The 72,089-nt window shown below is 40.3% G+C and overlaps 1 long non-coding RNA gene across 1 annotated transcript; it reads left to right on the forward strand.

Moving 5' to 3' along the window:
• Positions 1 to 26,213: 26,213 nt before the first annotated feature.
• LOC110629230 lies at positions 26,214 to 29,258 on the forward strand. Its single transcript, XR_006348181.1, has 5 exons — positions 26,214 to 26,538; positions 26,720 to 28,031; positions 28,217 to 28,279; positions 28,697 to 28,806; positions 29,083 to 29,258. It is a non-coding gene; the product is annotated as an uncharacterized LOC110629230 (long non-coding RNA).
• The last annotated feature ends 42,831 nt before the right edge of the window (positions 29,259 to 72,089 follow it).

Here is a 72,089-nt window from a genome sequence, read left to right on the forward strand (position 1 = left end):
CTCCAGCCAGGATCTTCACCATGACACAGCAAGAGGCTAACACATCCAACACCGTGGTGTCAGGTAATCTCATCATTGGGTGTTCTGATGTGTATGCATTAATGGACCCGGGTGCATCTCATTCATTTATTGCTCCGAGAGCCGTTGAGAGGTTGGGTCTGATAGTCTCTGGGTTAGAGTGTCCCCTATGGGTCAGTGGACCCAAGTGTGACCCGTCTGTGGCAGAGTCAGTCTGCCAGTACAGTCCAGTTTTTGTTGAGAGAACATGCCTCTCCGCCAACCTTGTGGTTCTAGATTTGACAGACTTTGACGTCATTCTAGGGATGGATTGGCTATCTACCCATGGTGCTACCTTGGACTACAGAGACAAGGTAGTCAGGTTCAGAGATCAGAACGGGTCAGAGGTCATCTTCAAAGGAGACAAGAGGGGTACACCTAGAGGTCTGATATCAGCTCTTCAGGCTCATAGGTTGCTTAGGAAGGGATGTCAGGGGTATTTGGCTCATGTGAGAGAGCTTAGCAGTCAGGTTAGGGAGCCAGCCTCAGTGCCAGTTGTCAGAGAATTTCAGAATGTTTTTCCAGACGAGCTTCCAGGTTTACCACCTGCTAGGGAGATAGAGTTCGAGATAGAGTTGATGTCTGGAACTAGACCGATCTCTATCCCTCCCTACAGGATGGCTCCAGCCGAGTTGAAGGAATTGAAAGAACAGTTGCAAGAGCTGGTAGAAAAGGGCTTCATCCGACAGAGTACCTCACATTGGGGTGCTCCAGTCTTGTTTGTGAGAAAGAAGGATGGATCCCTTAGACTTTGTATCGACTATAGGCAGTTGAACAAAGTCACTACCAAGAATAGGCACCCTTTGCCAAGGATCAACGATCTATTCGACCAGCTAGCCGGAGCAGGTTGTTTCTCCAAAATAGATCTGAGATCGGGGTATCATCAGCTGAGGATAAGGGAGGAAGACGTGCCAAAGACAGCTTTCAGGACCAGATATGGGCATTTTGAGTTCCTTGTGATGCCGTTCGGGTTAACCAACGCCCCTGCAGCATTCATGGATCTCATGAATAGAGTGTTTAGCCATTACCTGGATCACTTTTTTATTGTCTTCATAGATGATATCTTGGTGTATTCCAGGAACGCAGAGGAGCATGCCCATCATCTGAGGTTGGTTCTGCAGACCTTGAGGGAACATGGCTTGTATGCCAAGTTCTCTAAGTGTGAGTTCTGGCTGAGGAGAATTTCATTCTTGGGGCATGTAGTGTCAAAAAATGGGATAGAGGTGGACCCCAATAAGATAGAAGCTGTGGCTAACTGGCCTAGACCCACTTCAGTGACAGAGATTAGAAGTTTCTTGGGTTTGCAGGTTACTACAGGAGGTTCGTTCAGGACTTCTCAAAGATTGCAACTCCTCTGACCAGACTAACCAGGAAGAATCAGAAGTTTGTGTGGACCGACCAGTGCGAAAAGAGTTTTGAAGAGCTTAAGAAGAGATTAACATCGGCACCAGTGTTAGCTTTGCCAGCTAGCAGTGAGGACTTCACGGTCTTCTGTGATGCATCACGAGTGGGTTTGGGTTGTGTGTTAATGCAGAATGAAAGGGTGATTGCTTATGCTTCTAGACAGCTGAAGAAGCATGAGTTGAATTACCCCACACATGACCTAGAGATGGCAGCAGTAATCTTTGCACTCAAGATGTGGAGGCACTACCTCTATGGGGTTAAAAGTGAGATCTTCACGGATCATAAGAGCCTACAGTACATCCTGAGTCAAAGAGATTTGAACTTGAGACAGAGAAGATGGGTGGAGCTGCTGAGTGACTATGATTGCAAGATTCAGTACCATCCGGGTAAGGCGAATGTTGTGGCAAACGCCTTAAGCCGGAAATCACTCGGCAGTTTATCCCACATATCGGCAGAGAGGAGGCCAGTGGTGAAGGAGTTTTACAAGCTCATTGAGGAAGGTCTACAGTTGGAGTTGTCTGGTACAGGTGCTTTGGTAGCCCAGATGAGAGTGGCACCCGTGTTTCTGGAGCAGGTGGCTCAGAAACAGCATGAGGACCCAGAGTTAGTGAAGATTGCCAGGACTGTTCAGTCAGGCAAAGATAGTGAGTTCAGATTCAATAGCAAAGGGATCCTCCGCTATGGGAGCAGACTATGTGTACCAAATGACATAGGGCTAAAAGGAGACATTATGAGAGAGGCTCATAATGCAAGATACAGCGTTCACCCCGGAGCCACCAAGATGTATCAAGATCTGAAGAAGGCTTATTGGTGGCCAGCTATGAAGAAAGAAGTACCACAGTTTGTGTCAGCCTGCGAAGTGTGTCAGAGGGTGAAGCTGGAACATCAGAAGCCGGCTGGAATGCTTAACCCGCTACCTATTCCAGAGTGGAAATGGGAGAATGTAGCTATGGACTTCGTAGTGGGATTACCGGCGACGTCCAACAGATTGGACTCCATATGGGTGATTGTGGATAGACTCACCAAATCTGCTCACTTCATCCCTGTCAGGAGTGGCTATTCTGTGGACAAGTTGGCGCAGGTGTATGTCGATGAGATCATCAGACTGCATGGGGTTCCTGTTTCGATAGTGTCCGATAGAGGGCCCCAGTTCACCTCCAGGTTTTGGCGAAGTCTGCAGAACGCCATGGGTACCAGGTTGGATTTTAGCACTGCTTTCCATCCACAGACGGACGGACAATCAGAAAGGACCATCCAGACCATAGAGGATATGCTCAGAATGTGTGTGCTGGACTTTGGCGGTTCTTGGAGGCAGCATCTACCTTTGGTGGAGTTTTCCTACAATAACAGCCGTCATGCTAGCATCGGGATGGCTCCATATGAAGTTTTGTATTGGAGGAAGTGCAGATCACCTGTTTGCTGGGAAGAAGTTGGAGAAAAGGCCTTGGCAGGGCCTGAGCTAGTAGAGATTACCAGCAGGGTAGTACCCATAATCAGAGAAAGGATCAAGACTGCTGCAAGCAGACAGAAGAGTTATGCAGACATTCGCAGAAGACAGGTAATGTTTCAGGAGGGGGATCTGGTATTGCTCAAGTTGTCTCCTATGAAAGGAGTGGTTCGCTTTGGAAAGAAAGGTAAACTAGCCCCACGATACATCGGACCCTTTGAAATCTTGCAAAAGATTGGGAATGTGTCGTACAAGTTGGATTTACCTGCTTCAATGGAAAGAATCCATCCGGTTTTCCATGTTTCAATGTTGAGGAAGTTTGTGTCAGATCCGAGCAAGGTTCTTAGTGAGCCTGATGTGGAGGTCCAAGAGGATCTCACCTATGTTGAACAGCCAGTACGGATCATAGACACCCAGATTAAAAAGCTAAGGAACAAGAAAATCCCGATGGTGAAAGTCCTGTGGAACCACCACAATTTGGAAGAATGCACTTGGGAGACACGGGAGTCCATGCTCCAGCAATACCCTTATCTTTTCTAAGGTTAGTTCTTTGTGAGTCCATGTGCTTGTATGTATGTTTTGCTTATGCCATGCTATGTGTTAGTTGGTGAACATTCGAGGACGAATGTTCTTAAGGGGGGGAGAATGTAATACCCGGCTAGACTCCGGTATCGGAATTCCTACCGTCCGGTGGAATCTCAGATGTCGGAAGCCTCTAGTAGGGTAGAAGCATGTTTTCATAAAATGTTTTAATGTATTTCATGGTTTTAAGTAAAAAGGAAATGAGTTTTTGCATGAAAACAACCTTGGAGGAAAACTCAGGTTCGGCCGCCGAACCTCAAGTTCGGCTGCCAAACATGCATGCCTTCGGGAGCGCTTTTAGGCCCCTGAAAGCATAAGTGAGGGAAGTCCAGGTGCGGCCGCCGAACCTTATGTTCGGCCGCCGAACATGGCATGCATGCGGAGGCACTTTCAGCTCCCGAACATGGCCTGGCCAGCCACCTATAAAGGGGTCCCTTAGCCGAAAACGGGCGAGTTTTCTCCCCATTTTCGGCCAAGGTGAGCTCTCTGCCATCCCTCGCCGGTTTTGAGTTCTTTCCTTCAAATCTTTCTCGATTTTCATTAGTTTTACCCTTATTTTGAAGATTTTGAGCATTTGAACAAGTTTTAGAGCTTGGAGGTTCAAGGAACTCTCTCTCTCCCATTTTCCGAGCTAGGGTCGTCCACCTCTCGATCTTCAAGAGGTAAGAGTCGATCTTGAGCTTATGGCATATTTTAAGCAAGTTTTAAGTAGATCTATGGGGTAGAATGCATGTTTAGCTCATGGTTAGGTTTATGGGTTTATATTATGATTTGGACAATGTGAATGCTTGATGTGTTGTAGATGGGGTTTAAGTTAGTTTGAAGCCCCTAGGAACTTGTATGCTTGAGTATGTATGTTGTAGATTATGAAAAATGCATGTTGGATGGTTTTGGGAGGCAAATTGTGCATGAGGAACCAAGTTTCTGCCCTTTGGCAGAAACCAGGTTTGGCAGCCGAAGGACTTTCGGCCGCCGAACCTGCCACCGAAAGTGCCCTGTCCAGCCTTCCTTTACATGTTTTCCTATGATTGTTTAATGATGTTTTAAGGGGTTTTTGGGGAGTAGTTTAGAGTTATGTTCATGTACGTTGGTCCCTCATTTGAGTCCACCTGTGTAGGTTCGGACCCGAGGAACCGAGGACCCCAGCAGTGAGTCAGTTGCCCCAGTGTCTGGTCAGAGCTATCCAGAGGTGAGTGGAATAACTTATTACATTTTAAAGCAAACAAATGGACATTTTTAGCATGACTCACGCATCATTAATGCCATCAGATATACTAGGTTGTTGCAATAGAATTCACGAATATGTTGCAATGCATAAATTGTTGTTGATGTGGATGAATGTTGGATGATCCATAGTCCTCGACCTATGATGTGACGATATGATATGTACGGTATGGAAAGTAAGACCAGTGGGACCCATTCTACGTTCTGGCACAGTTGGACTGTTATGTTATGCCATGTAAGAGAAAGACCAGGACCCATTCTACGTTCTGGCACAGTTGGACTATGTAGAGGACTATTGGTGACAAATTCATCCTTGATGTGATTAGCTGTGATGTGATGCATTCCATGTTACCATATGTTTTAAATATTTTTATTATTCTGCTCACTGGGCTCTAGTAGCTCACCCCTCTCCCTAATTCCCCAGGTTTGCAGGTACAGGGTAGACCAGGAGGTCAGCAAGAGTATTGAAGTCTTGTTGTTTTGTAATAGATAGTGTGGATATGATAAATGTATTTGATGTTATGTAAAAGTACAGTTTAGACATGTAATGTAATGAGGCTTATGGATGATAGAGATGTGCTTGACCATAGAATGTTGTTATCCCTTTAATACATGATCTTAGATGTTTTATGATGTTTATGTAAACCAACTCAACATTGATGTTTTGCCCATTGGAGCATTGATGAGATCCCACAGAGGGGTCATGGTTATGATTATGATTATGTTCAGTGCATGCACAGGTTGAGTTTGGTGTATGAATGAAAGTAAAAGTTTTAAATTTTTATGTATGTTGTCGATCATGTATGGGATTAAGCAGGTTTACAGGATGTATGTTAGGCTTGCTACGGGTCCCGGCGGCCTTAAGCCGACCTGGATCCTAGTGCCGGTAGCGGTCCGATTTTCGGGTCGTTACAGAATGGTATCAGAGCCCTAGGTTCATAGGATCGGACCTAGAGTGTCGGGCTCATAGATGTTCTAGAAGGTCAAGCACAAGAGGAAGATCATGTCCACTAGGATAGGATGTTGAGTCCTGTATTGTATGATGATGTGAAATGCCATGATTATATACATGTGCATTGATGCTATGATATGAATGATATATATGTGATGTGGGTTCATGTGTTTCCACATGAACCATATGATGCTAATGTTTGTGCAATGTGTACTGTTTTTCAGAAAACAGGATGAGAGGAACCCGTCTATTTGCAAGATTGACTGGAGTACCACCTGAGGATGAGGGCACGAGCGCCCGTCCTCTTGCATTGCCTAGGGCAATGTCATGTAGATCAAACAGAGAAAGAGTGTCAAGGGACCCTAGAAGGTCTTTTGATGCTAGCAGAAGGGGGACTGATAGAGGAGGAAGTTCTTCAGATGTGAGGGAGGTTATGGAAGAGGATCAGAGGAGCGATGGGAATCTGGATGTCAGCATGGCAGAAGAAGCGACAGGGGAGTCAAAAGGAGGCGCTCAGGCCTCGGGGTATGGTTTTCCACCCCATTATCCACCCTTCCCACAGGGTTCAGGGTATTCGATGGGAGGCACATCGGATTACTCCAGCTTTAACCCCTACCCTACCTACATGCCTTATCCACCTTTCTATCCACCTTACACACAGTACCCAGCTTATCCACCCTCACCCTTCTATCCTAACCCGGCAAACCCCACCTCGGGGAATGCTGCACCCCCACCTCTTCCACCTACAGAACCAACAGCCCCAGTTACTCAACCTTCTAGACCTAGCTCAGCCGGTGGGAGCAAAGTGAAGATGACAGATTACCTTAAGCTGGATGCTCCCAAATACAAGTCAGGGGATGATCCCTTTGAGTACCTGAGAGTAGTGAAGACAATAACTGATGAGCTAGGGGCAGATGACAGCAGGGCCATTCAGATGGCAGGGTTCACCTTAAAGTGCAAAAAGGCACGGGAATGGTTCAAGTGTTATGTGGACCCGAGACTAGACGGCATGACATGGGAGGAATTTGCGAATGAGTTCGCTGGATGGGCTTTTCCAGACAGTTCCAGAGAACTGAAGATGATTGAGTTTGAGCAGCTGAGGCAGACAGAACACATGAGTGTAGAGGAGTTCACGGATAAATTCTTGGAGCTATTGCCTTTTTCAAGGCAAGCTCTAGATACAGATTCGAAGAAAACCAAGAGATATGTTATGAAACTGCATTCTAGGTACTACTCTTTGATTCAGTCAGTTGAGAGGGGAAGTTTCCACACTGTGGTGGATATGGCGCAAAGGATGGAGGCTAGTGCTATAGTTGAGGGGTCAATGAAGCAGTCAGTGACCCAGTCTTCAGGGGTTAAGACCCCAGGCAGAGGAGGGCCAGATCTCTCTTCTCAGAGCTCAAGTAGCAACAGGTGGAATAACACCACCAAGAAGCCGAAGAAGAACAAGTTTTGGAGTAAGTTGAAATTCGGTCTGGGATTAGGCGGTGGCTCGAGCTCAGGCTCAGATGGTACAAAATGCCTAAGGTGTGGGAGGCCACACAAGGGAGTGTGTCGAGCTGGGACTAATACATGTTTCAGATGTGGACAGGAGGGACACATGGCTCGGGAGTGTCCTAGAGCACCTTTTATGGGCCAACCCCAGCAGACAGCTTCCGGTATTGTGGCGCAGCCAGCAGCTCCAGCCACAACTCAGGGCAGTGGCAGAGGTAGAGGAAGAGGGGAAGCCTCTTCTTCTGGTTCCCGAGGTGAAGGTCCATCAGCTCCAGCCAGGATCTTCACCATGACACAGCAGGAGGCTAACACATCCAACACCGTGGTGTTAGGTAATCTCATCATTGGGTGTTCTGATGTGTATGCATTAATGGACCCGAGTGCATCTCATTCATTTATTGCTCCGAGAGCCGTTGAGAGGTTGGGTCTGATAGTCTCTGGGTTAGAGTGTCCCCTATGGGTCAGTGGACCCAAGTGTGACCCGTCTGTGGCAGAGTCAGTCTGCCAGTACAATCCAGTTTTTGTTGAGAGAAGATGCCTCTCCGCCAACCTTGTGGTTCTAGATTTGACAGACTTTGACGTCATTCTAGGGATGGATTGGCTATCTACCCATGGTGCTACCTTGGACTACAGAGACAAGGTAGTCAGGTTCAGAGATCAGAACGGGTCAGAGGTCATCTTCAGAGGAGACAAGAGGGGTACACCTAGAGGTCTGATATCAGCTCTTCAGACTCGTAGGTTGCTTAGGAAGGGATGTCAGGGGTATTTGGCTCATGTGAGAGAGCTTAGCAGTCAGGTTAGGGAGCCAGCCTCAGTGCCAGTTGTCAGAGAATTTCAGAATGTTTTTCCAGACAAGCTTCCAGGTTTACCACCTGCTAGAGAGATAGAGTTCGAGATAGAGTTGATGCCTGGAACTAGACCGATCTCTATCCCTCCCTACAGGATGGCTCCAGCCGAGTTGAAGGAATTGAAAGAACAGTTGCAAGAGCTGGTAGAAAAGGGCTTCATCCGACAGAGTACCTCACCTTGGGGTGCTCCAGTCTTGTTTGTGAGAAAGAAGGATGGATCCCTTAGACTTTGTATCGACTACAGGCAGTTGAACAAAGTCACTACCAAGAATAGGTACCCTTTGCCAAGGATCGACGATCTATTCGACCAGCTAGCCGGAGCAGGTTGTTTCTCCAAAATCGATCTGAGATCGGGGTATCATCAGCTGAGGATAAGGGAGGAAGACGTGCCAAAGACAGCTTTCAGGACCAGATATGGGCATTTTGAGTTCCTTGTGATGCCATTCGGGTTAACCAACGCCCCTACAGCATTCATGGATCTCATGAATAGAGTGTTTAGCCAATACCTGTGTAATACCCGGCTAGAGTCCGGCACCGGAATTCCTGTTGTCTGATGGAATCCGGGGTTTTGGGATTCTATATAAGGGTAGGAATTATGTTTTCTACGTGTTATGAGGTGTTTTCTGGTTTTACAGTTCTTTAGTTTTGAGTTTTGAGTTGCAATGAACCAAGGCAGAGGAGCCAAGTTCGGCCGCCGAAGATAAGTTCGGCCGCCGAAAGTGCCCAATGTTCGGCTTCCGAAGGTAAAGTTCGGCCCCCGAACGATTGCATGGTCTTGCATGTGATTGGGCAGCTGACGATGAGTTGGCCAGCTAGCTGAGTCATGGCTTGTGACAGATGTTGGCCTCAAATTTTTGCCATGAATTAGCCACGTCTTTTATGACTCATCTGCAAGTGTTTTCAGCAGCTCATACAGAATGTCTGTTGGTTTGCTAAGTGTTTGAAGGTTTTGTGCATAAAAGTTAAGAGTTAAGAGTTACGGTGTGTGAAGGAGAGTTTGTCCAAAACTTCACGTGAGGATTGGTCATCTTCTTGTTATACAGGAGGTAAGTGAAGCTTTGGAACTTGTTTAGATGTTTTCTGAAGGTTTTAGGGGGATTTGTGGAAGGAGATGCATGTTTGGGTTCTTAATGATAGTTTGGATGATTTATGTATGTATACATGTTTATGTGTTATGTTGGATTTGTTGTTTGGGGTTATTAGATAGTTTTGGACCCCTGTGATCATATACTTATGTATATGTGTGTTGAGGAGTTGGTATATGCATGTATGGAGAGCTTGAAGGGAAGGAGGAGATGTTTTGCCGTTGAAGCTGAGTTCTGGATGAACTCAGGTTCGGCAGCCGAAGGTTCATTCGGCCGCCGAACCTCTTGCATGGTGGCTTAGGCTGCCATAGCTTGCCCCCGCGAGTTGTGCATGTTCGGCTCTGTTTGGGGGATTCGGCCGCCGAAGGTACCGCCGAAGGTTAGAGACTTTCGTCTCTGGAGTGCCTTGTGGCCTCCGAAACTTGCCCCCGAAAGGGTTCGGCCGCCGAACATAGAGATTCAGCCGCCGAAGGTGCTTGAGTTTCGTCTCTGGAGAGGACTTTCGGCCGCCGAACCTGCCGCCGAAAGTGTTCTGTCCAGCTTTCCTTTGCATGCTTTGCATGGATATTAGAATGAGTGTAAGGGGATTCTTGGGGAGTTTCATAGAATTGGTCATAAGCTTGTTTGGTCCCTCATTTGAGTCTTTATGTGCTTATACAGACCAGAGGAACCAGAGAGAGCAGCAGTGAGTACTGCTCTAGAGGTTCAGAACCTGCAGAGTCAGTCAGTCCAGACAGCCAGAGGTGAGTGGAACTAAACTTAAGATTGATGATTTTTAATTGAACCACAAGCTGCTTTTAGCATATCTCATGCATCATGTTTATGCCATAGGTTGATTGCATTAGTATTCACGAATATGTTGCATTGCATTGTTATTTGGTGATGTGAGTGAATGCTGAATGATCCAATAGTCTCAGACAGGAAGTCCAGGAGCCTTTGACTACGCCCTGGCAATGATAGCAAAGTCCAGGAGCCTTTGACTACGCCCTGGCAGGTATAGTAAAGTCCAGGAGCCTTTGACTACGCCCTGGCAATGGTAAGTACAATGGTGTTATATACACATATACATATATGACAGGAAGTCCAGGAGCCTTTGACTACGCCCTGGCACAGAGTTACTGGGACTATGTGGTGACAGGTTTACTCTTGATGTGGCTTGTCTGTGATATGGTGCATTCCATGAGATCATATTTTACTGAGATGTTTTACTGTTCTACTCACTGGGCTATAGAGCTCATCCCACTCCCTTAACCCCAGTTTTGCAGGTTCAGTGTACAGTGTACAGGGACAGTCCAGCAGAGTACAGGAAAAGTAAAGAGATCTGTAATAGCTTAGAGTGGACATGTAATATTAATGAGATGTAATAGTTGTTGCTTGACCTAGACCTAGTGATGTATGTTTTGTACATGATCTGTATATGTATATATGTTTTCCTGTATGTGAAAACCAGGCTTAACAGGTATGAGTTAACCCATCTAGAGCAAGCTCTAGTCAGGGATACAGAGTACAGAGTACATGAGTACAGAGTACAGAGATAGTGCATGCACAGGTTGAGCCTTGGTTCAGAAAAGAGTTTTATTTTCACAGAAAATGTATGATCATGTATGAGGTTTACAGGTACACAGAGAGTATAGCAGGCTTGCTACGGGTTCTGGCGGCCTTAAGCCGACCTGAATCCTAGCGCCGGTGACGGTCCATTTTGGGGTCGTTACAACCTGGATCACTTTGTTATTGTCTTCATAGATGATATCTTGGTGTATTCCAGGAACGCAGAGGAGCATGCCCATCATCTGAGGTTGGTTCTGCAGACCTTGAGGGAACATGGCTTGTATGCCAAGTTCTCTAAGTGTGAGTTCTGGCTGAGGAGCATTTCATTCTTGGGGCATCTAGTGTCAGAAAATGGGATAGAGGTGGACCCCAAGAAGATAGAAGCTGTGGCTAACTGGCCTAGACCCACTTCAGTGACAGAGATTAGAAGTTTCTTGGGTTTGGCAGGTTACTACAGGAGGTTCGTTCAGGACTTCTCAAAGATTGCAACTCCTCTGACCAGACTAACCAGGAAGAATCAGAAGTTTGTGTGGACCGACCAGTGCGAAGAGAGTTTTGAAGAGCTTAAGAAGAGATTAACATCGGCACCAGTGTTAGCTTTGCCAGCTAGCAGTGAGGACTTCACGGTCTTCTGTGATGCATCCCGAGTGGGTTTGGGTTGTGTGTTAATGCAGAATGAAAGGGTGATTGCTTATGCTTCTAGACAACTGAAGAAGCATGAGTTGAATTACCCCACACATGACCTAGAGATGGCAGCAGTAATCTTTGCACTCAAGATGTGGAGGCACTACCTCTATGGGGTTAAAAGTGAGATCTTCACGGATCATAAGAGCCTACAGTACATCCTGAGTCAAAGAGATTTGAACTTGAGACAGAGAAGATGGGTGGAGCTGCTGAGTGACTATGATTGCAAGATTCAGTACCATCCGGGTAAGGCGAATGTTATGGCAGATGCCTTAAGCCGGAAATCACTCGGCAGTTTATCCCACATATCGGCAGAGAGGAGGCCAGTGGTGAAGGAGTTTTACAAGCTCATTGAGGAAGGTCTACAGTTGGAGTTGTCTGGTACAGGTGCTTTGGTAGCCCAGATGAGAGTGGCACCCGTGTTTCTGGAGCAGGTGGCTCAGAAACAGCATGAGGACCCAGAGTTAGTGAAGATTGCCAGGACTGTTCAGTCAGGCAAAGATAGTGAGTTCAGATTCGACAGCAAAGGGATCCTCCGCTATGGGAGCAGACTATGTGTACCAGATGACATAGGGCTAAAAGGAGACATTATGAGAGAGGCTCATAATGCAAGATATAGCGTTCACCCCGGAGCCACCAAGATGTATCAAGATCTGAAGAAGGTTTATTGGTGGCCAGCTATGAAGAAAGAAGTAGCACAGTTTGTGTCAGCCTGCGAAGTGTGTCAGAGGGTGAAGCTGAAACATCAGAAGCCGGCTGGAATGCTTAACCCGCTACCTATTCCAGAGTGGAAATGGGAGAATGTAGCTATAGACTTCGTAGTGGGGTTACCGGCGGCGTCCAACAGATTGGACTCCATATGGGTGATTGTGTACAGACTCACCAAATCTGCTCACTTCATCCCTGTCAGGAGTGGCTATTCTGTGGACAAGTTGGCGCAGGTGTATGTCGATGAGATCATCAGACTGCATGGGGTTCCTGTTTCGATAGTGTCCGATAGAGGACCCCAGTTCACCTTCAGGTTTTGGCGGAGTCTGCAGAACGCCATGGGTACCAGGTTGGATTTTAGCATTGCTTTCCATCCACAGACGGACGGACAATCAGAAAGGACCATCCAGACCATAGAGGATATGCTCAGAATGTGTGTGCTGGACTTTGGCGGTTCTTGGAGGCAGCATCTACCTTTGGTGGAGTTTGCCTACAATAACTGCCATCATGCTAGCATCGGGATGGCTCCATATGAAGCTTTGTATGGGAGGAAGTGCAGATCACCTGTTTGCTGGGAAGAAGTTGGAGAAAAGGCCTTGGCAGGGCCTGAGCTAGTAGAGATTACCAGCAAGGTAGTACCCATAATCAGAGAAAGGATCAAGACTGCTGCAAGCAAACAGAAGAGTTATGCAGACATACGCAGAAGACAGGTAGAGTTTCAGGAGGGGGATCTGGTATTGCTCAAGGTGTCTCCTATGAAAGGAGTGGTTCACTTTGGGAAGAAAGGTAAACTAGCCCCACGATACATCGGACCCTTTGAAATCTTGCAAAAGATTAGGAATGTGTCGTACAAGCTGGATTTACCTGCTTCAATGGAAAGAATCCATCCGGTTTTCCATGTTTCAATCTTGAGGAAGTTTGTGTCAGATCCGAGCAAGGTTCTCAGTGAGCCTGATGTGGAGGTCCAAGAGGATCTCACCTATGTTGAACAGCCAGTACGGATCATAGACACCCAGATCAAAAAGCTAAGGAACAAGGAAATCCCAATGGTGAAAGTCCTGTGGAACCACCACAATTTGGAAGAATGCACTTGGGAGACACGGGAGTCCATGCTCCAGCAATACCCTTATCTTTTCTAAGGTTAGTTCTTTGTGAGTCCATGTGCTTGTATGTATGTTTTGTTTATGCCATGCTATGTGTTAGTTGGTGAACATTCGGGGACGAATGTTCTTAAGGGGGGGAGAATGTAATACCCGGCTAGACTCCGGTATCGGAATTCCTACCGTCCGGTGGAATCTCGGATGTCGGAAGCCTCTAGTAGGGTAGAAGCATGTTTTCATAAAATTTTTTAATGTATTTCATGGTTTTAAGTAAAAAGGAAATGAATTTTTGCATGAAAACAACCTTGAAGGAAAACTCAGGTTCGGCCGCCGAACCTCAAGTTCGGCCGCCAAACATGCATGCCTTCGGGAGCACTTTTAGGCCCCCGAAAGCATAAGTGAGGGAAGTCCAGGTTCGGCCGCCGAACCTTATGTTCGGCCACCGAACATGGCATGCATGCGGAGGCACTTTCGGCTCCCGAACGTGACTTGGCCAGCCACCTATAAAGGGGTCCCTTAGCCGAAAACGGGCAAGTTTTCTCCCCATTTTCGGCCAAGGTGAGCTCTCCGCCATCCCTCGCCGGTTTTGAGTTCTTTCCTTCAAATCTTTCTCGATTTTCATTAGTTTTACCCTTGTTTTGAAGATTTTGAGCATTTGAACAAGTTTTGGAGCTTGGAGGTTCAAGGAACTCTCTCTCTCCCATTTTCCGAGCTAGGGTCGTTCACCTCTCGATCTTCAAGAGGTAAGAGTCGATCTTGAGCTTATGGCATGTTTTAAGTAAGTTTTAAGTAGATCTATGGGGTAGAATGCATGTTTAGCTCATGGTTAGGTTTATGGGTTTATATTATGATTTGGACAATGTGAATGCTTGATGTGTTGTAGATGGGGTTTAAGTTAGATTGAAGTCCCTAGGAACTTGTATGCTTGAGTATGTATGTTGTAGATTAGGAAAAATGCATGTTGGATGGTTTTGGGAGGCAAATTGTGCATGAGGAACCAAGTTTCTGCCCTTTGGCAGAAACCAGGTTCGGCAGCCGAAGGACTTTCGGCCGCCTAACCTGCCTGGGAGGCAAGCCTTTCGGCTGCCGAAGCCTGCCCCCGAAAGAGGACTTTCGTCTCTGGAGGGCAGTTTCGGCAGCCGAAAGTGCCGCCGAACATGCATGAGTTTCGTCTCTGTCTGGGAGTTTCGGCCACCGAAGGTGCCGCCGAACCTGCCTGACTTTCGGCTCTGAAGGGACTTTCGGCCGCCGAACCTGCTGCCGAAAGTGCCCTGTCCAGCCTTCCTTTACATGTTTTCCTATGATTGTTTCATGATGTTTTAGGGGGTTTTTGGGGAGTAGTTTAGAGTTATGTTCATGTATGTTGGTCCCTCATTTGAGTCCACCTGTGTAGGTTCGGACCCGAGGAACCGAGGACCCCAGCAGTGAGTCAGTTGCCCCAGTGTCTAGTCAGAGCTATCCAGAGGTGAGTGGAATAACTTATTACATTTTAAAGCAAACAAATGGACATTTTTAGCATGACTCACGCATCATTAATGCCATGAGATATACTAGGTTGTTGCATTAGAATTCACGAATATGTTGCATTGCATAAATTGTTGTTGATGTGGATGAATGTTGGATGATCCATAGTCCTCGACCTATGATGTGACGATATGATATGTACGGTATGGAAAGTAAGACCAGTGGGACCCATTCTACATTCGCTGGCACTATGTAAGAGGAAGACCAGGACCCATTCTACGTTCTGGCACAGTTGGACTGTTATGTTATGCCATGTAAGAGAAAGACCAGGACCCATTCTACGTTTTGGCACAGTTGGACTATGTAGAGGAGTATTGGTGACAAATTCATCCTTGATGTGATTAGCTGTGATGTGATGCATTCCATGTTACCATATGTTTTAAATATTTTTATTATTCTGCTCACTGGGCTCTAGTAGCTCACCCCTCTCCCTAATTCCCCAGGTTTGCAGGTACAGGGTAGACCAGGAGGTCAGCAAGAGTATTGAAGTCTTGTTGTTTTGTAATAGATAGTGTGGACATGATAAATGTATTTGATGTTATGTAAAAGTACAGTTTAGACATGTAATGTAATGAGGCTTATGGATGATAGAGATGTGCTTGACCATAGAATGTTGTTATCCCTTTAATACATGATCTTAGATGTTTTATGATGTTTATGTAAACCAACTCAACATTGATGTTTTGCCCATTAGGGCATTGATGAGATCCCACAGAGGGGTCATGGTTATGATTATGACTATGTTAGGCTTGCTACGGGTCCCGGCGGCCTTAAGCCGACCTGGATCCTAGCGCCGGTAGCGGTCCGATTTTCGGGTCGTTACACTGCCTCTCCTCAGAAATTTCTTTGGCAAGCTAAAATGGAACATCAAAGCTCTGGCTATTTGAAGAAGGGTTTTATGCTTTCTTTCTACAACCCTATTCTGTTGCGGTGTATTAGCTGTGATATTTTTTATGGATAATGTCATCTTTTAAAACAATTTCATTGTCTCAGAGCTCAAGAATTCTACCCCATTGTTTGTCCTTATGTGTTTCATAGTGGCTTGGTATTGTGTTTGAATTATTTTAAGAAAAGTGAAGAGGAGTCAATGGACTTGAAGCTTGTTTTGCATAAGATATTTCTATGTCGATCTGCTGTAGTCGTCCACTATGGTTAATAAGTATGAGGCACCTATAAAGCAGGTCGGTGGTAAGGTCCCCAAATGTCTGTTAAGAGGTGAAAAATAGTAGGGTGGAGCTTGAGCTTTTTAGAAATAGCAGTCTTGACTGTTTGGCAAGAGGACATATGTGACATGGTGACATTGATACATCACAGTTAAAGCCCTGTATATGAGCAAGTTTTGATATGGAAGCATGGCCAAATCTAATATGCCATAGAGAAGTATCCCTTTTATTCAATTTGAGATCAGTTACATTATCACAGGCATTAGCCTTTTCTGATACATGTCTCATTACAGAGAATGCACTGCTTTTGATCTTGTATAGTCCTTCATGGAGGTGTCCAACAACAACTAACTCTTTAGTCCAAAGGTCATGTAACTTACAGTGATTCGGATAAAAAATCATAGAAATATTAGAATCCTTTAGAAGTTGTTGAATATATAAGAGGTTGTGTTTGGAACCTGGTATGTGAAGTATATTTTGCAATATCAAGTTAGTTTTAAGTCTGACCTTGCCAATTCTTCTAACCTCTTTAGTTGATCCATCAAGTAGTGACGCAATTATGGATTTAGTTACAGGCTTAGTGTTTTGTAAAAGTGTGAGAGAAGAGCACATATGAAATGTAGCATCATTATCTATGATCCAATTACCAATATTAATAGAACGAACAAAAATAGAAGAATTTTAAATGCATTTACCTGCAAATCCAGTAAATTCAGCATAATAGAAGAATTTTAAATGCATTTACCTGTAAATCCAGTAAATTCAGCATAGTTGGCCTTCTGGACCCCTTTGCCTTTTATCATCCTGCTCAATTATTGTTGAATTATGCTAGTGATGGTGGCAGTTAGTTCTTCTTTACGGGCTTTATCTGGCTCAACCTCAAGAGTGATATTGCAGGTATCTTCTACAGTATTTGAACTGCTTTGTCTTCTTTTCTTTGAACCATTCATGATATCCTATTAGCTTGAAACTAGAGTCCTTTGTGTGTCTTGTGTTTTTGCAGTGATCGCAGAACCTTTTGTCTTTCTTTCTAGTCTCCCTTCTCTTGAATGATATTTTATAGCTCCTGTTCTCCCTATTATTACCCTGTGTCCTAGCTGTCATGGCTATGAAATCATCTGTCACGTTTGGTGTGAAGGTGTTAACCTCTATTTTTTAACTTTCAATACCATGGCATATGCATGATTCATCGGAGAAAATGGATCCATGAGGAGGATCTAGTTCCTAACGTGATCATATAATGAATTTAGTCCCATGAGGAACTGAATCAATTTGTCGCTTTCACAGATTTCACTCATCTCCTTTGCAGCACCACAAGTACATACATGAAATGGTCCGACACAGGATAATTCATCCCAAACTTTCTTAAGTTTAGTAAAGTAAACCATTACATTTATGTTACCTTGTTGGAACGAGCTGATTTCTCTCACAATCTAGTAGATTTGAGGTCCATTACTACCTCCAAAGCATTGAGCCAACTCTTCTCATAGTTCATGAGAAGTTGTGATATACAGAAATGCCTCTTCGATTTCTTTGAAAATAGAGTTAAGAATCTAAAAAATCACTATGATGTCTACTTTTTACCATTTCTCAAAATCCTGAGAGTCTTCCTCAGGTTTCTTGTATTTTCTCTTGACAAAGCCAACCTTATCCTTGGCTCACAGTGCGATCATTATCGATCTGCTCTAGGTCAAGTAGTTCTCTCCAGTGAGCGGTACGCTCACCAACACTGCTCCTAGAGAATTAGAATTACACAGAGTGAGGTGGCCCTTCTAGTTCACAGTAGGGATCATGTCGCTAGTACTAGCCATGGCTGCTACAGAAGCTTGATCGTCAAGCTCTGATACTATATATAGAAAGTAACAATGGTAACGGAAAATAGAAGAGAGGAAATACTCAAGTATATTGCTTGCTTTATGTTAACTTATATACACAAGAGTAGAAACTACTAGAATGATCTAGAGGTTCTTCACCACATAATGCTAACTACTTTTATAACTAATTACTCGTTTCCTGTTAAATTTCTTACATGTGGAAGGCGTGGCTTTTCAGTTCCGCATTAGTTTAGTGTTTTCCAATTTGGTACCAGCTTGGCGTTTTTCCAGTTCATTTCAATTCGGTATCAACTCGGTGTTTTTCAGTTCGGCATAGTCTCAGATAAATTGTCTCTATACACTTCCTTGTATGCACCATTTCATTAATTTCAATACACTTCCTTGTATGCACCATTTTATTAATTTCATATTTGTGCGTTGCGCTTTATTTACTAGCCATTATTCTTTCAGAAATAATATTTAACACTTAAATATGAGTAATTATTTTATTTTTTATTAGTTGTTTTTAATTATAGTGGCTTTTTAAAATAAAATTTTGATTAATTATTTTTTTTTAACTTTTGAAATAATTAATCCATCAGTTTTGAAAAATATATTATAATATTTTTGACATTCTAAAACTTTACTAATTAATTTTTCTATTAATTTTAACCATTAAGTATTTCATAAAAATCCAAAATACTCTTAATATAAAAAAATTACTACTTAATCCTTATTTTATTAAAAAACTCACCAGTTAATTTTTTAATTTTAAAAAATATATTAAAATATTTTTTGCATTTTCAAAAATCTAGTATTTAGTCTCTCATTAATTTTAACCGTTAAATATTGTAAAAAAAAATCTAAAATGACTATGATACAAAAAGATTAATTAGTAATTTTTTTTAAATTTTAAGGAACCAACTAGTAATATTTTTAAAATTATAGAGACTAAATATTAAAATACTTAACGGTAAAATTAACGGAATGACTTAGTAGACTTTTTAAAATATAGTGATATCTTAATGCATTTTTCAAAATCAAGTGACTAACTAATGAGTTTTTTCAAACCTATTTATGTAGTAATTTTTTTTTTGGCATAAATATATTTTTTAAATTTAAATTTTTATTAATAATAACGAAAACCTTAACATTATCATGCTAATACTTTAGAAACTAAGTCTTTAAACTTACAACCAACCTAGAATTTAAATGGTTAAGTGAAAAAAATTAAAAAACCATCAATTTGAAGAATAATATACATGGAGGTAGGGCTCTAATGAAAAGATAGGACTAACATAAAATATGACCACTTTAGCTAAATTATTAATAACTATAATAGCTTATCTCTAATTCAAAGTAAAATCTATTGAAAAACAATTCAAGATAATTAACCAAATTTAAACTAATCATAAAAAATATACCAATTTAAAAGTTAAAGTTTGAACTGCAATTTTAACATATCAATGTGACTAAAACTATTAGATTTCAATCACAAATATGCTAATATAAAAATTTGAACTGCAATTTTTTTCTTTTAGCATCGCAATCGTTTATGTATGTTTTAGAATGACATACTTATAATCATAGAAAAAAAAATTCATTGTTTTAATACTTTCATAATTATATTGGAAAAATTGACAAAATTCACATTTTTCATGTAAAGTTACATACACATTTCATCCCTTTAAGCTTTATATCCATTTTATTTTCATTTTGAGAATATTATTATTTAGTTTTCATATAATATAGAAAAACTTATTAATTAATTTTTATTTTGAAAAATATATCTAAAATTTTAAAAAATTTATTAATTAATTTCTCTATTAATTTTAATTATTAAATATTATAAAAAAATTTAAAATGTATAGAGGAACTAATTAACTTCTTTACAACCTCATAGAAATTTTAATATATTTTTAAAATTGAAAAACTAATTATTAATAACTTTTTTCATACTATGGAAGAATTAATTAGTATATATTTTAAAATTGTTGAGATATTTCAATATATTTTTCCAATGATGATCAATTTCTCCAAACAATAACAACTGCATAATAATTTTGCCTTTAATTTATGAGATTCATAAACCAATTAAAAATATATTCTGTATTTTAAGCATTTAAAATGCTAAAAATAATTTAAATAAAGTTTTTAAAAAACTAAATATTATAATTAATCAACCAAATAAAAGAAGATAAATCAAATAGGTGTATTATTAACGTTTAAAGCCAAAATATAAGAAAACATGTATGTATAGTAGTTTATATCTTACTTAATAATTAAAGAAGTAGCCCAAGAGGTGAGATTTCACAAGAAAAATAGTTCAAAAATCTTGATGAAAAAAAAAAAGTAATAATAATGGAAAGACCAATAAAGTTATGGTAACATTATTTTGTATACACACACATTGAAAAGTTAGAATACAAGTATTTTTTTTTTTTAAACTGTTTATACTGTATAATAAAAAAACTTTAAAAAACAATTATATTTTTAATATACACAAAAATACCCAAAATTATAAAATTTATACTCTATTTATTTATGAAAAATATTTTTCATGACAAGATAAATTGATTTTTATTATTTGATTTTAATTTAAAAAATAAAATATATTAATAAATTTATACATAAAAATTTTAATAAAATTATCAAAATGCAAAAATGATTTGATTTTTCCTTCTATCAGAAAGATATTTCCATTGGTTAATTTTTCTAAATACTTCAGACACAAAAATTTATAAAAAAAATATTTTTAATAAAATAAATGGAACCAGTGAATAATTAAAATTATATATCTACGCCCATTGGATATATAAAAAATTCAAGGAATAATTATCAAAAAATTAAATATTTTAAAATTTTTACAATTCTGCAATGTACTTTAAAAATAGACTTAAAATTTAAGTCTATAATTTTAAATTTTCAAAAATTACATCTAATTATTAAAATTTTCATTAATTATACATTATCGCCTTGTCATCACTGCATCATCATAATATAAAATAAAGTAATTACTAAAAACTTTTATATTTTATAATTTTTTATAATTTTACTTTATACTTTAAAATAATCAATTTAATTTTATATTTTAAAATTTTCATTAATTACACTGAATCTTTAAAACAACTATTAATATATTAATAGAAATTTCGCGTCTCCTTTTTCAAAAATAAAAATGTTATATCATTGTCACATTACAATATCATCACTACCACCACGTTATATATAGTGTGACATATTTATAAATATATTATATTTATATTTATAAAATAATTATTAAAACTGATAAAAATCTAATCGATAATTTTATAGGGTAAAAATGTTAAATTTACTCTTAAAATTCATAACAGATAAGAAATATCAAATTTTATTTTTCAATTTAAATTTATCTATAAATTATTATAAAAGATTAAATAAAACTAAATAAATTAAGAATAAAAAAAATAAATAATAGTATTATTTGACCTTTTAATAATAGTGAAAAGTAAATTTAAAATAAAGATGAACTTCCCTATATAATTTGAGATAAATTTCACTTTTTAATTAATTTTATAGTATATTTCAAAAAAAAATAATTTTATAGTATAATACATGATTATATAATATTTTCATTAATGATATAATAAAAAATTAGTGATTTTTTAATAATTAAATTGACTATTTTTAAAGTATAAAATATAATTTTTTTAATAATTATTTTATATTATATTATAATTATGTAATGATGATGCGTGGCATATTTGTTGGTGAACTAATACAAATTTTTGCAACATTGGAAAAAGTTAAAAATATAAATTTAAATTAACTATTTTTAAAATTATAAATGATAAAAAATTATAAAGTATAGGATTTTATTTTACAATTAACCCAAAATTCAATCCTTATTCTTTAATACACTGCTCAAAAACAAAAAGTTTAAAAGAAATAACTGCAAATTGCAGTATATATATATATTAAAAAATATTTATTTAATTTTTTTAAATCTAAATAAAACCTCTTATATTTTATAAAATCAAATTCTTTTTCTTTTATTTGAAATGATGTTAGTAAACGTCTTTTAACCTTAAATATTTATATTTAAATTTTATAATTTTAACTATCTATATTAGCTAATCAATATAATTTAGATAATTTACAGAGATGTTTAGGGGATTTGATAAAATCCTCAGAATAATTTTTTTTATTAAATTTTCAGTAATAAATTAATTTTTAAATTTAATTTTCTTTCAATAAAATAGTTATTTTATAAAAAAAGTACATTTGCTATTAATTGACCATTAATTAGAGAATAAATATTTTTGGATGATCAAAATACCTCTCTAAACGGTTAATTTTTATTTATGTAAAAAAAAATATCTATTATTTTAATAATAAAAAAATTAAAAGATTACTATTTTAATTTTGAAGATTGGTGAAGTTATAGATTTTATTCACTATTTTTTTATTCGTTATGATAATAACTAATTTAAAATTTTAAAATATAAAAATTAATATTTTATAATATACAAATTTTGATGCTTAGATGGATTTCAAGTAAATATAAAAATTAATTTTTAATTTTTAATTAAGTATAAAAAATAATTTTTAATTTTTATACCTAAAGAACATAAAAATTAATTTTTAAGATAAATTAAAATTATTAATTTTAACTTTTAATTTTTATACTTTCATAATATTGATTTTTGTACTTAAAAACTAAAATTATTTACTATAATAATAAATACAAAAATAATAGATAAAAACTATAAGTTCGTTGATTTTTAAAAATTAAAATAGTAATTTGTTTATTTTCAAAAATTAAAATAGTAATTTCTTAATTTTTTTATTATTAAAATAATGAATAAAGCAATTTTTTATTATAAAAAAAAAAAACTACTTAGTGGGATATTTTAAAGAGGTGTTTTGGCCATTTAGAGATATTTAACCCCTAGGCAAAGGTCCATTAGACTATTTTGTTAGAGGAAAATTAAATTTAAAAACTAATTTATTATTGAAAATTTAACGAAGAATTACTCTATAGATTTTGTTAAATCTCGGGGACGTCACTATAAATTACCTATATAATTTTAACTATTCACACTATTTAATCTTACTAATCAAAGTTAGAAATAAATTGGCTAATATTTTCTTAAAAGAAATTTAATATTATGATAAAAGCGTTTGATTTTAAGAAGGCAAATAAATAGAAATAGAAATTTCGTTTTTAATCAATTATAGTCAATATTTTTAATTTTATGTGATTTTAAAGATTAGTGTTAATTATAGTTAATATTCTGAGATTTAATAAAAAGTAGGTTCTAGGTCTATTTTGATAAATTTAGTCTGGTTTATCTCTTCTGTACTTCTTTTATTCCTTTTTCCTTTTTTCTTTTTCCTTTTTTCTTTTATCTTTTAGTGACGTATAACCACTGTTCTGTGTTTGTATTCCTACTACAGTCACGCTGACTGTATGTATGGGCGTACTGTATCTTTTTCTATCGTTAGGTAGCCATTAAATTCCATCAAGCTCTATGTGGACACGATTCCGGACGTCATAGAGTTTGTTGTCTCATGGGGTCAGAGGGATAAACATGGTTGGGCCTGCCGTGCATAGGCTCGAGCCCAGTCCGACTCTTCAAAACGAGTTCTAGGCTTATATATGAGGCATGCCTAATTGTTGGGCTTTAATAGAGTTGAGACTTGGCTTTCCAGTATAGGCCCAGCCTGAGCTGGGGTGTCCAGGGCCCAGTTATCATCAAATGCTCCTTTACCTTCTCATTAATTATTCCATGATTAATAAGAGGGTAAATCTCGAAACTTCAATTATTACTGCGCGGCTTTAGGAGAGTTCTTGTCAAAATATCTCCTCTTCGCCTTTACCCATTTCAAATTTATGCTTTAGATTTCACTTGTTGCTCTACCTCTTGTGCTGCTTCTGCTATCTTGCCCTTTCTCTTCCCTGTTATTTCTGCCTTTCTAATTCGAGGTATGTCATACTCTTCTCATGGCTTCTGCTAGAATTCTTGATATAGTGGATTTGGTGTCCTTTATCACCCCTTCCTCTCTTTCTCATTACTTTTTCAGTGACTATTCTGACACCACCATTTATAGGATTAGGGCACCCTTACCTAATGAGAGGATTGCTCTCTTCTACCCACAGCCAGTGGCTCCGATAGACGCCCAACAAGGGCGTAGTCTGGTCCTTACCTTTTACCCTTTTCTTCATTAAAGTCTTTTGTCATTTTAGGGTGACTCCTTGAATGTTATCCTCTAATTCCATCTTATTCATGTACTATTTCGAGTATGTTTTTTGTGCTTGGATTTTGCCCCTTATATTAAGCTATTTTGCATCTTGTTTTGACTCGTTAGGTCTACCATGGGTTTTATTACTTTAGTCCCCGGGCTGCGTTGTTTATATTTGCAGAGTATAAAAACTCAATAAAAGGTTGGACCGAGGCTTTCTTCATTGTCGAGCTAAAAGAGAGTTCGAGGATCAATTTGAATGTCGACCAGGGCTGTAACGACTTTTCTAGGTTAAGCCTAATGGACCAAGTTTGCCTTCTCTGATCGACCTCTGTAAAGAAGAAGTATGACGTCGAGAAGTGCATATTTATGTCAAACTTATGGGACTGCTGAGAAGCTGGTATTCTCTTCTGGTTTTCTTTCCTTTTATGTTTTTCTTTTATTGTTTCGAACTCTAACTGGATTGGTATTTTCTTTTCAGTTTTTGCTATATCAATGGATACCATCAAGCTCCCAGAGAATTTTACCATGTCCCGGGAGAGCATGAAAGCAATTATGGCCACTTTTAAGGCTAATAAAACTGTAGCTGATGTGATTCGGGAGGTCTCCCAGGCCGTGGACCCTGCTTCTGCAACTCGTCGCTCTGCCCTCTGCCCCTGTGCCTTCTCTGGATTTGGTGCCTGCAGCAGGGGGCTCTTGCTCCGTCGCCTCGAGAATGTCGCTTCCCACTAAAGTACCGGCTTCTGCCAAGACTCTTTCTGCTCTCAAAAAAACCCCTAAGGAGCCCATCATGCTCAGCGAGCTAGCTATGAGTAGCTCGAAAGAGGATACTATGACTGCTCCCCTAGATGTCCCATCTATCCAGACTGTGGGAGCTATCGTGATCAGGGGTAGGGATGCCAAGTAAGCTCATAATTCGAAACCTGCGATCGAGGCAGGACTGCTAAACGTGCCCGTACCTTAGAATCTACAGAGACAACGCCTTCCCCTCCAGTTAATAAAAGAAAAAAGGCGGTAAAGCACTTATCATCTGCCTCAGAATCTCATCCAAGTGATTGTTTCAAATAATTATTTAAATGTTAATGATTTTCTGAAACGAATTGAAATTTAGTGATTGCCATAAAATAGTGACTTAAGTTCAGTAACTAACTGTGAGTAAAAATTACCCTATATTTAACAGACAATCAAAACCAAACAGTAAAAGGTCTTACTCAGTTGAAGGCCTAAATATAGAAAATGCGGATATTTATATTTAATCCAAACATATACTCTCTACAAGATCAAGCAGCAAGCATCGAAGAAGCTTGGTTGAGGCTGCTTGAAAATAATATGTAATCCAACCTATCTGACTTAGAGGGGAATTGATATTCCCTTCCAAAATGGAGAATGCCTCCAAGATAGATTCCGTTGCCACATGTTAATCATTGAACCTATAGAGGACATAGTTTAATTTTTTTCCCAATGATAAATGAAATAGATCTAGGAAGATATCTTTTAAAGGCAATATTGATAACCAAGAATTGCACCAAAGCCGAAAGGAACTCTCATCATAATACTGAGAGCAACATTAGATTTGATCAATCTTGAGGAATAATTATCTTAAACGAGAAACCACTGCATATTTTTCCAGTCTAAAGATGAAGATAAAAAAGATTTGCCTAAAGGGAATTAGGATATGTTTGCATTCTCCATAGCCATTTGAAAAGAAGGGCTTTGTTGTTTGTTTTAACATCAAGGATCCCTAGACCTTAATTTTTCCCTGGGGATGCTAAAATAAGTCAATTAACCAGATGAATCTTGCGTTTTTCAATCGTCCTTAACCCAAAAAAAAAAAAAAAAAAACCATTAATTTGTTAAGACATGTTGCAACCTTTTAAGAAATTTTGAAGAAACAAATAATTATGTAATCCATAAAAAATTTAACCTCATGAACTTTTTTTTTTTTTAATATGAGTTAATTGTACTAGTACAGTAAAAATAAACTATATAATTAAAATAAAATTAAAAATTTCAAAAATTAAAAATTAAAAATTAATTGTGCATAAAATTTTTATCAGCTGTACATTTATAATTAAACTACCTTCTTTTTGGACACTTGATTTTTAGTTAAAAATTATTATGTTATACGTTAGTCATAAATTATGGTCTCCCCATAGTCGATAATTATAATATAATTATCATATGTATAATAATAATAAAATAAATTATATTTTAATTTTAAATTTTAATATAATTAATATATCAATTTCTTTATTTTTTAAATTAAATATTTAAATTTTATAATTAATTCTTTATCATTTAAATCGAATATTCAACTAAAGTTTTTTTCTCTCCTAAAATTATTTATTAAAGATGAGAGAGAAAAATTTTTAATTTCATAAACTCTCCTTTCTCTTCCGCATTTTATCTCTTTCAAAAACTTTGCGGTACTAACTTTAGCCAGGTATGAATCAGTTTTGAGTTTTGATCAGGTTGATGCATTCACTGATTCCGCCTTCAAGGGGAACCTAGCAGCAGTATGCTTACTCGAGGAAGAAAAAGATGAAAATTGATTGCAAGTTGTAGCTACTAAGTTCAACATCTCCGAGACCTGCTATTTTGACTCCCATCATCATTGACTCCGATGCTTCTAATTCAAATCCCAGATTCCGTCTCAGGTGGTGTACTCCTGTTGCTGAGGTACCTTGATTGATTTCCTCTTATCATAAACTATTCTTGGAACAATTTGATTGAGTTGTTTTTGCTTGAAATTGCTTCATCTTCTAGAATAGATCTATTGGCTTGGTTTTGGGTTTTTGCTGCTGGCTCTAATTGATGGGTTCTGTTTCTAAATTTCCAAAGACCAATTCATTTTTTGCAGGTTAAGCTTTATGGTCATGCAACGCTAGCGGCTTCACACGCCCTCTTTTCTAATGGTTTTGTAAATTCTAACGTAATTGAGTTTGTCACACTATCTAGAATCGTATCTGCTAAGAAGATTCCTGATGGCGAAACCTTTCTCATTGAGTTGAATTTCCCTACTATCCTAATTAGTGAATTCAATTCCATTGATCTTGCACCAATTTCTTAAGTCCTGAACGGTGCTTCAATACTTAACATTAAGAGTTCTGCAGATAGAGAAAGAGAGTTCAAGAAATGGTTGTTATGGAATTTAAATTATTTCTCCCTCCTTTTTAACATATTTTAGAAGGGAAGAACCTGCAGTTTGGACGAAATAAAAATACAGAAGTTTAAGTATTAGGTTCTAAAAATAAAGATACTAATCCATTAATTATATTAAAATTCAGGAACTAAAGTGTAAAATTACACCCAGCAGGCTGCTGTGGTAAGAAAATGCACCAATAGGCTGTTGTGGTGCGAAATTGCACCCAGCAGCTGGTGCAAAATTGCAGCCAGCAGGCTATTATGGTGCAAAATTACCCCCAACAGGCTGCTGTGGTATAAAATTGCACCAGCAGCAAGCTGCTGTGGTGCAATCATGCACCACTGCACCCAACAGCCTGTCGTGGTACAATCATGCACCTCTGCACCACAACAGGCTGCTGTGGTGGAAAATTGCACCTAGTAGGCCAATGTGGTGCAAAATTGCACCAGCAACCGGCTGTTGTGGTGCAAGATTGCACCGAGCAGCCTGCTGTGGTGCAATCATGCACCTCTGCACCATAGCAAGCAGCTTGCTGTGGTGCAAAATTGCAGCCAGTAGGCTGCTGTGATGCATGATTGCACCAGCAGCCAGCTGCTGTGGTGCAAAATTGCACCCAGCAGCCTGCTGTAGTGCAATCATGCACCTCTGCATCACAGCAGCCTGCTGTGGTGCAAAATTGCACCAACATCCAGCTGTTGTGGTGCAAGATTGCATCCAGCAGCCTGCTGTGGTGCAATCATGCACCTCTATACCAAAGCAGGCTGCTGTGGTGCAAAATTGCACCAGCAGCTAGCTGTTGTGGTCCAAGATTTCACCCAGCAGCCTACTGTGGTGCAATCATGCACCTCTTCACCACAGCAGCCTGCTGTGGTGCAAAATTGTGTGTGGTGATAAATTGCACATGCCCATTACTTCTAATTTATTGTTATATTTTTTTGCCAAATTGTATGTTTCACTTGGATGTCTTTTTTTAGAGCAATGGGAGATGTATCTGACTGTATAAGTCGTCCGACAGAGAAATAGTCAGGTAATTAACAACAATTCTAGGTTCCTTTCATGTTCCTTCAAACTTTAGAACTTTTTGAATTATTATTTGGAGTAGTTTTATTTTCCTTTCTTTCGATGTTTCTGTGTCACTTTTTCATGGGCGATAACAGCAAAACTCATTCCACAAATTTTACTCTCTCTCCCTCTCTTTCTTCCTTTTTGCAGATTGGCATAATTGATCTAGATTGTAGATTAATTGGAATCCATTTGTACGATGGGCTATTCAAGGTACACAGTTTTTCGTTCTAATTCACCCTTATTAGTGGCATAATCTTTTGAGAGATTGGTGCTGCTTCTTTTGTAATATGCTCTTATGTGCATTAATGCTCTTGATTACAGTGTTAAAGATGTCCATCATAACCACTATGCTGAGACTCCAATGTTGGCAATGAATCTTGAGGATGAGTTGGAAGAAACTGAAATAGAGGGTTTTAGTTCACAAGTGTAGACTTTGTTTTGCCAGTATGTTATCTACAATCAGCTTGTGCAATTACGTTAACCTTTTCTTTATAAATGAACTTTACATATGTCACATTGAATACTGATTGACTTGGTTAGTCCTTGTTTTTTGATGTATGCGTTTTAAGAGAACTAATTTATTTATCAATTATCAATATATGCTCTGAGTGATCGGTTACCTGATAGGTTATGTCAAGCTGTGTGAGACTGGTTAGTTCTACAACTAGGAGTTCTGCCCTGAGTGGAATGCTCCATCAAGTTATTCAACTAATATTGCCACTGCTAATGCCACCTAGGTTTGTTTCTCATAATTTTTGAGACTCTGTTTGCAAGTTGGGGATACCTGATTATTGGCCTTGCAATACACCATAAAATGAATAGTAATAACAGGCAATAGTCTCAGGAGATGGAAGGGAAGTAGGAAGCTTTATTTATTTATTTATTTATTTTTGAGAATAGACAGGTTGACTATATTGAAAAATTCATTGTTAATCCATTTAGTTTATATTTAATACATAACTATAATTTATTTAGTTTCTATAATCTAATTATATTTTTATATTTTGGTGCAGATATACTTTTACAAGTGGACAAGATATTGAATGGGATTTTGATTTGGAAACTTCTTCAAAGGAAGTTAGAAGACATTATTATTATTGATTTATTTTAATATCTATATTTTTTAGTTATTTTCTTGACATGAATGAAGTAGAAGAGAATATTTATTATTAATTATTTTTGAGACAATTAATTCTTATAGCATTGTTGACTAGCATATATGAGTTCTAAATTATGAATGAATTTTATTTATAAAGTTCAATAGCATATTTCAATTTAGTTATATTAAAAAATAAATAATGATAATTAATATAATTTTAATAAATATTTATAATTTATAACAATAGTTTTTATTTTGTTTTTATTATTTATTTAACGAATGAATATTTTCATCGAAAAAAATTTTAGTGACGCTGTTAACAGTTATTTAATACAAATTTAACGGTCATATTTTTTTCATTAATAATTATTAATGAGAGTAGTTATAGCCGTTAATAGTCATATCAACGATGGTTATACTTGAAATAAAGTTATCTAATTTAAAATTTAATTATTATATTATTTCTCATTAAAGCTTATCATTTTCAATGATTATATATTTTCATCGTTAATAAATATTAATGACAAATATTAGCAATCGTTATATTTGAAATAATAGTCACAAAAATTAAATTTAACAATCATATTTTTTTTTATTAATAATTATTAACGACAGTAATAATAGTCGTTAATAGTATATTTATAACTACCAATTCTAATTTTCTTGTTATTAATAAACGACCGATATTATAACATTGTCATTAAAAGTTTTAACCAGAGAAGATCTGAGAACAAGTTTAACGACGGACAATTATCTTCATTATAATGAGAAAATTTTTCTCTCATTAAAAATAATTTTTCTTAAATTATCATCTCATAAAACTTGAATTAAGTGATAGTAGCTTGATTTGTCATGATTTGGAGTGTCTCATATTGAATTTTTGAAGAGTGTGAAGATTTTAATGTATAACTTGTTGAAGAATTGTGTCATTCCCGTGCTCGCATCAAGAGATTCAATTACATGTGCATAGATCTTTATAGAAAGAATCTAGAAATACAGGTGAAATTGTAGAACACATATAATATAAAAGAAGAAAAGAAATGTGTCATGTTGAGAAGACGGTGTCATGTTGAGAAAATGAAGTTGTATTGCTTATTGATTAAACTCCCCGTTTTGCTTATTTGTTGTGCACTGTTTTATTTAATTTGGGCTATCTTTGATGTTATTCTTTACATTCCTCTTGTAAGATGAGTATAGATCTAGGGATTGTAGGCTCATCTTGGTGAGTAGAGGCTAGAAATTAAGGGCGGTCTGAGCTTTGGTGAATAAGTCGGCAATTTGATGCCGAGAAGAGATATGCACAGGCTGAATGAAGCCTTTCTTGACTTGATCTCACAAGATGTGACAATCGATATTGAGATACTTAATTCTTTAGTAGGATACGGGGTTAATCGCTATATATCGAGTAACGTTGTTATCACAGTGAAGGACTAGTAAGTAATTCTTTCAGTATATAACTGATCCACTGAAGCTTGCACACGGTGGAGGCCATGCTTTTGTATTCTGCCTCTACTGTGGAACGACTAACAATATTCTATTTGTTTTATTTATTTTCCATGAAATGAGAGAGGAGTTAAGAAAAATGTAAAATCTAGTCAGGGGTCTTCAAGTAGTTGGACAAGCGGCCCAGTCGGCATCACAAAAAACTTGAATCTTAAAGCCATTTTGGATAGGAAAGAATACACCTTTGGTAGGATTGTACTGACTTAGTTATTGAGTAGCATAAGTGATGTCTAGACGAGTCAAGATTAGTTTCCTAACAAGTCGTCTATATTTCTATGGCTCAGTAAGGAGGTGACCTTGTGAGCTTATCAATTTGAGACCTTTGGGAAATGGTATTGTTGCTGGCTTTGCTTCTGTAAGGCCTGCATCCTCTAGAGTGTCAAGGATATACTTCCTTTGACTGATGAAAGTGCCATGTTATTATTTAGTTACTTCAATGCCTAAAAAATAGTGAATGTATCCCTGGTTTTTTATAATGAATTTTCTATCAAGGAATTGCTTAGTTGCAATAATATCATGTTAACATGCATCTGAGATTTAAAACACATCCACATACACAATTAGTATAGAAGATTGTTACCCAACTCTTTAGTAAATAAGCAATCGTCATATGGAGATTACACAAAACCATAAGACTTTAGGTAGCTAATGAGTTCTTTATTCCTTTATCTACTAGCTTGTTTAAGGCCATACAAGCTCCTTTTTAGTTAGCAAACTTCTCCCTATTTAACTTTTATTATAACCTGGTGGAGTAGCATGTAAATATCTTCATCTAAGCTTCCATAAAGATAAGCATTGTTAATGTCCAGTTGGTGTACTGATCATAAAAGGTAATTGCAATAGCTATAAAAATTCTTAATATGACAAGTTTAACTATAGGACAGAAAGCTTCATGAAAATTAATGCTTGTTAATTGGGTGAAGCCCTTAGCAACCAATCGTTCTTTAAGTCTATCTATAGTACCATCAGGTTCATGCTTGACTCTGTATATCTATCTTGAGCCTATTGTCTTTTTCCCTTTTGGCAAATGGGTCAATTCCCAAGTGCCATTTGACTCAAATGCATGTAATTCATTTTGCATGGCTTGAGCTCATCTGTTGTCATCTTTAGCCTGTAAATAAATTATGGGTTCTCTAGAAGAAGACACATGAGCCATAAAACTTATATAAAAGGGATAAAAAAAAAAAGAAAGGTGGGGTAAATTTTGGGAAGGACATTGATTATGAGTCCTTAGTTGTGATATTGACGCTATCTTGAACTGTTGTAACAAAATCTGATAACTATTTGGGCTTGATTGAGATTCTGGTGCTTCTTCTAGAAGATAGGACTGTTAATATAGTAGGAATGATTCTATTGTCTAATCAACTAGAAAGCTAGATATGTAGGAAAAATAGGTGACTCTGATGATTAAATAATAGGATAATTAGAGACATAGGGTTCTTGATTTATGGTGGGGTTATCTGTTTCTTGTGTTGGTTCAAGACAAGGAAGGATTTCTAAAGTGGTTTCTTTAGAAAGGAAAATGATTTCATGAAGGATTATACATCTTGAAATACATAATGAAGAAAAATACAAAACCTATGGTTTCTAAACTATAAATCATGTATGATCATAAGATCTCCATCTTTGTTTGTTTCACATAGTTATAGATGTTAATCACATATTACATACATGAATTCATATCATAATCCATAGTCTAAATGTATCTTTTTATTGCAATAGTATAACACTTCAAGTGTTGTAAATTTTGAGAGTAAGAAGTGATGAAGAGTTTGCACTAAAAGCTTCTTCTTCCTTTCTTATTTTCTTTCTATCTTGTTCTCGTTTTTTACTTTGTATATGTATATGTATATGAATATTAAGAATTCATAGTTTTTTTTTCTCTATTCTCTAAGAAATATATGTCTTATGAGAATAGAATAAATGGCACCCTTTAGCCATTTCACATTAACTGCAAAGTTAACGTCTTTTCCTTTCTTTCTTTCTTTTTTTTTTTTTAAAAAAAAACTAACAACTTACATGGATCCGAGTTTACCCACATGGGTGACTCGGATCCAAATTCTTATCTCTCACTCACACATTATGGGTCAATTCTTATTTTAAATTTTCTATAATTTTTATACTTTAGAAATAGATCATGGGATCAATGTATATTTCGAGAGTTCAGTTGCTATATACCTATTAAGATAATATAACATCTGGATAGATAGAGCTTAGAGTCGATGCAGTATGCAGTATCCTAAATCATTTATCATATTTTTCTCTCACAATCTCTTTTCTTAATCTTTGAAGTTCATGATTATGTTTTATCCCAAATAAAACATAATTGATCAATCAATAAATACAATTAATGCGATAATACCATATTGATCTTCCTCTTTTTGTAATTCTTTTAATCTTGACTTAATATGCTTTTCTAGAAATGTCCTATCAGATTGAATCATTCATAATCTTTTGGCAATAATCTAAGAGGAAAATATTAAATTAAATCTCGAGTAATTGATTGGAGTCATGAGGATACAGAATGAAGATTACTGATAATTTTTAAGACTTCACATAATATCAAATAGAGATTTAACTTGTATTACCCTAGTTGAATAATTATCACATGCGTGGTATGAATCACATATCACAATATTAATTCCTTTTCTCATTTAGCATACGTCTTTATAGTATTTAACACTATGCAAATGATAATTTAGATATCCAATATCTAATTTTGAGTTCACATATTTACTCAAAGTTATACTTAATAGAGCTCACATTTAGCGTTTAAGACAAATTAATTAATTTAATCACATGTTATTAAATTCTTTTCGGTAAGCGACATTAACATTATACACTTTTGAGCTCTATATTATAAGTATTGATAATAATAAATTTATAATTGTATCATCTTTATTAATCACATGAATAATTAAGGTGATTTCATGTGTGAAAAGACTAATCTTTTATTTGTCTACTATACTATTTCAAATCTTAATATTGTAACGACTCGAAAATCCGACCCGTTACCGGCGCTAGGATCCAGATCGGCTTAAGGCCGCCGGGACCCGTAGCAAGCCTACATACTTCCTGTAAACCTGTGGAATCCCATACATAACAACATATACATGATCTGTAAAAATTTTTCTTTTCTCTTATCCAAGCAAAACCTGTGCATGCACAAAATCATACATAAACCCCACACTGGAGTCCTCATCAAATACTCCAATGGGGTATCATCATCATACATATCAGCTTGGATAATCATGGTCATTAACATCATTACTCATTAAATACTCTGTACATAATGGGGATTCACACACCTCTAGGTCAAGCACTACTATAATCCTCAATACATCATCAAATCATTAATTACATTACATGGTCATAAGTACTCATTACATCATGTTCATGTCCACTACTATCTATTACAACATACATGACTGAACTTCACTCTAGCCGACTTCCTGATCTATCCTGTACCTGCAACTCTGGGGATAAAGGGAGTGGGGTGAGCTACTAGAGCCCAGTGAGTAGAATAATAAAACATCAATTTATATCATGCTTTCATGTATGCGCCATAACACAAACATTTCACAACAAGGATGAATTTGTCACCATTTAGCCCCTATCTTTCTTACTTATACATGCCGGGGGCGTAGAGCCGTAGCAGGCACACCCGGACTTCCATAATCTATCATAGTGCCAGGGGCGTAGAGCCGTAGCAGGCACACCTGGACTCACATAGGCTATCATGACATACAAGGGCTAATGGATCATTCAACATTCATCCACATCAACAACAAAGTATGCAATGCAACATATTCGTGAATTCTAATGCAAACAACCTAACATATCTCATGGCATTCATGATGCGTGAATCATGCTAAAACATTTCATTAATTTGCTTTAAAACTTAAAGTTTATTCCACTCACCTCTGGCTAGCTCTGAAGAGACTCTGAAGCAGCTGGCTCACTGCTGGGGGTCTCGGTTCCTCGGGTCTGAACCTACACAGGTGGACTCAAATGAGGGACCAAACATACATGAATATGACTCTAAAATACTCCCCAAAAACCCCCTAAAACATCCTGAAAACATCACATGAAAACATGCAAAAATGGCTGAACAGGGCACTTTCGGCGGCAGGTTCGGCGGCCGAAAGTCCCTCTGTAGCCGAAAGTCATGCAGGTTCGGCGGCACTTTCGGCGGCCAAACCTCCCAGACAGAGACGAAACTTGAGTTTCGGGAGCAAGCTTCGGCAGCCGAAACTGCCTCCACAAGGGGGTTCGGCGGCCGAAAGTCACTTCGGCGGCCGAACCTGAGTTTCTGCAGAAAAAAGAAACTTGGCTCCCTTGTGTCCACAGCCTCCAAAACGCCTCAAAACATGCATAAACTTGTTTCTACACATGCATACACATCATACATCACACCTAGGGGTCTCAAACTATAATATACCCCAACTACAACACTTCAAACAACACATTTCCAACATACATTGTTCAAATCACAACATAAACCTAACAACAAGCCTAAACATGCATTCTACCCCATCAACTTGCATAAAACTTTCATAAAACATAAAAGAAGCATAGATCGAAGCTTACCACTTGAAGATCGAGAGGAAGAACGACCCTAGCTCGGAAAATGGAGGGATTTAGCTCCAAGACTTCCAAGCTCCAAACTTGCTTAAAAACACTCAAAAACTTTTGTGGAACCTTAAAACTCAAAGAAAAATGGCGGGGATTGAAGGAAAAACACAAGATTTGGGAGAGGGAGGTCGGAAGCTTGCTGCGGCTGAAAATGGGAGAAAACTCTCCCATTTCGGCTAAGTGCCCCTTTTATAGGTGGCTGGCCAGGCCACGTTCGGGGGCCGAAAGTGCCTCCGCATGCATGCAAGGTTCGGCGGCCGAACTTGGAGTTCGGCGGCCGAACCTGCATTTCCCTCACTCAAAATTTTCGGGCGCCTAAAGTCCCTCCGAAAGCATGCATGTTCGGCGGCCGAACCTCAAAGTTCGGCGGCCGAACCTGGGTTTTCCTCCAAAGATTGTTCATGCAAAAACTCATTTAATTCTTACTTAAAAACATGAAATACATTAAAACATATCATAAAATTATAGTTTTACCCTTCTAGAGGTTTCCGACAACCGAGATTCCACCGGACGGTAGGAATCCCGATACCGGAGTCTAGCCGGGTATTACATTCTCCCCCCCTTAAGAACATTCGTCCCCGAATGTTCCTCAACTAACACATGAAACATGGCATCAACATGGCATAAACATAACATACCGCATAGCATACATACAGACACTCAAAACAACTAACACTCACCTCAAAACAGATGGGGGTATTGCTGGAGCATAGACTCTCGGGTCTCCCAGGTGCATTCCTCTAAGTTGTGGTGGTTCCAAAGGACCTTCACCATCGGGATTTCCTTGTTCCTCAGCTTTCTGATCTGAGTGTCTAGGATCCGCACTGGCTGTTCTACATAGGTGAGATCCTCATGGATCTCCATATCAGGCTCACTAAGAACCTTTCCAGGATCCGACACGTACTTCCGTAACAGAGAAACATGAAAAACCGGATGGATTCTCTCCATCGAAGCAGGCAAGTCTAGCTTGTACGACACATTACCGACCCTCTGAAGCACCTCGAAAGGACCGATGTACCGTGGAGCTAACTTACCCTTCTTCCCGAACCGAACCACTCCTTTCATAGGAGACACCTTGAGCAAAACCAAATCCCCCTCCTGAAACTCTAGCTGTCTTCTGCGGATATCTGCATAACTCTTCTGCCGACTAGCAGCAGTCTTGATCCTCTCTCTGATTATGGGTACCACCCTACTGGTAAGCTCTACTAACTCCGGACCCGCAAGAGTCCTCTCTCCTACTTCCTCCCAGCAGATAGGTGATCTGCACTTCCTCCCATACAAAGCTTCATATGGAGCCATCCCTATGCTAGCATGATAGCTGTTATTGTAGGCAAACTCCACCAAAGGTAGATGCTGCCTCCAAGAACCGCCAAAATCTAGCACACACATTCTGAGCATATCCTCTATTGTCTGGATGGTCCTCTCTGACTGTCCGTCTGTCTGTGGGTGGAAGGCAGTACTGAAGTCTAATCTGGTACCCATAGCGTTCTGCAGACTCCGCCAAAACCTGGAGGTGAACTGGGGCCCTCTATCTGACACTATAGATACCGGGACCCCATGCAGTCTGACAATCTCATCTACGTACACCTGCGCCAACTTGTCCACAGAGTAACCACTCCTGACAGGGATGAAGTGAGCAGATTTGGTGAGTCTGTCCACAATCACCCATATGGAGTCCAATCTGTTGGACGTCGCCGGTAACCCCACTACGAAGTCCATAGCTATATTCTCCCATTTCCACTCTGGAATCGGTAGTGGATTCAACATTCCAGCCGGCTTCTGATGCTCTAGTTTCACCCTCTGACACACATCGCAGGCTGACACGAACAGTGCCACGTCCTTCTTCATAGCTGGCCACCAATACACTCTCTTCAGATCCTGATACATCTTGGTGGCTCCAGGGTGAACACTATACCTGGTATTATGGGCTTCCCCCATAATATCTCCCTTCAGACCAATGTCATCTGGCACACATAATCTGTTCCCGTAGCGGAGGATCCCCTTATCATCAAACTTGAACTCATTATTCTGGCCTGACTGAACCGCTCTGGTTATCCTGACCAACTCTGGGTCCTCATGCTGTTTCTGAGCTACCTGCTCCAGAAATACGGGTGTCACTCTCATCTGAGCCACTAAGGCACCTGTGCCAGACAACTCCAACTGTAGTCCCTCACTCATAAGTCTGTGGAACTCCTTCACCACCGGCCTCCTCTCTGCTGAAATGTGGGATAGACTGCCGAGTGATTTCCGGCTTAGGGCGTCTGCCACAACATTCGCCTTACCCGGATGGTACTGAATCTTGCAATCATAGTCACTCAACAGCTCTACCCATCTCCTCTGCCTCATGTTCAGTTCTCTCTGACTCAGGATGTATTGCAGGCTCTTATGATCTGTGAAGATCTCACACTTTACCCCATAAAGGTAATGCCTCCACATCTTGAGTGCAAAGATCACTGCTGCCATCTCTAGGTCATGTGTGGGGTAATTCAGCTCATGCTTCTTCAGCTGCCTAGAAGCATAAGCGATCACCCTCTCATTTTGCATTAGCACACAACCCAGTCCCACACGGGACGCATCACAATATACTGAGAAGTCATCATCACTTTTTGGCAGAGCTAACACCGGTGCTGAAGTCAACCTCCTCTTAAGCTCCTCAAAGCTTTCCTCACACTGATCGGTCCATATGAACTTCTGATTCTTCTTTGTCAATTTGGTCATAGGAGCAGCAACCTTTGAGAAGTCCTGAACGAACCTCCTGTAGTAACCTGCTAAACCCAGAAAACTCTTGATCTCGGTCACTGCGGTGGGTCTAGGCCAGTTAGCTACAGCCTCTACCTTCTTGGGGTCTACTTCAATACCCTGTTCTGACACAATGTGCCCCAAGAATGAAATGCTCCTAAGCCAAAACTCACACTTGGAGAACTTGGCATACAAGCCATGCTCTCTCAAGGTCTGCAAAACTGTCCTCAGGTGATGGGCATGCTCCTCTGCATTTCTGGAATACACTAAGATATCATCTATGAAGACAATAACGAAGTGATCCAGATACTGACTGAATACTCTGTTCATGAGGTCCATGAATGCTGCAGGGGCGTTGGTCAACCCAAACGGCATCACAAGGAACTCATAGTGCCCATACCTGGTCCTGAAAGCTGTCTTCGGTACATCTTCATTCCTTATCCTCAACTGATGGTACCCTGATCTCAGATCTATTTTGGAGAAACAACCTGCTCCTGCTAGCTGATCGAATAGATCGTCGATCCTCGGCAAAGGGTACTTGTTCTTGGTAGTGACCTTGTTCAACTGTCTGTAGTCGATACAAAGTCTGAGGGATCCATCCTTCTTCCTCACAAACAAAACCGGAGCACCCCAAGGTGAAGTACTCGGTCGGATGAAACCCTTATCTACCAGCTCTTGCAACTGTTCCTTCAGTTCTTTCAATTCAGCTGGTGCCATCCTGTAGGGAGGGATAGAGATCGGTCTGGTACCAGGCATTAACTCAATCTCAAACTCTATCTCCCTAGCAGGTGGTAACCCTGGCAGCTCGTCTGGGAAAACATCTAAGAACTCACTCACCACAGGCACTGAGGCGGGCTCTCTGACATGACTATCTAACTCCCTCACATGAGCTAGAAACCCCTGACATCCCCTCCTAAGCAACCTACGAGCCTGAAGAGCTGAGATCAGACCTCTAGGTGTACCCCTCTTGTCTCCTCTGAAGACGACCTCTGACCCATCCTGATCTCTGAATCTGACTACCTTGTCTCTACAGTCCAAGGTAGCACCATGGGTCGATAACCAATCCATCCCTAGAATGACGTCAAAATCTGTCAAATCTAGAACCACAAGGTCGGCGGAAAGGCATCTTCCCTCTATGAAAACTGGACTACATTGGCAGACTGCCTCTGCCACTGACGGGTCACACTTGGGTCCACTGACCCATAGGGGACACTCTAACCCAGAGACCATCAATCCTATCCTCTCCACGACTCTCGGAGCAATAAAAGAATGAGATGCACCCGGGTCCATTAAGGCATACACATCAGAACAACCAATGATGAGATTACCTGCCACCACGGTGTTGGATGTGTTGGCCTCCTGCTGAGTCATAGTGAAGATCCGTGCCGGAGCTGATGGACCTTCACCTCTGTATCCTGCTGATGAAGAGGCTGACCCTCTCCCTCTGCCTCTGCCACTGGCCTGTGTTGCGGCTGGAGCTACTGGCTGTACCACACTGCCGGAGGCTGTCTGCTGAGACGGTGCTGCAAAGGCTGCTCTAGGACAATCTCGAGCCAAATGACCCGCTTGTCCGCATCTGAAACATGTGTTTGTCCCTGCCAGACATACTCCCTTGTGTGGTCTCCCACATCTCATACATGCTGTAACCTCTGCGCCAGAGCTTGAGCCACTGCCTAAACCCAGACCTGACTTGATCTTGTTCCAGAACTTATTCTTCTTAGATTTTCTGTGGCCTCTGTCCCACTTCTTACTGCCTGCAACTGCTGCACTTAGAGAAGAAGAGTCTAACCTTTCCCCACCTGGGGTCTTAGAACTAGAAGACTGTGCCACTGACTGTTTTACCTTCCCCTCAACGATGGCACAAGCCTCCATTCTCCTAGCCATATCCACTATGGCATGGAAACTCTCCTTCTCTGCTGACTGTATCAAAGAGGAATACCTGGAGTGCAGCCTCATAATATATCTACTTGACTTCTTTTGATCTGTGTCCAAATTCTGCCCAGCATATGGCAACAACTCCAGGAACCTGTCTGTGTACTCCTCCACACTCATCTGATCAGTCTGCCTCAACTGCTCGAATTCTATCATCTTCTGCTCTCTAGAGCTCTCAGGGAAAGCCCATCCTGCAAACTCATTTGCGAACTCCTCCCAGGACATACTGTCCGCTCTCGGGTTCACATAGTTCTTAAACCAACCACGTGCCTTCTTGCACTCCAGTGTGAACCCAGCCATCTGAATGGCTCTACTGTCATCAGCCCCTATCTCATCTGTAATAGTCTTGACCCTGTTCAGATACTCAAATGGGTCATCGCCTGCTCTGTACTGAGGAGCACCCAACTTCATGTAATCGGTCATCTTGACCTTGCTCCCTCCAGATGAGGTAGGTTTGGGTACTTGTGTTTCCGGGACAGTAGGTACTGGTGGTGGTGGAGGTGCAACATCCCCTGGGGTAGGGTTTGCTGTACTGGTATAGGGAGGTGGAGGTGGGTACATGGGGTACTGAGAGTATGGTGGGTAGTAAGGTGGGTATGGCATATGTGGAGGATAAGGGCTAAAACTGGGGTTATCCGATGTACCTCCCATCGAATACCCTGGATGGTGTGAATAGGGTGGGTAGTGATGTGGCTGGACATAACTCGAGGCCTGAGTGCCTCCTTCTGATTCTCCCATGCCCTCTTCCGGCATGCTCACACCGAGACTGCCATCCCTCCTCTGATCTACTTCCATATCCTCAGACATTCCTCCCTGCACTGTTCCCCTTACTGATCTGCTTCTACCCAGATCCAAAGACCTTCTAGGGTCTCTAGCTACTCTGTCTCTGTTGGACCTACTGGACATTGCCCTAGGCAATGCTGAAGGACGGGCATCAGCGCCCTCGTCCTGAGGTGGCACTCCAGTCAATCGTGCAGATCGACGAGTTCCTCTCATTCTATCTTCTGAAAAACAGCACATAGCACAAGCAATCATTAGCATCATATGGTTCATGTGGAAACACATGAACCCTCATCACATACATAGCATCACATCATAGCATTTATGCACATGCATATCATCATGGCATATCATATCATCATATAGACAGGACTCTCGACATCCTATCCTAGTGGACATGATTTTCCTAGTGTGCTTGACCTTCTAGAACATCTATGAGCCCGACACTCTAGGTCCGACCATATGAACCTAGGGCTCTGATACCACTCTGTAACGACCCGGAAATCCGACCCGTTACCGGCGCTAGGATCCAGATCGGCTTAAGGCCGCCGGGACCCGTAGCAAGCCTACATACTTCCTGTAAACCTGTGGAATCCCATACATAACAACATATAAATGATCTGTAAAAATTTTTCTTTTCTCTTATCCAAGCAAAACCTGTGCATGCACAAAATCATACATAAACCCCACACTGGAGTCCTCATCAAATACTCCAATGGGGTATCATCATCATACATATCAGCTTGGATAATCATGGTCATTAACATCATTACTCATTAAATACTCTGTACATAATGGGGATTCACACACCTCTAGGTCAAGCACTACTATAATCCTCAATACATCATCAAATCATTAATTACATTACATGGTCATAAGTACTCATTACATTATGTTCATGTCCACTACTATCTATTACAACATACATGACTGAACTTCACTCTAGCCGACTTCCTGATCTATCCTGTACCTGCAACTCTGGGGGATAAAGGGAGTGGGGTGAGCTACTAGAGCCCAGTGAGTAGAATAATAAAACATCAATTTATATCATGCTTTCATGTATGCGCCATAACACAAACATTTCACAACAAGGATGAATTTGTCACCATTTAGCCCCTATCTTTCTTACTTATACATGCCGGGGGCGTAGAGCCGTAGCAGGCACACCCGGACTTCCATAATCTATCATAGTGCCAGGGGCGTAGGGCCGTAGCAGGCACACCTGGACTCACATAGGCTATCATGACATACAAGGGCTAATGGATCATTCAACATTCATCCACATCAACAACAAAGTATGCAATGCAACATATTCGTGAATTCTAATGCAAACAACCTAACATATCTCATGGCATTCATGATGCGTGAATCATGCTAAAACATTTCATTAATTTGCTTTAAAACTTAAAGTTTATTCCACTCACCTCTGGCTAGCTCAGAAGAGACTCTGAAGCAGCTGGCTCACTGCTGGGGGTCTCGGTTCCTCGGGTCCGAACCTACACAGGTGGACTCAAATGAGGGACCAAACATACATGAATATGACTCTAAAATACTCCCCAAAAACCCCCTAAAACATCCTGAAAACATCACATGAAAACATGCAAAAATGGCTGAACAGGGCACTTTCGGCGGCAGGTTCGGCGGCCGAAAGTCCCTCTGTAGCCGAAAGTCATGCAGGTTCAGCGGCACTTTTGGCGGCCGAACCTCCCAGACAGAGACGAAACTTGAGTTTCGGGGGCAGGCTTCGGCAGCCGAAACTGCCTCCACAAGGGGGTTCGGCGGCCGAAAGTCACTTCGGCGGCCGAACCTGAGTTTCTGCCGAAGGGCAGAAACTTGGCTCCCTTGTGTCCACAGCCTCCAAAACGCCTCAAAACATGCATAAACTTGTTTCTACACATGCATACACATCATACATCACACCTAGGGGTCTCAAACTATAATATACCCCAACTACAACACTTCAAACAACACATTTCCAACATACATTGTTCAAATCACAACATAAACCTAACAACAAGCCTAAACATGCATTCTACCCCATCAACTTGCATAAAACTTTCATAAAACATAAAAGAAGCATAGATCGAAGCTTACCTCTTGAAGATCGAGAGGAAGAACGACCCTAGCTCGGAAAATGGAGGGATTTAGCTCCAAGACTTCCAAGCTCCAAACTTGCTTAAAAACACTCAAAAACTTTTGTGGAACCTTAAAACTCAAAGAAAAATGGCGGGGATTGAAGGAAAAACACAAGATTTGGGAGAGGGAGGTCGGAAGCTTGCTGCGGCTGAAAATGGGAGAAAACTCTCCCATTTCGGCTAAGTGCCCCTTTTATAGGTGGCTGGCCAGGCCACGTTCGGGGGCCGAAAGTGCCTCCGCATGCATGCAAGGTTCGGCGGCCGAACTTGGAGTTCGGCGGCCGAACCTGCATTTCCCTCACTCAAAATTTTCGGGCGCCTAAAGTCCCTCCGAAAGCATGCATGTTCGGCGGCCGAACCTCAAAGTTCGGCGGCCGAACCTGGGTTTTCCTCCAAAGATTGTTCATGCAAAAACTCATTTAATTCTTACTTAAAAACATGAAATACATTAAAACATATCATAAAATTTTACCCTTCTAGAGGTTTCCGACAACCGAGATTCCACCGGACGGTAGGAATCCCGATACCGGAGTCTAGCCGGGTATTACAAATATATTCCAATATATATATATATACTAGTATCTATATGAATTCAAAAAAAAAAGTTTAGGCAAAAACATCATTCTTATTAATAATGTAATTTACATGAATATGTTAGGGAAAACACATAATATAAATATATCAAACACAAACTAAATGATTTAATATGCCTATTAAAAAAATCCTTAGCAACAAGCTTTGTAAAGGGATTTGCAATCATATTATGTATAGAACTATGCTTTATGTTCACTTCTTTCTTAGTAATCATATCTCTTATGAATTATACTTTATATTAATATGCTTAGTTTTTCTATGGTATTTGGGATTCTTTGTTTTGGCGATTGCATGCTTGACTATTGCAATTAACCGTTATAAGTTCAACAACATTAAATACCCCAAAATGTACTAGAAAATGCTTGTAATACCCGGCTAGACTCCGGTATCGGAATTCCTACCGTCCGGTGGAATCTCGGATGTCGGAAGCCTCTAGTAGGGTAGAAACATGTTTTCATAAAATATTTTAATGTATTTCATGATTTTAAGTAAAAAGGAAATGAGTTTTTGCATGAAAACAACCTTGGAGGAAAACTCAGGTTCGGCCGCCGAACCTCAAGTTCGGCCGCCGAACATGCATGCGCTTCGGGTGTGCCTTAGGCCCCCGAAAGCATAAGTGAGGGAAGTCCAGGTTCGGCCGCCGAACATGGCATGCATGCGGAGGCACTTTCGGCTCCCGAACGTGGCCTGGCCAACCACCTATAAATGGATCCCTTAGCCGAAAACGGGCGAACTTTTCTCCCCATTTTCGGCCAAGGTGAGCTCTCCGCCATCCCTCGCCGGTTTTGAGTTCTTTCCTTCAAATCTTTCTCGATTTTCATTAGTTTTACCCTTGTTTTGAAGATTTTGAGCTTTTGAGCAAGTTTTGGAGCTTGGAGGTTCAAGGAACTCTCTCTCTCCCATTTTCCGAGCTAGGGTCGTTCTCCTCTCGATCTTCAAGAGGTAAGGACCGATCTTGAGCTTATGGCATGTTTTAAGTAAGTTTTAAGTAGATCTATAGGGTAGAATGCATGTTTAGCTCATGGTTAGGTTTATGAGTTTATGTTATGATTTTGGACAATGTGAATGCTTAATGTGTTGTAATTGGGGTTTAAGTTAGTTTGATGCCCCTAGGAGCTTGTATGCTTGAGTATGTATGTTGTAGATTAGGAGAAATGCATGTTTGGATGGTTTTGGGAGGAAAATGTGCATGAGGAACCAAGTTTCTGCCCTTTGGCAGAAACTAGGTTCGGCAGCCGAAGGACTTTCGGCAGCCGAACCTACCTGACTTTCGGCTCTGGAGGGACTTTCGGCCGCCAAACCTGCCGCCGAAAGTGCCATGTCCAGCCTTCCTTTGCATATTTTTCTATGATTGTTTTCATGATGTTTTAGGGGGTTTTTGGGGAGTAGTTTAGAGTTATGTTCATGTATGTTTGGTCCCTCATTTGAGTCCACCTGTGTAGGTTCGGACCCGAGGAACCGAGGACCCCAGCAGTGAGTCAGCTGCTCCAGTGTCTGGTCAGAGCTATCCAGAGGTGAGTGGAATAACTCATTACGTTTTTAAAGCAAATAAATGGACATTTTAGCATGATTCACGCATCATTAATGCCATGAGATATACTAGGTTGTTGCATTAGAATTCACGAATATATTGCATTGCATACTCTACTGTTGTTGTTGTTGGATGAATGTTGGATGATCCATAGCCCTCGATCTATGATGTGACGATGTAATATGTACGGTACGGAATGTAAGACCAGTGGGACCCATTCTACGTTCGCTGGCACTATGTAAGAGAAAGACCAGGACCCATTCTACGTTCTGGCACATTGGAATGTTATGTTATGCCATGTAAGAGAAAGACCAGGACCCATTCTACGTTCTGGCACAATTGGACTATGTAGAGGACTATTGGTGACAACTTCATCCTTGATGTGATTAGCTGTGATGTGATGCATTCCATGTTATCATATGTTTTAAAAGTTTTATTATTCTGCTCACTGGGCTCTAGTAGCTCACCCCTCTCCCTAATCCCCCAGGTTTGCAGGCACAGGGTAGACTAGGAGGTCAGCAAGAGTACTGAAGTCTTGTTTATGTAATAGATAGTGTGGACATGATAAATGTATTTGATGTTATGTAAAAGTATAGTTTAGACATGTAATGTAATGAGGCTTATGGATGATAGAGGTGTGCTTGACCATAGAATGTTGTTATCCCTTTAATACATGATCTTAGATGTTTTATGATGTTTATGTAAACCAACTCAACATATGTTGTATTGCCCATTGGGGCATTGATGAGATCCCACAGAGGGGTCATAATTATGATTATGATTATGATTATGTCTATGTTCAGTGCATGCACAGGTTGAGTTTGGTGTATGAGAGATTGTATGAAAGAAAAGTTTTAATTTTTATGTATGTTGTTGATCATGTATGGGATTAAACAGGTTTACATGTTGCATGTCAGGCTTGCTACGGGTCCCGGCGGCCTTAAGCCAACCTGGATCCTAGCGCCGGTAGCGGTCCGATTTTCGGGTCGTTACAATGCTTTAGTCAAACAACATCTTGCACAGTTGCTGAGAATGCCACGAACTCAGCTTTCATAGTGGGTAATGCCATACAGGATTGTTCCTTACTACTCTATAATACAACTCTATTATTTAGCAAGAAAGTATATCTTAAGGTAGATTTTCTTTCAATCTAAATCACTTCCCCAATCAACATCAATATAATCTTTGAGTAGCAAATCTTTCCCTTAATAACACAAGGAGTAATCGACAATATATTTTAGATACCTTAATATCCTCTTAACTTCTTCCCAATGTTGATCTCCCGGATCAAATTGATATTTACTAACTAATCCAACATAGTCACGACTACTTATATATGAAGAAAGGATTATTTGAAGAAGGGTATCACAGGCTAATACTATGATATCATATAAAGCATAACCATAGAGAAAATTTGCAGGCAAAATGTATTTTATTAAATGAATTGAGGGGGTTTAAATACATGTATGTGATCTTTTTAAAAAGGATTCAAAAAATACAGGTGGAATTGTACAATTATTATCACAGAAAGGAAGAAAAGAAATGTGAATAACTTAAGCTTGAGATATTTTCTCTAATTGAGAAGACGGTGCCATGTTGAGAAAATGGTGCCATATTGCTTATCTGATTAAACTTCCCATTTTTCTTATTTGTTGTGCACCATTTTATTTGATCTAAGCCATATTTGATATTATTCTTCACAATTTCCTATTTAACATAGATTTGGAGTGTATGCTACATTTTTAATAGAAATTAATTACATTTTCTCTCCCTAACGAAGATTATATATTTTTATTGTCAAGTTATCTTATTTTTTAGACATATTTTATATGAAAATTTTTTAATTTTTTTTTTAATGTTAGGAAGATAGAATATCCAAAAAATATAAAGAAAAACACTTCAACTAGAAGGGATCACACGAAACCAAGCAATGTTCTACATGTTGGTTACTATGAGATCGGTAATCTAAGAGGTATTGACAATAAGATTTGCTAATCTTTTGGCAACTTTATTAATCTCTTTATAATAATGATAAAACACTGCCTGCAATTTTTTTTAGTTCAAACATTCAGTCAGTTTAATTCAAAATTGAAAATCAAAATTTAAATATTTGTGAAAATCGAACTAGGGAAAATATCTAAGCAAATCAGATCGATACTGATTTGATTCGATTCAATTTGTTGGATTTTTAATGGACTTTTTTTACACTTTATTTTTAGTATTTTATGGTTCAATTAAAATATTTCAACTTTAATTAGGATCTAATCTCTCAATATTATTAAAACGATATAGAATTAATAACTAACTAGTTCGGTTCGGTTTTATTGACTTTTTTCTTACCAAAATCGAACGGAACTAAAATAATTAAATTTTTCAAAAATTAAAATCAAACATATCAAAAAGAGTATAAAACCAAATCAAATTTTTGAATTTTGTAATTGAATCAGTTATTTCGATTTGAACCGAAAACAATTTAATTCTTCACCAACACGTTGATGTACTGCTTAAGAAAGTTAGCACATCCAAAATAGATGCAATTTGTTTGAGAGAAAAAATGTAAGATAGCCTTATTAGAATCCATCTCCACCCTTATTCTGTATAAACTAAAATTTAATACTTCAATCTAGATAATTTTTGTATGCACTTGCGTTCATATATTTATATAATCTAAAATCAATATATTATCTAAAATTTAAAATAAAATTTTATATAAGCATATCAATCTATATAAATTAATTTTAATTAATTGAATGTATAAATTAATTTTAATTAATTGAATGTATAAATTAATTAGTATACCTTCATAAAATTGAAAGTTATTAATTTTATGGGTTGTCAAAATACTATGGAGTCAAATAATGGCCAAACTAGATGCTGATCCAATGCTATAAATCTTTCAAAGTTTCTATATTCTTTTTGTAAATATTTAAATTTATTTATTTATCCAAAAATATAATATACAAATTTGCATTTCACTTTGTATATTTCATTTATTAAACACTAAACATTTGTTTTTTTCAAGAATAAACGCTATCTATATCTGAAATAAAAAATTTCATAAAAAATAAATTTTATTTATCTATTTTCTATTAATTCCTTTTCACTCTTTATTTAAAATCATTAATTTCATAATAATTTTTTAACATTTTTTATTTCAATACAAGAAATTTTTTTAACTTAAACCCTTTATTTAAAATGAATAATTTAAAAAGATTCAAAAGAAATAAATTTTTATTTTTCTTAATTTTTATATTTAATAAAATTAATAATCCAAAAATTTAATCGAATTGAATTTTTGTGAAAATTAATTTTCAATTAAAAGTAAATCTTATTAAAATTTTATAAGAAATGATGCTATTTATATCAAAATTATTTAATTATTTTTTAAACTCATTTTTTAATTTTCCTTTTATTCTTCATTTTTTTATTTTAGCTTTAAATTTACTTGTATTTTTAAATTACTAACTGCTTTCTTTTTCTTTTAAAATTTAATCTCATTTCGTTTAATATTTAGTATTAGCATTAATGCATTTATCCATTTCAAAAAAAAAACATTAATGCATTTATAATTAATATTAAAAAATTTATTATCTTATTTTGTTAATTTTTGAAAGAAGAGAGTATCTTAACTTATATTATTTAATAATAAAAAAGTTATGTAAAGTTCATATATTTAAATATTGTGAACAATATTAATAATAGTTTTTTAAAAAAATTAATGTGGTAAAAATAATTGTTATTTATAAGAATAAATACTTTAAAAATAATAAGAATGATGATGAAATTAATAATTTAAATTTATTATTAATTTGTTTAAAATAGAAAAATTGAATTGAATTATATTATTATTAAATTTATTCAAAATAAAAGAATTTTTTTATGAATCCAAAAGATTTAAATTCTATTTTCACTATATAAAAATCAGTATACAAACAATGGTTGAAAATTATTATATATTGTATATTTAAATTATAATTATAAGTTAGTAGTAACAGTTTGAAATTCTATATATTTACTTTATTATTATAGTATAAGTCAATAATTTACTTATTTTTCATAATGAATAAAAAATATAATTAATTATAAAATATAAAAAATTATTTATTAAAATATATTATTATATATAATGAAAAATTAAATTTTTTTAAGTGTTAAATTATTGTCTTAATAATATTAAGATAATAATTTTATAATTCTATTATAATATTATTATATAAACTCTAAGAATGTAGCATTGTTAAAAAAGAAAAAAAAAATATTTTATAAAAAAAATTATTTAAATTTAACTTTTAGAAAATAAATCATATCAAAAAATATATTTTTAAAATAAAATTATTTTAAAGCTTCCCACTGTGGTCCCTTTGTGACTCAATACTCTCGCCTTTTCCTTTTTCTTAAATCTAACTTCTTCTTTCCCCTCATGGAAGGCGATCTGCGTCAATTGACTATCGATAAAGAAGAAGATATTGTTGTCCCTATTAAGAACTCCAAAGATATTCCGATCGTCACTTATGATTTCTGTATGGTGGAGATATTTTTCATATACAATCCAATCAATTTTCAGAATATGCTGATCTCTTTGGCATCTTTATGGCATCTTTTAGAGGGGTATCTATAATGGAATTAGAGGCAAAAAGATATATGTTTCGGTTTTTTAATAATGTTGATTTTGAAAATATAGGGAATGGGGACCCTTGGTTGTACAATCGATTCCTGCTTGTTTGGAAGGAGATACAAGGTAATGAAAATCCTCTCCATATCCTTCTAACTCATTCTGATTTTTGGGTTCTGATTAAATACCTCCCTTCTGGTTATTATAACGAGACGTTGACTAAATTGGTCAGGGATTTTATTGGCCACTATAAAGAGTATGATATGAAAAAAGCTTCAGCTATGTCGTCGGGCCCTATGAGAGTTAAAGTTTGTTTGGACATTTGACAACATTTGAAACGGCGGAAGAAATTTGTTAGAGATGATGGTATTGTGTTCACTGTGAAGTTTCAATACAAAAAGCTGACTATTTTTTGCTATCTAGGTGGAAAACTGGGTCATGTGGAGGCTTTCTGTGACTTTCGGCTGAGATTGAAGAAAGAAGATATCAAGTTTGGTTGGGGTGATTTCCTCAAAGCACCTGTTTGTCGGAACCAGAGACCGACAAGCCTATGGCTGCGTGATTCCAGTAATTCTGTTCCGCCAGGATTTGTAGTAGGATTGGCATCAACTAACAATTTTGAAAACACTAATTTGGCAGCACATAATAGGCAATTCTTCTTATTTGGCAAAAGTCAACCCTTTGTAAATAAGGAGACTGAGGACTATATTATGGACATGGACAAGAATTCTGTGGGCCAAAGCAGTTTTGATAAGCTTGATGAGGAGATTGCAGCCCGAATAAATGATGATGCTAAAAAAAGGTCAAGAAACACTAAACATAATGTTGTTACAGGTTTCCTTCCTCTCAACAGGATGCCCCTAACAACACCCCTGCAAATGTTAATTTAACAGGCAACAGTGAAGCAGCTCATCCCGTCAAAGATCGGGATAGCCGAAAGCAATGATCATCATGTGTTGGAAGTGCTGAGAACTCGACAATTCTCGGACAGTTAATGCATTGAAGGATTTGGTTACTAGTTACAAGCCGGACATTTTATTTTTGATGGAAACAAAAGCTCTTAGTTCTCCTATGGAATTTTTTCGTAGTTTTTTACATTTTGATGGTTGTTTCTCAGTCAATAGACAAGGATTGGGAGGATGCCTTTCGTTAATGTGGAAGAGTCATGTGTCTGTTTCTTTGGTTGACTTTTCTTCAAATTTTATTGATTCGGTTGTTTCGAAAGGTAATGTTCAATGGAGGTTTACTAGTTATTATGGGTTTTCGGAATCGCAACGACGACGTCAGTCTTGGAACCTTATTCAAGCTTTATGTAATACCCAGCTAGCGTCCGGCATCGGAATTCCTATCGTCCAGTGGAATCCAGGATGTCGGAATCTTTAGACGGGTGAGATTTATGGTTTTCTAAAGGAATATAGTATGATTTAATGTTTTAAAGATAATAGCACTAAGTGTTTGAAAGAAAAGAACCAAGGCAGAAAAGCCAGGTTCGGCCGCCGAACATGCATGGCTTTCGGTTTCACGATAGGCCGCCGAAGGTGGTCTGGCTAGCCACCTATAAAAGGCCCTCAGTCGGTTGAAAGGATAAGACTCGCCGATTCCTTTCAATTTCTGAGGTGAGACTCTATCCTTCTTGAGTATTTTACATGTTTTTATCACATCTTGCAAAGGTTTGATTCGTTTTTATGTTATTTGGAAGGTTTTAAGCTAACAACACAAAGTTGTGAAGTTTGGAGAGTTTGAAGGAGAGTTGCTCCAAAACTCCACGTTAGGATCGTTCATCTTCTTGTTTTCAAGAGGTAAGTGAAGATCCTGAGCTTGTTTTCATGTTTTCTGAAGGTTTTAGAAGGTTTTGGGTAGAGTTGCATGAAGAGGGTTAAAAGAGAGTTTTTGATGATTTTGTGAGCAAAGCTTGTTTATGTGTTATGTGTTTTGTGTTGTTGGGGTTTTTTAGGTAGTGTTTGACCCCTTTGAGCATATACTTAGGTGTATGCAAGCTGAGGAAGTGAGGTGTTTGCGTTTGGGGGAGTTTTGTGCATTTGGCGAGAGGCAGGGCAAGTTTCTGCCCTGCTGATGAACTCAGGTTCGGCAGCCGAAGGTACATTCGGTCGCCGAACCCCTGAGGAGGTGACTTCGGCTGCCCAAGCTTGCCCCCGAGCTTTTGGACTTTCGGCTCTGGAGGGGAGTTCGGCCGTCGAAGGTGCGGCCGAAGGTTAGAGACTTTTGTCTCTGGAGTGCCTTTCAGCCCCCAAAACTAGCCCCCGAAAGGGTTCGGCTGCCGAAAGTTGAGATTCGGCCGCCGAAGGTGTATGAGTTTCGTCTCTGGAGAGGACTTTCGGCCACCGAACCTGCCGCCGAAAGTGTTCTGTCCAGCCTTCTTTTGCATGCTTTGCATGGATGTTTGAGTGAGTTTAAGGGGATTCTTGGGGAGTTTAATAGAGTTAGTCATAAGCTAGTTTGGTCCCTCATTTGAATTTATTTGTGCTTACACAGACCAGAGGAACCAGAGAGAGCAGCAGTGAGGACTGCTCCAGGAAGTACAGAGCCTGCAGAGTCAGTCCAGATGGCCAGAGGTGAGTGAAACTAAACTTAATTCTTTTCATGGAGAAATGGAATGTTTTTAGCATATTGCATGCATCATGGTTATGCCATAGGTTGATTGCATTAGAATCCACGAATATGTTGCATTGCATAGTTATTTATTGATGTGGGTGAATGCTGAATGATCCAATAGTCACTGAGATAAGTCCAGAAGCCTTTGACTACGCCCTGACAGGTATAGAAGTCCAGGAGCCTTTGACTACGCCCTGGCAGGTATAGAAGTCCAGGAGCCTTTGACTACGCCCTGGCAGGTATAGAAGTTCAGAAGCCTTTGACTACGCCCTGGCAGGTATAGAAGTCCAGGAGCTGAGCCTTTGACTATGCCCTGGCAATGGTAAGTACAGGTGTTATATACACATATACATATATGAGACAGGAAATCCAGGTGCCTTTGACTACGCCCTGGTATGAGATACTGGGACTATTCGGTGACAGGTTTACCCTTGATGTGGATTGTCTGTGTTATGATGCATTCCATAAGGTCATGTTTTAATGATATGTTTTACTGTTCTACTCACTGGGCTATAGAGCTCATCTACTCCCTTAACCCCAGTCTTGCAGGTTCAGTGTACAGTGTACAGGGGAGATTAGCAGAGGACAGCAAGAGTAAAGAGTTGTGTAATAGCTTAGAGTGGACATGTAATATTAAAGAGATGTACTAGTTGTGTTATAGTTGTGCTTGACTAATTATTTTGTGTTGTAAATCTTTTGTTATGTACATGATCTGTATATGTATATGTATTCCAGAGTATGTGAAAAACCAGGCTTAACAGGTATGAGTTAACCCATCTAGAGCAAGCTCTAGTCAGAGGTACAGAGTACAGAGATAGTGCATGCACAGGTTAAGCCTTGGTACAGAGAAATGAGTTTTTATTGTCACAGAAAATGTATGATCATGAATGAGATTTACAGGTACACAAAGAGTATAGCAGGCTTGCTACGGGTTCTGGCGGCCTTAAGCCGACCTGAATCCTAGCGCCGGTGACGGTCCATTTTGGGGTCGTTACAGATTGGTATCAGAGCCCTAGGTTCATATGATCGGACCTATAAAGAGAGTGTCGGGCTCATAGAGGTTAGAGGTGGTCAAGCATAATAAGGAATCATGTCCACTAGGATAGGATGTTGTGTCCTGTCTATTTGCTGCTATGATTTATTCATGTGCTTATATGAGAGATGAGTTACTTATGTGTTGCCATATGTGTTGTTTTCCAGAGGAAAGATGCGAGGAACTCGTCGATCAGCTCGATTGACTGGAGTCCCACCCGATAGTGAGAGAAGAGATGCTCGTCCTCCTGCATTGCCAAGGGCAAGGTCACAAAGATCTAGCAGGGAAGGTACGTCAATAGACCTTAGAAGGTCTGTAGACGAGAGCAGAAGAGGTACAGTTAGAGGAGGAAGATCAGAGGAAGATCAGAGGAAGTGAGGGAGGCTATGGAGATTGACCAGTCAAGAGATGAAAGCATGAGTGTAGGCAGATCTGATGAAGGTATGGGATAGTCGCAGGGAGGCGCTCAGACCTCAGGGTTTGGTTATCCAGCCTTTCCTCAGGACCCAGGGTATCCGATGGAAGGTATGTCGGAGTACTCTAGTTTTGCCCCATATCCTACGTACATGCCATATATGCCTTATCCTCATTATTACCCACCATATCCTATGTATCCACCCTCCCCTACCCATCCAAGTGCAGCATACCCAGAGTTAAATGACCCAGTACCACCACCAGCACCAGAACCAGTAGCCCCTGTTGTTGACAGACATCAACCTAGCTCGTCTGGAGGTAAAGTACAAATGACAGAGTACCTGAAATTGGATGCTCCTAAATACAACACGGGAGATGATCCATTCGAATACCTCAGATCAGTTAGGATGATAACCAGTGAATTGGGAGCAGATGATAGTAGAGCCATAGAAATGGCGGGGTTTACACTTAAGTGTAAGAAAGCTCGAGAGTGGTTCAAGAACTATATGGAGCCCAGGATGGACAGTATGTCATGGGGAGAGTTCGCCAATGAGTTTGCAGGGTGGGCTTTTCCTGATAGCTCCAGGGAGATGAAAGTAATAGAATTTGAGCAGTTGAGACAGACAGACGAGATGAGTGTTGACGAGTTTACAGATAAGTTCCTGTATTTGCTTCAGTATGTGGGTCAAGCCTATGATACTGATCAGAAGAAGGCAAGGAGATATACTATGAGATTGCATCCCAGGTATTCTTCTTTGATTCTTCCAGTAGAAAAGGAGAGTTTCCACTCTATTGTGGATGCAGCCAGGAAAACGGAAGCAAGTGCCAATAGTCAGAGACAGGCAAAGGCACAGGCTTCGGGTTCTAAGGCCCCCAATTCAGGAACTTCAGGCAGCAAAAGATGGGATAGAGCAAAAGGAACAAAGAGTAAGTTCTGGAGTAAAGTCAAGTCTGGTCTGGGAATGGGTAGTGGCTCAAGCTCTGGCGCAAGCAGTCCAGTATGTAGACGATGTGGGAGACCACACAAGGGAGCTTGTCAGTTGGGATCTTCAGCCTGTTTTAGATGTGGACAGGAAGGGCATTTTGCTCGGGATTGTCCTCAGGTGACTTTTGCACTATCCCAGCAGATGAGTTCAGGCAGTGTAGTACAGCCAGCAGCTCCAGCCGTGCCTCAGAGTAGTGGCAGAGGTAGAGGGAGAGGGGCAGCCTCTACTTCAGCAGCAGATTCCCGAGGTGGAAATCCGGTAGCCCCAGCACGGATTTTCACTGTGACACAGGAGGAGGCTAACACGTCGAACACAGTGGTGTCAGGTAAGCTCATCATTGGGTGTTCAGATGTGTATGCTTTGATGGACCCCGGTGCTTCTCATTCCTTTATTGCTTCGAGAGCCATAGAGAGATTGGGTTTGATCAGTTCTGAGTTAGAGTATCCTCTCTGGGTCAATGGACCCAAGTGTGACCCATCAGTGGCAGTGTCAGTCTGTCATTTCAGTCTAGTGTTCATAGAGGGTAGATGCCTTCCAGCTGACCTTGTGGTTCTAGACTTGACAGATTTTGATGTCATTCTAGGGATGGATTGGTTATCTACATATGGTGCGACCTTGGATTGTAGAGAGAAGGTAGTTAGTCTCAGAGACCAGGATGGGTCAAAGTGTGTCTTCAGAGGAGACAGGAGAGGTACACCCAGAGGTTTGCTTTCAGCCCTTCAGGCTCATCGTTTGCTTAGGAGGGGTTGTCAGGGGTTTCTAGCTCATGTGAGGGAGCTAGATAGTCAGGTTAGGGAACCAGCCACAGTACCAGTAGTCCGAGAGTTTCTCGATGTTTTCCCAGCCGAACTTCCAGGACTACCACCTGGTAGGGAGATAGAATTTGAAATTGAATTGCTGCCAGATACCAGACCTATCTCTATTCATCCCTACAGGATGGCACCAGTAGAGTTAAAGGAGTTGAAAGACCAGTTGTAGGATTTGGTAGATAAGGGTTTCATCCACCCTAGTACCTCACCTTGGGGTGCTCTAGTGCTCTTTGTCAGAAAGAAGGATGGATCCCTCAGAATTTGTATCGACTATAGACAGTTGAACAAGGTTACTACCAAGAATAGATATCCTTTACCTAGGATTGATGATCTATTCGACCAGCTAGCTGGAGCAGGTTGTTTCTCTAAAATAGATCTGCGATCCGGGTATCATCAGTTGAGAGTCAGAGAGGCAGATGTGCCAAAGACAGCTTTCAGGACCAGATATGGGCATTATGAGTTCTTAGTAATGCTGTTCGGGTTGACTAACGCCCCTGCAGCATTCATGGATCTCATGCACAGAGTTTTCAGCGAGTATCTGGATCACTTTGTTATTGTTTTTATCGATGACATCTTAGTGTATTCCAGAGATGCAGAGGAGCATGCCCAGTATCTGAGGATAGTTTTGCAGACACTGAGAAAGCGTGGTTTGTATGCCAAGTTCTCGAAGTGTGAGTTTGGTTGAGGAGCATTTCCTTCTTGGGACATGTGGTATCAGCAGAAGGGATTGAGGTAGACCCCAAGAAGATAGAAGTTGTAGCTAACTGGCCCAAACCCACGACAGTGACTGAGATTAAAAGCTTTCTGGGACTGGCAGGTTACTACAGGAGGTTCGTTCAGGACTTCTCGAAGATAGCTGCTCCTATGACCAAACTGACTCAGAAGAACTAGAAGTTTATCTGGTCAGACCAGTGTGAAGAGAGCTTTGAGGAGCTCAAGAGGAGATTGACATCAGCCCCAGTCTTAGCTCTGCCTGTTAGTACTGAGGAGTTCACAGTGTACTGTGATGCGTCTCGAGTGGGATTGGGTTGTTGTAACGCCCCAAAAATCGGACCGTTACCGGCGCTAGGATCCGGGTCGACTTAAGGCCGCCGGGACCCGTAGCAAGCCTGACATGTAACCTGTAAACCTGTTTAATCCCATACATGATCAACAGTCATACATAAAAAAATTTAAAACTTTTCCTCATACGTACTGTCATCAACTAACTCAACCTGTGCATACCCTGAACATATACATAACATAGTCCCTCTGTGGGATCTCATCATGCCTTAAAGGCAAAACAGCCTGTGTTGAGTTAGTTTACATAAACATCATAACATAAGATCATGTATAGACAAAAGGGATTAACAATACATTATGGTCAAGCACAACTCTATCCTCAATAACCTCATTACATAACATTCTGAATATTTTTACATTTCATCAATTGTCATGTCCACATACTAACTATTACATACATAAGACATACTTCAAAACTCTGGCTAATCTTCTGATCTACCCTGTACCTGCACATCTGGGGTTAGGGGAGAGGGGTGAGCTACAAGCCCAGTGAGCAGAATAGTATAAAACAATATATTAAAATTTTATGCTTTCATGGAATGCAACACATCACAACAAATCACATCTCGGATGGTATTGTCACCTATAGTCCTCTACATAGGTCCAACTGTGCCGGGACGTAGAATGGGTCAACCGGTCTTTCCCTTATCATAACATATCATATGGACCAACTGTGCCAGGGACGTAGAATGGGTACAACCTGGACTTTCTCTTACATCATGCCAGGGCCGTAGAATGGGTACAACCTGGACTTCCATACCATAACATGCCATAACATCAATCATATCATATGAGGACTAAAGGATCATCCAATAACCAATCCACATCAACATTAACATCATAAATGCAATGCAACATATTCGTGAATACTAATGCAAGCAACCTATTATATCTCATGGCATTCATGATGCATGGATCATGCTCAAAACTCATATTTCATTTATTTAAAACTTAAGGTTTATTCCACTCACCTCTGGCTAGCTCTGACAAACTCTGTAGCAGCTGGCTCACTGCTGGGGTCCTCGGTTCCTCGGGTCCGAACCTACACAGGTGGACTCCAATGAGGGACCAAACATACATAAACATAACTCTAATATACTCCCCAAAAACCCCCTAAAACATCATGAAACAATCACATAACAACATGCAAGAAATGGCTGGACAGGGCACTTTCGGCGGCAGGTTCGGCGGCCGAAAGTCCCTCCAGAGCCGAAAGTCAGGCAGGTTCGGCGGCACCTTCGGTGGCCGAAACTCCCAGACAGAGACGAAACTCATGCATGTTCGGCGGCACCTTCGGCGGCCGAAAGTCCCAGACAGAGACGAAAGTCTCCCTTCGGGGGCAACTTCGGCAGCCGAAAGGCCTGCCTCACCAGCCATGTTCGGCGGCCGAAAGTGCCTTCGGCTGCCGAACCTGGTTTCTGCCGAAGGGCAGAAACTTGGCTCCCAAATGCATTTTCGCCTCCAAACTCACCAATCATGCATATACCTCAGTTAAAACATGCATACAAGTTCCTAGGGGCCTCAAAACATCCAATACCCCAACTACAACACTTCAAACACACAAAAACAACATACATTGTCCAAGACATCAAGGTTAACCCATAACTCCACATATAACCTAACATGCATTTCTACCCATCGATCTAGCATAAAACTTATTGAAAACACATAAAGAGCTTAAGATCGGCTCTTACCTCTTGAAGATCGAGAGGGAGACGACCTAAACTTGGAGATCCAAGAAGATGAGCTCCTGAGTTCCCAAAGCTCCAAAACTTGTTTCAAAAGTTCAAAACCTTTAATGCAAGCTTAAAACTCAAGAAAAATGGTGGGGATTTGGAGGAAGAACACTAGGTTTGCAAAGGGAAAGTCGGAAGCTTGCTGTGGCCGAAAATGGGAGAAAGCTCGCCCATTTCGGCTAAGTGCCCCTTATATAGTGGCTGGCCAGGCCACGTTCGGGGGCCGAATGTGCCTCCGCATCCATGCAAATGTTCGGCGGCCGAACTTGACTTTCGGCGGCCGAACTTGACTTTCGGCGGCCGAACCTGAACTTCCCTAACTCATGCTTTCGGGGGCCTAACGTGCCTCCAAAACGCATGCATGTTCGGCGGCCGAACTTGACTTTCGGTGGCCGAACCTGGGTTTTCCTCCAATGCTATTTTTATGCAAAAACTCATTTTCTTTTATACTTAAAACATTAAAATACATGAAAACATTTTATAAAACATGTTCTTACCCTTCTAGAGATTTCCGACGTTCGAGATCCCACCGGACGGTAGGGATTCCGATACCGGAGTCTAGCCGGGTATTACATTCTCCCCCCCTTAAGAACATTCGTCCCCGAATGTTCCTCAACTAGCACACATAGCATAACAAACAACATAACATACATACAAAACACATAGAGACTAACCTTAAAAGAGATGAGGGTACTGCTGGAGCATAGACTCCCGTGTCTCCCAAGTGCATTCTTCCAAGTTGTGGTGGTTCCATAGGACTTTCACCATCGGGATTTCCTTGTTTCTTAACTTTCTGATCTGGGTGTCTATGATCCGTACTGGCTGTTCAACATAGGTGAGATCCTCTTGGACCTCCACATCAGGCTCACTAAGAACCTTACTCGGATCTGACACAAACTTCCTCAACATTGAAACATGGAAAACCGGATGGATTCTCTCCATCGAAGCAGGTAAATCCAGCTTGTACGACACATTCCCAATCCTTTGCAAGATCTCAAAGGGTCCGATGTATCGTGGGGCTAGTTTACCTTTCTTCCCGAAGCGAACCACTCCCTTCATTGGAGACACCTTGAGCAATACCAGATCCCCCTCCTGAAACTCTAACTGTCTCCTGCGGACGTCTGCATAATTCTTCTGTCTGCTGGCAGCAGTCTTGATTCTCTCTCTGATTATGGGTACCACCCTGCTGGTGATCTCTACTAACTCAGGCCCTGCCAAGGCCTTTTCTCCAACTTCCTCCCAGCAAACAGGTGACCTGCACTTCCTTCCATACAAAGCTTCATATGGAGCCATCCCGATGCTAGCATGATGGCTGTTATTGTAGGCAAACTCCACCAAAGGTAGATGCTGCCTCCAAGAACCGCCAAAGTCCAGCACACACATTCTGAGCATATCCTCGATAGTCTGGATGGTCCTTTCTGACTGTCCATCAGTCTGGGGGTGGAAGGCAGTACTGAAATCCAACCTAGTACCCATGGCATTCTGCAGACTCCGCCAAAACCTGGAGGTGAACTGGGGCCCTCTATCTGACACTATCGAAACAGGAACCCCATGCAACCTGACGATCTCATCCATATATACCTGCGCCAACTTGTCCACAGAGTAGCCACTCCTGACAGGGATGAAGTGAGCAGATTTGGTGAGTCTGTCCACAATCACCCATATGGAGTCCAATCTGTTGGACGTCGCCGGTAACCCCACTACGAAGTCCATAGCTATATTCTCCCATTTCCACTCTGGAATAGGTAGCGGGTTAAGCATTCCAGCCGGCTTCTGATGTTCCAGCTTCACCCTCCGACACACTTCGCAGGCGGACACAAACTGTGCCACTTCTTTCTTCATCGCTGGCCACCAATAAACTTTCTTCAAATCTTGATACATCTTGGTGGCTCCGGGGTGAATGCTGTATCTCGCATTATGAGCTTCTCTCATAATGTCTCCTTTTAGCCCAATGTCATCTGGTACACATAGTCTGCTCCCATAGCGGAGGATCCCCTTACTGTCGAATCTATACTCGCTATCATTGCCTGACTGAACAGTCCTGGCAATCTTTACTAACTCCGGGTCCTCATGCTGTTTCTGAGCCACCTGCTCTAGAAACACGGGTGCCACTCTCATCTGGGCCACCAAGGCACCTGTACCAGATAACTCCATCTGTAGACCTTCCTCAATAAGCTTATAGAACTCCTTCACCACTGGCCTCCTCTCTGCCGATATGTGGGATAAACTACCGAGTGATTTCCGGCTTAAGGCGTCTGCCACAACATTCGCCTTACCCGGATGGTACTGAATCTTGCAATCATAGTCACTCAGCAGCTCCACCCATCTCCTCTGTCTCAAATTCAAATCCCTCTGACTCAAGATGTACTGCAGGCTCTTATGATCTGTAAAGATCTCACATTTCACTCCATAGAGGTAATGCCTCCACATCTTGAGTGCAAAGATTACTGCTGCCATCTCAAGGTCGTGTGTGGGGTAATTCAACTCATGCTTCTTCAGCTGCCTAGAAGCATAAGCAATCACCTTCTCATTCTGCATCAGTACACAACCCAGTCCCACACGGGACGCATCACAAAAGACTGTAAAGTCCTCTCCACTAGATGGCAGAGCTAACACTGGTGCTGAAGTCAACTTCTTCTTAAGCTCTTCGAAACTCTCCTCGCACTGGTCGGTCCACAGAAACTTCTGACCCTTCCTGGTTAGTCTGGTTAGAGGAGCTGCTATTTTTGAGAAGTCCTGAACGAACCTCCTGTAGTAACCTGCCAAACCCAAGAAACTTCTAATCTCTGTCACTGAAGTGGGTCTAGGCCAGTTAGCCACAGTTTCTGTCTTCTTGGGATCTACCTCAATACCATTCTCTGACACTACATGCCCCAAGAATGAAATGCTCCTCAGCCAGAACTCACATTTAGAGAACTTGGCATACAAGCCATGTTCCCTCAAAGTCTGCAAGACCAACCGCAGATGATGGGCATGCTCCTCTGCATTCCTGGAATACACTAAGATATCATCTATAAAGACAATAACAAAGTGATCTAGGTATTGATTAAACACTCTGTTCATGAGATCCATGAATGCTGTAGGGGCGTTGGTTAACCCGAACGGCATTACAAGGAACTCAAAATGCCCATATCTGGTCCTGAAGGCTGTCTTCGGCACATCCTCATCCCTTATCCTTAGCTGATGGTACCCCGATCTTAGATCTATTTTGGAGAAACAACCTGCTCCGGCTAGCTGGTCGAATAGATCATCGATCCTTGGCAATGGGTACCTATTCTTGGTAGTGACTTTGTTCAACTGCCTGTAGTCGATACAAAGTCTAAGGGATCCATCCTTCTTCCTCACAAACAAGACCGGAGCACCCCAAGGTGAGGTACTCTGTCGGATGAAACCCTTTTCTACCAGCTCTTGCAATTGCTCTTTTAACTCCTTTAACTCTGCTGGGGCCATCCTGTAGGGAGGGATAGAGATCGGTCTAGCTCCAGGTACCAACTCTATCTCGAACTCTATCTCCCTAGCAGGTGGTAAACCTGGAAGTTCATCAGGAAAGACATCCTGAAACTCTCTGACAACTGGCACTGAGGCTGGCTCCCTGACCTGACTGTCTAGCTCTCTCACATGAGCTAAGTACCCCTGACATCCCTTCCTAAGCAACCTACGAGCCTGAAGAGCTGATATCAGACCTCTAGGTGTACCCCTCTTGTCTCCTCTGAAGACGACCTCTGACCCGTCCTGATCTCTGAACTTGACTACCTTGTCCCTGCAGTCCAAGGTAGCACCATGGGTAGATAGCCAATCCATCCCTAGAATGACGTCAAAGTCAGTCAAATCTAGAACCACAAGGTCGGCGGAGAGGCATCTTCCCTCAACAAAAACTGGACTGTACTGGCAGACTGACACTGCCACTGACGGGTCACACTTGGGTCCACTGACCCATAGGGGACACTCTAACCCAGAGACTATCAGACCCAACCTCTCAACGGCTCTCGGAGCAATAAATGAATGAGATGCACCCGGGTCCATTAATGCATACACATTAGAACACCCAATGACGAGATTACCTGACACCACGGTGTTGGATGTGTTAGCCTCCTGCTGTGTCATGGTGAAGATCCTGGCTGGAGCTGATGGACCTTCACCTCGGGAACCAGAAGAAGAGGCTGCCCCTCTCCCTCTACCTCTGCCACTGCCCTGAGTTGTGGCTGGAACTGCTGGCTGTGCCACACTACCAGAAGCTGTCTGCTGGGGCTGGCCCATAAAAGGTGCTCTAGGACAATCCCGAGCCATGTGTCCCTCCTGTCCACATCTGAAACATGTGTTAGTCCCAGCTCGACACACTCCCCTGTGCGGTCTTCCACATCTCTGACATTCTGTACCATCTGAGCCTGAGCTCGAGCCACCGCCGAATCCCAAACCGGATTTCAACTTGTTCCAAAACTTATTCTTCTTCGACTTCCTGGTGGTGTTATCCCACCTCTTCTTGCCTGAACTCTGAGAAGAGAACCCTGGTCCTCCTCTGCCTGGGGTCTTAACCCCTGAAGACTGGGTCACTGACTGTTTCACTGACCCCTCAACTATAGCACTTGCCTCCATTCTTCGAGCCATATCCACCACAGTGTGGAAACTTTCTCTCTCAGCTGACTGAACCAACGAGGAGTACCTGGAATGCAGCTTCATAACATATTTCTTGGCTTTCTTCGTATCTGAATCTAGAGCTTGCCCTGAAAAAGGCAATAGCTCCAAGAATTTATCCGTGAACTCCTCTACACTCATGTGCTCTGACTGCCTCAGTTGCTCAAACTCAATCATTTTCAGTTCTCTAGAACTGTCCGGAAAAGCCCATCCAGCGAACTCATTCGCAAATTCTTCCCACGTCATACCGTCTAGTCTCGGGTCCACATAACACTTGAACCATTCCCGTGCCTTCTTGCACTTTAAAGTGAACCCTGCCATCTGAATGGCCCTACTGTCACTTGCCCCTAGCTCATCAGTTATCGTTTTCACCACTCTCAGATACTCAAAGGGGTCATCCCCTGACTTGTATTTGGGAGCATCTAACTTGAGGTAGTCCGTCATCTTTACCTTGCTCCCATCAACTGAGCTAGGTCTAGGAGGTTGAGTAACTGGGGCTGCTGGTTCTGTAGGTGGTGGAGGTGGAGGTGCAGCATTCCCCGAGGTGGGGTTTGCCGGGTTTGGATAGAAGGGTGAGGGTGGATAAGCTGGGTACTGTGTGTAGGGTGGATAGAAAGGTGGATAAGGCATGTAGGTAGGGTAGGGGTGAAAGCTGGAGTAATCCGATGTACCTCCCATCGGATACCCTGAACCCTGTGGGAAGGGTGGATAATGGGGTGGAAAACCATACCCCGAGGCCTGAACGCCTCCCTGTGACTCCCCTGTCCCTTCTTCCTGCATGCTCACATCCAGGTTCCCATCCCTCCTCTGATCCTCTTCCATAACCTCCCTCACATCTGAAGAACTTCCTCCTCTATCAGTCCCCCTTCTGCTAGCATCAAAAGACCTTCTAGGGTCCCTTGACACTCTTTCTCTGTTGGCTCTACAAGACATTGCCCTAGGCAATGTAGGAGGACGGGCGCTCGTGCCCTCATCCTCAGGTGGCACTCCAGTCAACCGTGCAGATCGACGAGTTCCTCTCATCCTGTTTTCTGAAAACAGTACACAACATACAAACATTAGCATCATATGGTTCATGTGAGCACACATGAACCCTCATCACATACATCACATAGTATATCATATCATTAATGCACATGCATATAATCATGGCATTTCACATCATCATACAAGACAGGACTCAACATCCTATCCTAGTGGACATGATCTTCCTATTGTGCTTGACCTTCTAGAACATCTATGAGCCCGACACTCTAGGTCCGATCCTATGAACCTAGGGCTCTGATACCATTCTGTAACGCCCCGAAAATCGGACCGTTACCGGCGCTAGGATCCGGGTCGACTTAAGGCCGCCGGGACCCATAGCAAGCCTGACATGTAACCTGTAAACCTGTTTAATCCCATACATGATCAACAGTCATACATAAAAAATTTAAAACTTTTCCTCATACGTACTGTCATCAACTAACTCAACCTGTGCATACCCTGAACATATACATAACATAGTCCCTCTGTGGGATCTCATCATGCCTTAAAGGCAAAACAGCCTGTGTTGAGTTAGTTTACATAAACATCATAACATAAGATCATGTATAGACAAAAGGGATTAACAATACATTATGGTCAAGCACAACTCTATCCTCAATAACCTCATTACATAACTTTCTGAATATTTTTACATTTCATCAATTGTCATGTCCACATACTAACTATTACATACATAAGACATACTTCAAAACTCTGGCTAATCTTCTGATCTACCCTGTACCTGCACATCTGGGGTTAGGGGAGAGGGGTGAGCTACAAGCCCAGTGAGCAGAATAGTATAAAACAATATATTAAAATTTTATGCTTTCATGGAATGCAACACATCACAACAAATCACATCTCGGATGGTATTGTCACCTATAGTCCTCTACATAGGTCCAACTGTGCCGGGACGTAGAATGGGTCAACCGGTCTTTCCCTTATCATAACATATCATATGGACCAACTGTGCCAGGGACGTAGAATGGGTACAACCTGGACTTTCTCTTACATCATGCCAGGGACGTAGAATGGGTACAACCTGGACTTCCATACCATAACATGCCATAACATCAATCATATCATATGAGGACTAAAGGATCATCCAATAACCAATCCACATCAACATTAACATCATAAATGCAATGCAACATATTCGTGAATACTAATGCAAGCAACCTATTATATCTCATGGCATTCATGATGCATGGATCATGCTCAAAACTCATATTTCATTTATTTAAAACTTAAGGTTTATTCCACTCACCTCTGGCTAGCTCTGACAAACTCTGTAGCAGCTGGCTCACTGCTGGGGTCCTCGGTTCCTCGGGTCCGAACCTACACAGGTGGACTCCAATGAGGGACCAAACATACATAAACATAACTCTAATATACTCCCCAAAAACCCCCTAAAACATCATGAAACAATCACATAACAACATGCAAGAAATGGCTGGACAGGGCACTTTCGGCGGCAGGTTCGGCGGCCGAAAGTCCCTCCAGAGCCGAAAGTCAGGCAGGTTCGGCGGCACCTTCGGCGGCCGAAACTCCCAGACAGAGACGAAACTCATGCATGTTCGGCGGTACCTTCGGCGGCCGAAAGTCCCAGACAGAGACGAAAGTCTCCCTTCGGGGGCAACTTCGGCAGCCGAAAGGCCTGCCTCACCAGCCATGTTCGGCGGCCGAAAGTGCCTTCGGCTGCCGAACCTGGTTTCTGCCGAAGGGCAGAAACTTGGCTCCCAAATGCATTTTCGCCTCCAAACTCACCAATCTTGCATATACCTCAGTTAAAACATGCATACAAGTTCCTAGGGGCCTCAAAACATCCAATACCCCAACTACAACACTTCAAACACACAAAAACAACATACATTGTCCAAGACATCAAGGTTAACCCATAACTCCACATATAACCTAACATGCATTTCTACCCATCGATCTAGCATAAAACTTATTGAAAACACATAAAGAGCTTAAGATCGGCTCTTACCTCTTGAAGATCGAGAGGGAGACGACCTAAACTTGGAGATCCAAGAAGATGAGCTCCTGAGTTCCCAAAGCTCCAAAACTTGTTTCAAAAGTTCAAAACCTTTAATGCAAGCTTAAAACACAAGAAAAATGGTGGGGATTTGGAGGAAGAACACTAGGTTTGCAAAGGGAAAGTCGGAAGCTTGCTGTGGCCGAAAATGGGAGAAAGCTCGCCCATTTCGGCTAAGTGCCCCTTATATAGTGGCTGGCCAGGCCACGTTCGGGGGCCGAATGTGCCTCCGCATCCATGCAAATGTTCAGCGGCCGAACTTGACTTTCGGCGGCCGAACCTGAACTTCCCTAACTCATGCTTTCGGGGGCCTAACGTGCCTCCAAAACGCATGCATGTTCGGCGGCCGAACTTGACTTTCGGCGGCCGAACCTGGGTTTTCCTCCAATGCTATTTTTATGCAAAAACTCATTTTCTTTTATACTTAAAACATTAAAATACATGAAAACATTTTATAAAACATGTTCTTACCCTTCTAGAGATTTCCGACGTTCGAGATCCCACCGGACGGTAGGGATTCCGATACCGGAGTCTAGCCGGGTATTACAGTTGTGTTTTGATGCAGATTGATAAGGTGATTGCTTATACTTCTAGACAGTTGAAGAAGCACGAGTTGAATTACCCCACCCATGACCTTGAGATGGCAGCGGTTATCTTTGCACTCAAGATGTGGAGGCATTACCTCTATGGGGTTAAATGCGAGATCTTCACTGATCACAAAAGTCTACAGTACATCTTGAGCCAGAGAGAGTTGAATATGAGGCAGAGACGATGGGTCGAATTGCTTAGTGATTATGATTGTAAGATCCAGTATCATCCGGGTAAGGCGAATGTTGTGGGAGACGCTCTAAGCCGGAAGTCACTAGGCAGTTTATCCCATATAGCAGCAGAGCGGAGACCAGTAGTGATAGAGCTTTATAAGCTCAAAGAGGAAGGGTTACAACTAGAGTTGTCTGGTACGGGTGCATTGATAGCACAGATGAGAGTGACACCTGTGTTTCTGGAGCAGATAGCTCAGAAGCAGCACGAGGACCCAGAGTTGATGAAAATTGCCAGGACTGTTCAGTCAGGCAACAGTGCAGAATTCAGATTTGACAGCAAAGGGATCCTTCGCTATGGGAGTCGCCTTTGTGTACCAGATGTTAGCAGTCTGAAGGAAGACATTATGAGGGAAGCTCATAATGCGAGGTATAGTGTTCACCCAGGAGCCACCAAGATGTATCAGGATTTGAAGAGGGTATATTGGTGGCCAGCCATGAAGAAAGAAGTGGCGCAGTTTGTGACTGCCTGTGAGATTTGTCAAAGGGTGAAGTTAGAACATCAGAAGCCGGCTGGAATGCTCAACCCACTGCCGATTCCAGAGTGGAAATGGGAGAACATAGCTATGGATTTTGTAGTGGGCTTACCGGCAGCGTCCAACAGGATAGACTCCATATGGGTGATTGTGGACAGACTCACGAAATCTGCTCATTTCATTCCGGTTCGGAGTAACTATTCTGTGGATAAGTTGGCACAGGTATATCTGGATGAGATAGTGAGATTGCATGGAGTTCCAGTGTCTATAGTTTTAGACAGAGGACCTCAGTTCACCTCCAGATTTTGGCGAAGTCTGCAGAGTGCGATGGGCACGAGATTAGATTTTAGTACTGCTTTCCACCCACAGACTGATGGGCAGTCAGAGAGGACCATCCAGACCATAGAGGATATGCTCCGAATGTGTGTGTTAGACTTTGGCGGTTCTTGGAGGCAGCATCTACCTCTGATGGAGTTTGCCCACAATAACAGCCATCATGCTAGCATAGGGATGGCTCCTTATGAAGCATTATATGGGAGGAAGTGCAGATCACCTGTTTGCTGGGAAGAGGTAGGAGAGAAGGCTCTTGCAGGACCAGAGTTAGTAGAGATTACCAGTAGAACAGTGCCCATGATCAGAGAGAGGATCAGAACAGCTCAGAGTAGACAGAAAAGCTATGCAGACGTACGCAGGAAACTGTTAGAGTTCCAGGAGGGTAATTGGGTATTGCTAAAAGTGTCTCCAATGAAAGGAGTGGTTCGTTTTGGGAAGAAGGGTAAGTTAGCTCCGCGGTACATTGGACCCTTTGAGATTTTACAGAGGATCGGAAATGTGTCGTATAAGCTGAATTTACCTACTTCTATGGCGAGAATTCACCCGGTATTTCATGTTTCTATGCTACGGCAGTTTGTGTCAAATCCAAATCAGGTTCTTAGTGCGCCTGATGTGGAGGTCCTTGGAGATCTCACCTATGTAGAGCAGCCAGTACGGATTCTGGACACGCAGATCAGACAGCTAAGGAACAAGGAGATTTCGATGGTGAAAGTCCTGTGGAACCACCATAATCTCGAAGAGTGCACCTGGGAGATGCGGGAGTCTATGCTCCAGCAGTATCCATATCTGTTTTGAGGTTCGTTTCCTCCTTTTTATGTGTTTATTGTTTATTTTCGGCACATTCGAGGACGAATGTTCTTAAGGGGGGGAGAATGTAATACCCGGCTAGCGTCCAGCATCGGAATTCCTGTCGTCCGGTGGAATCCAGGATGTCGGAATCTTTAGATGGGTGAGATTTATGGTTTTCTAAAGGAATAAAGTATGATTTAATGTTTTAAAATTAATAGCACTAAGTGTTTGAAAGAAAAGAACCAAGGCAGAAAAGAACCAAGGCAGAAAAGCCAGGTTCGGCCGCCGAAGGTGACATTCGGCTGCCGAACATGCATGGCTTTCGGTTTCACGATAGGCCGACGAAGGTGGTCTAGCTAGCCACCTATAAAAGGCCCTCAGTCGGTTGAAAGGATAAGACTCGCCGATTCCTTTCAATTTCTGAGGTGAGACTCTGTCCTTCTTGAGTATTTTACATGTTTTTATCACATCTTGCAAAGGTTTGATTCGTTTTTATGTTATTTGGAAGGTTTTAAGCTAACAACACAAAGTTGTGAAGTTTGGAGAGTTTGAAGGAGAGTTGCTCCAAAACTCCACGTTAGGATTGTTCATCTTCTTGTTTTCAAGAGGTAAGTGAAGATCCTGAGCTTGTTTTCATGTTTTCTGAAGGTTTTAGAAGGTTTTGGGTAGAGTTGCATGAAGAGGGTTAAAAGAGAGTTTTTGATGATTTTGTGAGCAAAGCTTGTTTATGTGTTATGTGTTTTGTGTTGTTGGGGTTTTTTAGGTAGTGTTTGACCCCTTTGAGCATATACTTAGGTGTATGCAAGCTGAAGAAGTGAGGTGTTTGCGTTTGGGGGAGTTTTGTGCATTTGGCGAGAGGCAGGGCAAGTTTCTGCCCTGCTGATGAACTCAGGTTCGGCAACCGAAGGTACATTCGGCCGCCGAACCCCTGAGGAGGTGAGAGGAGGTGACTTCGGCTGCCCAAGCTTGCCCCCGAGCTTTTGGACTTTCGGCTCTAGAGGAGAGTTCGGCCGCCGAAGGTTAGAGACTTTCGTCTCTAGAGTGCCTTTCAGCCCCCGAAACTAGCCCCGAAAGGGTTCGGCTGCCGAAAGTTGAGATTCGGCCGCCGAAGGTGCATGAGTTTCGTCTCTGGAGAGGACTTTCGGCCGCCGAACCTGCCGCCGAAAGTGTTCTGTCCAGCCTTCTTTTGCATGCTTTGCATGGATGTTTGAGTGAGTTTAAGGGGATTCTTGGGGAGTTTAATAGAGTTAGTCATAAGCTAGTTTGGTCCCTCATTTGAATTTATCTGTGCTTACACAGACTAGAGGAACCAGAGAGAGCAGCAGTGAGGACTGCTCCAGGAAGTACAGAGCCTGCAGAGTCAGTCCAGATAGCCAGAGGTGAGTGGAACTAAACTTAATTCTTTTCATGGAGAAATGGAATGTTTTTAGCATATTGCATGCATCATGGTTATGCCATAGGTTGATTGCATTAGAATCCACGAATATGTTGCATTGCATAGTTATTTGTTGATGTGGGTGAATGCTGAATGATCCAATAGTCACTGAGATAAGTCCAGGAGCCTTTGACTACGCCTTGGTAGGTATAGAAGTCCAGGAGCCTTTGACTACGCCCTGGCAGGTATAGAAGTCCAGGAGCCTTTGACTACGCCCTGGCAGGTATAGTAAAGTCTAGGAGCCTTTGACTACGCCCTGGCAATGGTAAGTACAGGTGTTATATACACATATACATATATGAGACAGGAAATCCAGGTGCCTTTGACTACGCCCTGGTATGAGATACTGGAACTATTCGGTGACAGGTTTACCCTTGATGTGGATTGTCTGTGTTATGATACATTCCATAAGATCATGTTTTAATGATATGTTTTACTGTTCTACTCACTGGGCTATAGAGCTCATCCCACTCCCTTAACCCCAGTCTTGCAGGTTCAGTGTACAGTGTACAGGGGAGATTAGCAGAGGACAGCAAGAGTAAAGAGTTGTGTAATAGCTTAGAGTGGACATGTAATATTAAAGAGATGTACTAGTTGTGTTACAGTTGTGCTTGACTAATTATTTTGTGTTGTAAATCTTTTGTTATGTACATGATCTGTATATGTATATGTATTCCAGAGTATTTGAAAAACCAGGCTTAACAGGTATGAGTTAACCCATCTAGAGCAAGCTCTAGTCAGAGGTACAGAGTACAGAGTACAGAGTACAGAGTACAGAGTACAGAGATAGTGCATGCACAGGTTAAGCCTTGGTACAGAGAAAAAAGTTTTTATTGTCACAGAAAATGTATGATCATGAATGAGATTTACAGGTATACAGAGAGTATAGCAGGCTTGCTACGGGTTCTGGCGGCCTTAAGCCGACCTGAATCCTAGCGCCGGTGACGGTCCATTTTGGGGTCGTTACACTTTATCTCGTAGAAGCTCTCTTCCGTAACTTTGTTTGAGAGACTTTAATGATTTATGCTCGAGAAATGAGAAAAAAGAAAGAGTATTTTTGCTAAATTATCTTATGTAGGGATCTGATTTTGAATTATTGTAAATCTTTGTTCTACTCTAGAACAAATATTTCTGTTAGATGGGTTTATCGTAATACTACTATAACTGCTCATACTTTGACTAGATAATCTATTATGCATAATCATCTCTCTATTTGGGATGATATCCCTTTTTATTTGATGAAATTTTATTGATTCAATAAGTAGTTTTGCTTTGAAAAAAAATAATGTTAATAAAAAAATTAAAATCATTTATTCTTTTATGAAATTTATTTACGAAATTGAAGCTATAATAAACAGTTCTCTACTTTTTCAATTGTTTTGATTTAATTTTTTTAACATATGCTTTTTTTGTTTTAATTTTTCTTTTCCAGATAACCCAAAAATATAGTATTAGCTCCGTCAATATGTTCACGGATGGCATATGGTGGGCCATTTTCAGCCCCTCGTCAATCAAGGGGAATTGTTTTGTTTTTTCTTTTTTCTTTTCTTTTCTTTTCTTTTATAACGAAAAGGGTTTTAGAAATATTTCAGAAGGTTTGGAAATATTTCAGAACGGGAAAAGCAATAAATTTATCTTTAAATATGTAGTGGGATAGAAAATGTTAAATTTCATTTTTTTTATTTAAATTTTATTAAAAACATCATTAAAATATTAAATAAAATCATTACTATTAGGATTTAAAAGTGAACCATGCTTTTTCACTTTATTTAATATTTTAATAATAATAATTTAAAAATAAATTTAAATAAAAAAATAAAATTAAATATTTTTAGTTTATCATAATTTAGAGATAAATTAATCTTGTAGTTATTTTAAAACTGTTAATAGTGCGTAGAAAACTCACATAATAAATTATAATTATTATTATCGTTGTTGTTTAGGATTTTTCAAGTTTTTATATTTTTAAAAGTGTTTAAAAAATTAATATATTATCATAAAATAATACTAATTCGAAACTTTCTCTTTAAAACTTGTGGGGAAATTAAGATGTCCTAATCAGGCTTATTTATAAATTTTGTTTTCAACTGCCAATGGAGACCACGTACTTATCGTCTCTATTAGAAGTGATCGAGGGAAAATTCTAGACCACAAAAAAGAACTTTTCAACGTCTCTCATTTAACCATAGTGTAAGACATTTTTTTCAAAAAAGAACTGTTCACATCACTATCTCTCAGCTTCAACTATTTTAACTTCAAC

This window comes from Manihot esculenta, chromosome 13 (assembly GCF_001659605.2).
Source record: "Manihot esculenta cultivar AM560-2 chromosome 13, M.esculenta_v8, whole genome shotgun sequence".
Taxonomy (NCBI): domain Eukaryota; kingdom Viridiplantae; phylum Streptophyta; class Magnoliopsida; order Malpighiales; family Euphorbiaceae; genus Manihot; species Manihot esculenta.